The 55,500-nt window shown below is 40.9% G+C and overlaps 1 protein-coding gene across 5 annotated transcripts; it reads right to left on the reverse strand.

Annotated features, from left to right (window-relative positions):
- Window positions 1–329: 329 nt before the first annotated feature.
- On the reverse strand, window positions 330–42,415 carry fam49al (family with sequence similarity 49 member A, like). 5 transcript variants are annotated; one of them, XM_061741034.1, is made up of 13 exons: window positions 42,078–42,415; window positions 24,135–24,228; window positions 19,585–19,664; window positions 17,984–18,063; window positions 11,993–12,114; window positions 9,544–9,649; window positions 6,378–6,514; window positions 6,157–6,234; window positions 5,790–5,906; window positions 3,926–4,005; window positions 3,478–3,604; window positions 2,227–2,297; window positions 330–2,134 (listed from the first exon to the last, which is right to left on the reverse strand). In XM_061741034.1, the coding sequence occupies exons 4-13, from the start codon at window positions 18,054–18,056 to the stop codon at window positions 2,071–2,073; spliced, it is 975 nt and encodes a 324-aa protein (XP_061597018.1). In that variant the 5' UTR covers window positions 18,057–18,063; window positions 19,585–19,664; window positions 24,135–24,228; window positions 42,078–42,415; the 3' UTR covers window positions 330–2,070. The 5 variants fall into 5 exon arrangements, with proteins under 5 accessions (XP_061597018.1, XP_061597017.1, XP_061597020.1 ...); XM_061741033.1 differs by lacking the exon at window positions 19,585–19,664; XM_061741036.1 differs by lacking the exon at window positions 17,984–18,063.
- Window positions 42,416–55,500: the final 13,085 nt, after the last annotated feature.

Raw genomic sequence — 55,500 nt, forward strand, 5'->3', positions numbered from 1 at the left:
GCAGCATTCTGCAGGTGTGACATCAGACTTGGAATAAGCTCTTGAACAGTGGGGCTGTGAGTTTTGTTGAAGCTTTTTTTCGCATTCAAAAACAGAAAATAAATCCATAATTCTGGGTTCTGTTGGCTGTCATTAATGATAATTCAAAGGGAGCAAAAGAGAGACAGAGTGTACCTGTCCCAGGTGAGACACATTAGTTATTGGAACGACTCATGAACAGACAGAACATCAGGAGTTGAATGTAATAAATGACAAGTTTATTGTTGCACAAAATATACAAAATAACAAGCAAATGGACAGCCCCTGCCCCGTCCCCCCTCGGCGTCCCTCCCCTCCCTCTGGTTCATTTGCCATAATGAAGCTGAATTTCTGAAACCTATGACTACAGCAAGTCCGATGGTCCAAGCCAAACGCATGGGAATTCTGAGAGACGACACATACCCAATTTCAGCATCACTGAACGATTAAAAATGAATAAAAACACCTTATTTACACACTTCCGTCAGAACTTTTACAGCATGCCATCTATGTATTTATACAGAATATGTTTGTGCACATACCCCTGTATAGAAAATATATTATAAGACCAAATTAACTTAGGCTAAGGTCTATAGACATCCAAGGTACAGCACTTCTTTGTAATCTCCTTTTTGATTTTTTATTTAAGTTTTATGACTTAATCAGTCTCCTGCTCAAAAAAAAAGGTATCCTTGAATGATGGTGGTTGTGTTTTTTTTCCTTGAGGATCCAAGCAGACCATGTAGTTGAGAGAAGGCTCATGCATTAGGACTCTCAGATATCTCTTAAACTGCCCGTGTCTCCGCCCGACTGCTCTCATGTGTCAATTCATAGTTTCTTGACCTCGCATATACTAAAAAATGATCAGTGATACAGAACTTAAAAGAACCCTTGTACACTTGCTTGATAAAGTAAAAAGAGCATGATCTACTGGGCTTTGGCACTGGGTGAACAAGTAAAGGTTGCTGTAGTGTCCCACAATGCCTCTTTTGGACCTTTGTCCCTGTTTTTGGACTTATCTGAAAACAGAGAGTAGCTGATAGCTGAGTTGATGCAGCATTTGAGAAAAGAAAAGAAAAGAAAAAAAATGATTGATGATTTTTTCCTTCCTTCTTGCTTTTGGCAACAGCCAAATGGTATCTAAGAAACTAGAAATCTTAACCAAATCAGCACCATGGAGAGAGACAGATGCAAAAAAGTAGGACACTGTTCAAGTAAAGCCAGGCATCTTACATAGGTTTTGTGCTGGAACTATGACGTCAGGGCAGACTGCATGGGTGGATCTTTGCGTTGTTGTGCCAAGGAAAAACCACAAATCAAGTGGATGGGTGGATGAGTGGGAAGATGGAGAGCAATGAAGAAGTCAGGGTAAAAACAGAGGCTTCCTAAAAAAAAGCCACTCCTTTCCTTTCATCCTGTCTCCCAGCTGCACCGATGTAAAAAAGAAGTGACGCAGGTGGAAGCAAATCTCCGGACTTGGTCCATCACATTGCTTCGTGACTCACCCGACCAGTGGGCTCAGACTGAGAGGCAACGCCGCCGTCTGTGCAGCCTCAACGGCCTCAGCTGAATGTGTGTGTGAGACAGGGAGGATTGAGAAGGGTTCAGGGAACTGGTTTAGGGTCAGATTTCAGAGGGAAAGGAGATGGCATTTGTTTTCAAAGTGTGTGCAAAAATACTTGTCAGACTACTGCTGGAACATGTACCCTTTTTTTGTACATTTTGGTTCTGACCTTAACATTTTCCAACATAGCTTCCTCCTGTATCCTACCTACTCTTAATCTGCTGCTTGTGTTTCGCTTCTTTAATATATATCTATATCTTCTTTTCAGGCTTTTTTTCTCTTTTCTTACTTTACAAAATGAGAGACAGAATGAAGAACAGCTGACAATATATATAATTAAATTCCTCTTCTTGTTATCATCAGGTCACTCTTCGCCTGGAAATTATTTATTTTGTTTGCTGTAAACAAACAGGTTTGTTTCCTCGTCTCCGACTTCTCGCCTCCTCCTTCCAGTGCACTCCCACTTTTCTCCCCCTCCCCTCTTTCTTTCATTGCAGCAGGGCTCTGATTTGTTTGGAGGTGCTGTCATCATTTAGATGCCGTGTTGTGTACCTGACGAAGGAGGAGAGAAACAAGGAAGAAGGCTTTTACAGATTCTCTCATGCATTTCCTCTGTATACCTACTTCACTCCATCTATACACACCTCAGTGCGTTCAGAAGTCCCTCCACGCTGTTGGACGGTTGCTCTTTCAGCACTTTGATGCAGCCCTTCATCTGCCAGCCACAGAGACAATGTTAGAGCACAGCAGGTAAAGGTCAGCTGCCTCAGACCAACCTTATCTCCGGCTGCAGCCAAAAACACTCAGATAAACACCTTTATCAGAGTAAAAGATCTCATCAGCTTGGAAGATATTAAAAACTGATTATCATGGACAGATTAGGAGACAATGGGGCACAGAGCCCACACTTGAAGAAGATCCCACCTCTTTAAACAGCTCCAATGACAGAGATGTGATTTGTATGTCTAGTCTTTGTGCCCAATTTGGAATTTTTTTTTTTGAGACTCAGGGCTTTATGATGGTTTTTACCTTCTTTGTGGTCATTTTGCGCTTTTATTCATTTTGAGTCTCTTTGTGGTAACTTTGCTTTTTTTATTACAGTAATATGATGTTTTTGTTTCTCTTTATGACCATTTTGTGTCTTTTATGTTACAATGTAACCAGCCATCCGCAGGACCAGACCCCTTTTTATTGTCAAATTGCACTACAGTAAAATCTCTCATGGTAGTTGCAACGAGTTGACATTTAGAGATAATTGAAACAGACTGAAACTGAGAAAGATCAGGGGGGTTTTCTGGTCCTCACCGTCAAATGAGGTTGCATCTACAGCACATTAAGAGCTTAAAATACACATCAGAAGGTAAGGAAATCTCATCACATTGTCTCTTATTCTGTTAGCTTTAAGCTTAATTGCATTTTTTATTTTTTTTTTACCTTGTCTGCACATATATTAATGGTTAATACCATGCTGGTAAGAACCTAAAGCATGCATATATATATATATATATATATATATATATATATATATATATATATATATATATATATATATATAAAACACATGGAAACGCACAACGAGCACACGAGCCCTGGAAATGAATATTTTATATTTTTAAATAAAAAAAGGTCAAATAAAGGAAGCGATAGATTCGATCTTTACTATCTAGGATTTTTTTCTTCCATACATGGACATAGATGTGTTGAGGGTCAAGTAGGAGACTCTTAAAGAGTCTCTTTGTGTAAATGTAATTACATCCTTGTGGTCGATTTGAATGGTTTTGTAGTCAAAGTATATTAAATCTTCATGTCTCCCAGTGGTCATCTTCCACCTCTTTTTGCGCAGTTTGTGTCTGTTTATTGTAATAACGGCACATCTCCGTCTTTCTTGCACTCACATCAATTTTGGAGGTCTTGGCGAAAGCCCCCACGGGGTGGACGTGGTCGTACAGGATGATGACGCCCACCATCACCCTCATGCAGAACAGCATGGTGTCTGTGTTGGTGAACCGGCAGCGGTATTCCCTGGAACAGAGGCAGTTTCAGAAGAAAGCTGTTATCTTCTACCAACAAGTATATGACTCACACCAGACCTCTTGCCAAGGAGTCTAGAGGTCCAGTAGAAGGTCGAGAGCAAAAGGTGCAACACAGAGACAAAGCCAATCGATGGATTTTCAATTCAGAATGAGGGAGGTCATTGGATTAGCTCTTTACTTCTGAGAAAGGCCTCTTTTGTTGACTTTGAAAAGGTCTGCTAACGAGAATTAGGGCTTCTGACATTCAGAGTTAAAAACAATGAGGGAATGAGTTGGACTTAGAGGGGGGGGGAGGTTTGCAAGTACTCACGGAGTCTCCAGCATAACACGACACACGCAGGCCATGGTGCTCAGGCAGTCTGTGGTGTCCTCTATGGGGAGGGTCTTATTCTGAGGCAAAAGAAAAACCACGACATACATGAGATTTACTTGCATTTTACTATCCAGATGCTGAGGACAGGCTGGGACAAAATGTTCTCCCACAAGGTGGAGACACGGAGCATCAGCAGAGTTAATTAACAGGACCGTAGGGAGACTTGGCTCAATGGCAGGCAGCAGCACGTCCACTACATTTTGCCTGAGTCTCAACAGTATTACTCAGTCGTGTGTGTCATCAGGAGATACCGAGGTATAAAGGCAAAAGGCTGCTGCTTCTACATGGAAACAGCGTGTTGATAACAAAGGAAAGGAAAAAGGGGAACATTTTTCAAACCTGGAGAATCTGGGATAAGCTTTGTTTAACAGATGCAAAGGAAACGATTCAGGTGTCTTCACTGACTAATTTGAATCAAATTTTACTAGCAAATACAATCAGCAGCACACTGTTAGAAGAGACACATTGAATTTTGTCTTACATCACTATTCTTTTTAATTAGACCTTTTATTTTCTTGGCAACTGATGATACTAAATGTAGTTTTGAAGGAACGATCTATGTCCATTCTTGTTGATCACAAGGCTGCTCAGCAGTCGGCGATGGTGGTTGTCTGTTCTTGTCATAATGAAGCGTCGTCGATTTCTAGAAGGAGACAGATTTGGACTGCAGGCAGGCCGGTCAAGCACACAGACTGTCTATCAAGCAACGCTGTTGTAAGTCATGCAGAACGAGGTCTGGCGCAGTGCTGCCCAAGTGACCAGGATCCTCCAGGGAAACCACAATCGTCTTGTCTTGGTTTGCAAAAGCAGGCTGGAACATGGACTCATCAGTCTGCAGAGCTCGTGTTTGCTGCCTCTCTGAGCATCGGCAGAGCTGTACTGTATTTCCTCATATTATAGTTTCAGATTGTACTTCTGGATAACTGTGTTGAATGAACATGATTTTTCTGAGATACTTTTGAGCTCATGTGGACATATTGATCAAAGTGCCTTAACAGTTTCTTCTGCAGAGCCTGTTTAAACTGACCACAGCTGTGTAAATAGGAAACAGCATTGCAGGTGTTCAGCAGAGATGACTGCTCCTCGTCGGCCGATGATTAATGGTGATGCAGATTTTCATGCAGCAGAAACTCACGCAGGTCAGTCTTTGCACTTCTGAACTGAAAATACTGTACTTAGTTTGCAGTAGTTTGTTTTTTAGTATAGCTTTTTAGCTCCATCCTTGTTAATAGTATAATCTTGCAGTGAATACCATCCGTCTGTGTTACTTTTGAGACTCTAAAGTACATCTTGTTGATAATATTTAGTCAGTGCTGCATATTTGTTCTGTGTTTCTGCTACTTTTGTCTGAATAACTGCGTCATTGCTGGCTCATCATCCAATATTTCTTGGTGTATTCAAGGTCAAATTCATGTGATTAACTTGTTGTTAATGATGATAAGTGAAGCAACAAGAGATTATAGACTTATAAAGATTATATATATATATATATATATATATATATATATATATATATATATATATATATATATATATATATATATATATATATCATGACTTTAGCTCAATTATTATTATTTCCACTGGTACAGAATGTACCAAACCAGACACAACGTGATGACTGGAACAGGAGCATCCAAGAGTATCCCACACAACCAAGACGGCTCAAGAATGTACTAATACCACTGTAGGTCAACAAGTTTTTACTGCAAAACCAACAACAGTCATCCGCTGGCATTCTTACTGCACTGCACGTCATTTTGGATTGAATCTGGATGAATCTGACTCCTGAGAGCCGTACCTCTGAAACAAACTTGGTGGTGGCGTTGCTCAGCGTCTTCAGCATCGGTGTTGCTTCGGCGTAGAACAGGGACATTCGATTGGCCATCTCATTGTTCACCTCATTCTCTGCTTCCAGCTACACACACACACACACACACACACAAAGTATGAATAATGACCACGCCAGACCAATAATCAGGTATCAGCTGAAATAAGAATCATACAATGGAGCCAATCTCGGCTCTGATTTGTGCAAGCTGACTGCCAAATGAATTATTGATTGTACATCCTTTTGTGTTGTCGGGAGGAAATGGAGGAAATCATGCTGGTTTGTCTCATTTCTCCATGTAAACAACAAACGGCTGATCTTGTCTTCAAAGCCTCACCTGCTGGTTGTTCAGCCTGTTCCTACTTATAGTCCTCCTGTAGTAGCTGAAGTCATTCTGAATGGCTGGATTTGTCATCTGCAGAATGAGAGAACATGGGATACACGGTTTCACAAGGCTGTTCAGAGGTTAAATTGATCTTTTTTACCTTTTTCCTTTTTTTTGTGCAGTAAAAGTTGTGTTTGAGGGAGCCATTTAGTACAAAAATTTATTCTGTTCACCTTTAACTCATCAAAGCTGAGTGTAAAATGCAGGATCTCAGCAAACTGTTTGGCCAGGGCCTGCTCTCGCTCCAGGTGCTGCATGGGAGCATAAGGCGGGCTCGTCAGCGCCTCCAGCAGGCTGCGCAGGGCATTCTCTGCAAGGAAATGCACAGCTCAGATATTCATCTACTACTGCACAGGCTTTTATATTCTTTCACCCAGATTGTCGGGATCTGCAGACGACTTCATGTCAACCGTGGCAGCAGCAACACTGGTTCTAAACAGATAACATTGGTTCTAAACAGATAAAATCACTCGATGCAGGTTTTGTCACTTCTTTTCGGCAGTAACAGAATCTCTATTGGACTTTTTGCACAGTAACACCTCAGACAGAAAAGCAGATCAATGGTTTGATTCTGAAAACCCAGAAAACTGTTAATGTGACCCTCTACAGTACAAAACTGAATCAGACCCGGCTTTATTTTCCAAGTATGTAGACACATACGAGGAATTCTTGTATGTATCTCTCTAGTTAATGAAATGCAATGCATATTTAATAAGGAAAAGCAGCAGGAAATATACAATAATGGTGCAAAATAGTGCAAGAATAATAATCACAGATCCAGGGATGCAACTTGACCTTCTGTGTGGCTACTGCATCGGTTATCTTACCCTAAACCACACATGACACTGAACTAAGCCTTTTTATGATGCTTGTAACAAATCACACACGGGAGCCGGACCTCAGAGGCCGTGTGTTGTAGTGATGCCTCAGGAGCGACGCCTCCAGAGGCCCCATCTCTCTTCTTCTGCATTAAAAATGAATGAGGGCCTTCTATAAATACAGCGCTGAAGTGTTTAATCTAAAGGGCCCGGGCAGAAACCTAGTCTCCCTCATGTCTCCAGAGTCTCCATCATGTGAGGACTGATGGTTTGAAATGATTGCATAGAAAGACAGCACACCCTTGATTATTTACTGCCTCTTTAAACAAGCAAACACATGAATAAATCCATCAAAGGTGATCTAGGATGCAGGAAAAACAAGGGATGATCCTGATAATACTCATCATCATTAGGGATCATTAGGGTTTGATCCTTTTTATCTCTTACATGGTGTGATGCATCTGATAGACGCATTAGTCCAGATACATAATCATCAATTATTAGTCAGCTCTCCCTGTATGGTAAGCTGAGAACACAATGTCCCTGAGATGGAGGTATTATTGGAAGGCAGAGCTGAGCCTGCAACTGAACTCTGTTTCACTCTCTCTGTCTCTCTCAGCACTGGACAACTATGTACCACTGTTTCCGTAGCAACGGCTGCCTAGCTGCAGGGTCAGGATGCTGCAGAGATTGGGAGGACATGTATGAATGTGTATCTGTGTTAAGGAATGCTGTCAGGGCAAACTGGCATGTAAATATGACAATGAGGTTCTCTGCATTGCGCCTCATCTCAACCGATTTTCAGCAAACGTCCTTTAATCAGGAAACAAGTTGTTCACTGTTAATTGTCATCTGATTGTTTTTGTCCCAATAGCAAAGTGCTAACAATACTGTCAGTCACTCATCTAACATCCTCAGACCGTCGGAAAGACAATGCAGTAGCAATCATTTGTGTGTAGCAGCAATCCCTGAAAACAATCCAGGTTTTTGCACTCTGAAATACTGTAGCTGAAGCAAACTGGCATTTGGCACATTTTTCCATCCCAACTGTGACAAACAGAGAAAAGAAGATACATCTTTGTCATAATGTAAGAAAAGCTCATTATAGTTTGTCTTGCCAAAGATGAGGGATTGAAGCCCCACTTCCACAAGCAATGTGTTTAGGGTAGAAAAGCAATGAAATCAAAAGCAGTTGTTACAAAACGGATATATAGATGTGACTTTCGTGTTCAAAGAGTAAACAATGAAAGCTTATTTATTTTACAAGGATATTACAAAATGTCTTGGACAGATTTGTTGGTGCCTCTAAAATGATCATCACTCATTGCACTAGTCATGTTTGAAACTAATTATTTAACCTCAACTAGTATCTTCAGTACTTTTTACCAGCCTTCTACTTTTGACCTTTTTTTTAAAAAGCTATTCATAAATATTTAACGGGAGATGTGCCACTGTGTAGTTTGTTTCACCATATTCATCGTTTACCACATTCAACATGGACCAAAGGAAACAAAGGAAAAACCTGTATGAGGAGCCCAGAAAGAAAATGATAGATTTAAACATAATTTTATGGGAAAAGCTATGAAATTATCTCCAAGCAGACTTGTGTTTCTGTTAAAAAATCCATGCACAACCTCTCACGAGGTGACTGCAAGAGCAAAGGGAATCCCAGGTTGATCAGGAGGACGATGCAACTCATGGACAAAGACCAAAGCTTCAAGACGAACTTCAACAAGGTGAAAAAAAAAAACTTAATTTGAATTTGGGAGAACATCCTTTGGAGTAATGAGACGAGTTTAAAGATCTTAAAGATTTGGTAAAAAATGTTCAAAGAAAGGAAGTGGAAGAGACTCGGTTATGTCTTGGTGATACAGCCGGCTTTGGATCTGTCCAGGACACCATGACGTCTTAGGACTACCATGGCATAATGGAGTGAAACATACTGCCCAGTATCACAAGGCTCTGTCTCAGTCTCAGGTCATTGGCTCCCCGACAGAATGATACCCAAAGACCAAAACCTGCATATGAAAGCGCCCAAGGTGGACTAAAAACAACCATAGACAAGTCTTAGCAAGACATTTGTAAAAAGATCAAATCTGAGGCCGCCAGAGCAGTTTGCTCGGGAACAGTGGTCCGAAATACTTCTAGTACAGAGATCACGTGTTGGGAATGATTGATACCAAAGGATGTGCAGCAAATTATTATTAAATTAGATTAAGTTGAGGATACCATCATTGTCAGACATAATATTTTCATATCTTGTATTTTATCAAGTTTTTAAATTATTTTTAAAAATGGATTTGCGTTACAAAAGATGGATTAATGATGCATTTGCTCATTTCAAGTTATTTCAGAGATTGATTACTTATTCTTTTTTATTTGTTAGTTTGTTTCACAGAAGGGTAGCAACAAATTTGTGACAATAGAGTTTTATTTATTTATTTTTTTATGCCTGCAGCTATGACTTGATCCGACACCAAACCTCTCCTAGATCACATTATGGACGGACGGGTCGGCTCACCCAGTCGGAGGGAGAACTCGTAGAACCTCTTCAGCTTGGCGACCAGGGGACAGACGGCGTTCCAGGCCTTCTCCTGGAGAGCGAGGTCGCCTGGGTTCTGGATGGCCTACGGGCGAACACAGGCAGATGTTATGTTCAAAAAGTGATTTAAAAGTCATCTCCGGCTCCTCTCTTCTCTCTTACCTACATTTCTCACTTTTAGCATTTCATAGTGAAGTCATTTCACGGTGGCAGAGCATCACAGTCTGGTGATTCTCATGAGGTACACACAGTAGTTTGCTAAACTGTCCCATAAAGACACATCTCTGGAAACATCTTTCCTTAATGAGTGAGGTGTTTTTTTTTCTTTCTTCTATTTTGTCAGTGAGGGAAGGGGAAAGCCGAAACACGAATGCGTTTGTTGCATCTCCCTGTTGTGTTTGTTGCATTCCTTGAGACACTTTGGTACCACTTAAAAAGTAAATCTTTAAAAACAGCTCACAAACACCGGTTTCACTTAGGCTGTCCTTAAATATGAACAAAACAAGAGTAAACTGTGCTTTGGTCATAACCAGTACTCGAGTTGAGGGGGGATGAGGGGGGATGGCATCCCCCCTGAAATAAAAACGGTCCAAATCATCCCCCCTGTAAAACTGCCAACCCCCCTTTCCATCCCTTATGTCATTTCATCAATGAATGTGGTTTTACTGCTATTTCAACATTTAGAATCAACACCAGAAAAATAACACCAGAAAAATAACTTATTTGACAATTTTCACCTGTTTCAAGTAAATTTTCACTTGAAATAAGTAGAAAAATCTGCCAGTGGGACAAGATTTATCTTCTTATTACAAGCAAAAAAATCTTGTTCCACTGGCAGATTTTTTCTACTTATTTCAAGTGCAAATTTACTTGAAACAGGTGAAAATTTTTGTTTTTTCCAGTGATGAGTCTTGTTTTAAGTGTAATGAGATTTGTTTTTACTAAAACGAGACATTTTAACTAGAAATAAGACAAATATTCTTGTTAAGATTTTGAGTTTTTGCAGTGATCCATTTTACTTATCCTGTGAAGGACAGAATCATATTGATAAGTTCAGAAAACTGTTTTTTATTGTTGTGTTTTGATGTATTTGATGTAAGTCCAGTGGATATTTAAAGCTTACAGAAGGCTGCATTTAACTGCTGCTATGTCATTCCTGCAGTATTTCTGCAGGTGTTTTGGTCACTGCTATTATTTGTAATATATTATATTATTTGTAATCAGCATAGATTATCTGTCCCCATATGATAAAATCCACCATCCCCCCTGATGTTTTTTTACAACTCGAGTACTGGTCATAACACCATCATGATTGGTGAATGGTGAGTGTTTTGAAGACAGGAAGACGATCCCCGGAGGATTTATGTTACCCGACAACGTTCATGGTCGTAGTGAGAACAGAATCTCTCTCTTCAGGGAGAATAAATGAAGCAAAAAAATCCTCAATTGCCTGTGGTGACTGTTCAGAGTCTTAAAACATGCTTCCAAGACCTCAGTGATCTTACAAGCAGAGGAAATGATGCAGCACTTATATGGAAGTAGCCGTGTTAACGGCTGAGCTCCCAGCAGAAATCTGCAGCGATGTCACTGAGAAAAGGATCAATATGAACAAGCATGAGACTCGGGCTTTCTGGCACAACATGACATCCGGTTATGTGAGACCGTAAGAGTTGTTTTAATTCTGTTAGTGCCCCTTTGGCATGTTACACTGGCAGGCGGCGTGAATCACACATGGGTGTGCGCTAGGGATGGGCGGTATGGACTAAAAAATGTATCACGATTATTTCTGGCATTTATCCTGATAACGATAAAAATGACGATTAAAAAAAATACCAATTCAACTCCACCTTTTTAACTATGAATCTATCTCGTTCTCAGATCCGCCATGTTTGTCATCAACAGGAATTTATCTTTCTTTCTTTCTTTCTTTCTTTCTTTCTTTCTTTCTTTCTTTCTTTCTTTCTTTCTTTCTTTCTTTCTTTCTTTCTTTCTTTCTTTCTTTCTTTCTTTCTTTCTTTCTTTCTTTCTTTCCTTCCTTCCTTCCTTCCTTCCTTCCTTCCTTCCTTCTTTTTTCCCTTCCTTCCTCCTTTCCTCCTGCTCTTTCCTTCCTTCTTCCCTTCCTCTTTTCTCCCTTCCTTCCTCCTTTCCTTGTTTTCTCCCTTCCTTCTCCCCTTTCCTTCCTTCCTTCCTTCCTTCCTTCCTTCCTTCCTTCCTTCCTTCCTTCCTTCCTTCCTTCCTTCCTTCCTTCCTTCCTTCCTTCCTTCCTTCCTTCCTTCCTTCCTTCCTTCCAAAAATCAGCTTTACACAAAAACATCATCAATGGGAATTTATCGTTTTTACCGCGTCATGACAAATTCTTATCGTGAGGAATTTTTTTGACGGTATATCGTGAACGGTAAAATATCGCCCATTCCTAGTGTGCGCTCACTTCTCGTATCTCCTGCCCCGCGCCGTTGTAGGACTGCAGCTCGGCCAGGATGCCGTGAGCCTCCTCCAGCACGGCGCTGACCTGGTTCCACACGGCCGTCTCCGCCTCCGTGGGCTGGGCATCTGCGAGGGGGGAGGGAGGCAGCGGCAACAGGGAGAGAAGGGAGAGCGCGGGAAGTGAAAGTGTGATGTGAGGAGCGGGAAGAGATGCAAATGTTCAGGGGAGGGTGCAGAAAAAGAGGGGAAGTGATACAGAGATGAAAAAATGAGAGGAGAAACAAGAGAATATTTGAAAAAAGAAGATTAATAAGAGAGGAGTGGACTAAATGAAGATATCCTATAAAGTTAGATGAAAACCTGAGATCTTTGTCTCCGTGAGTGAAAGTCACTACATGCAATTTGATCTATGTTAGAACAGCAATGCTGCGATTGCAGCCATGGATATCTGAGGTCAAGATCTGGCCAGTGGATTAATGATTCAATTTACTTTTCCAGTAATTTCAAGAGACTTGTGAGGAAGCTCTTGTCACACAGTCAGGTTTGATTATGGTCTGTGATCACCAGTTACAGCCACAGAAGGTGACACGTCAGTTTTACTTCAGGGAACAATTTGGAGGCAGTGACGGGTGGTTTAGAATGGCGGCTTTCAGGGTCACACCATTTGTATAACCGACTCCTGAACTCTAATCGCTTCTGCTGTCCATTCAACAGAGATTTATGCAGACTTGGATAGGTCTTATTGTCCCATCAGTTACGTAATAGTTCTCGCTTTTTTTATTTCCCCTCTGCTTCTGTCTTTTGGATACAGTAATTCGCTTCCCTTTTGTTTCTTTTATTTATGTTTTGTTACAACAGACGGCGATGTGGACAAGCAGTTGGCATCCCCAGTTTGGCTTTCTCTCAGTTCCTGTACAGAGTACATGATGTAGACGAGTGTTTCTGCTGCAGGGCTCCTCCCAGTGCCAGTTCTGCTTCGCTCGTCAAAGCCCCGTTTACATCGCTGTGTTTATTACCCCACTATAGTTTGTCGCCTGGCTGCCCTTTTTACATTAACTGACGCAGTGTGTGGCGTCGAGCTTGCCCTGCCAATGACTCGCCCGGGAGGGGACACTAAATGGCGGGTCATGTCGTATAAGGGTGCAATATAAGCTCTTTCCTCTGGAGTCCTGATTCTTTGAGGCTTTCATGTCCCTGTCTGTGATCCGGGAGTCAAGTGAGATTGAGAGTGTGACCGGGCGGATGTCTGCATGCAAATGTCTTTTCACTTAAAAGAGCCATTTAGAAGATCAGAACCCCCTCCTAAATGTAAGATGGTCCTGGAGACACTTCGCCTAACTTGGTGGGAACGAAGAAAGTAACAGGTAGCTTGACTTTCTCCAAAGATCCGTCATTTTTACAGTCCCTGAAAGGCTAAGCAGCACCCAAGATCAATGCCGAAGCGACATTTATGATTGTTCCTAGGGCTGTTCGATTAATCGATTTTAAATCGTAATCGCGATTATGTAATTAGAACGATGTTAAAACGTGAAACTCGTAAAATCGATTTTTTTTCACTTTTTTTATTTTTTTACCTTGCCTGCGACAGGTGCCCCATCGGAGAGGCTCTTAGGAGGGGGCGTTGTAACATGCCACCGGGCATCCCTCAAGCCAGATGCGCTAGACCGGCTCGTGTTCCTTGCAAAAAAACTTGCAAATGTGAATAGCAAATGTAATGACTGACATTACACACCTCTACCTCCTTCATGGGTTGCATTATTATTTAGCATGCAAAGACCCAGTTTAGTTTAATTAGAAAATGTCTTGTTTTATTTAATTGGAAATATAACTTATTGTATGTTTGCAAGTGCTGATTTTGTTTTCAGAGATAAAACTTTATATTTTATTATATTTTTTAAAACCTTTTTTCAACTTATTTTACAGAGTTTTGCACTTTATTCATTCATTTTTGGTTTAATAAGAGCAAAGTTTGCACTTAAAGCCCAATGGGGCAAATGTTCAATAAAAAAACAGCATATTTGAAATCATTTCTTTGCCTTTTGTCAATTCACAAAATAATCGGAAAATCGGATTTTGAGAGAAAAAAATCGAGATTTTATTTTTGGGCAAAATCGAACAGCCCTAATTGTTTTTTTTATAGGGTGCAAAGAAAGTCCCTCCTAGGAGAAAACCTCTTTCCACTAAATATGTGACATGAAAGGTGCTTCCCTTGATAACTGCAGCCAATGAGAGTCAGAGAGGCATGTTTAGGCCTGAAAATAGTTCTGCAACCTCACTGGTGTTTCACAACCATACTTCTGTAAGGTGTGGTATTTTCCTGAGACTTAATGGCAGTGTGAAGTAGGATGGACCCGTGGTTGCGTCGGTGTGCTGCTCTAGCTCCTTCAGCGTTGTTCATTTGTGGGGAAGATACAACGATTAATGCAGCCACTGTCATGCTTCTTTGCTTTTTACTGTCCTCTTTGTAATGAAATAAGTTTTCATGTGTCTCAAGCTTTTTTTCTTCCAATCAGCATGTGACTTACACATAACAACATATACAAGACCGATCTGCTCTTTGGTATTTGGAAGTCTGCAAGGAATCCTGTCTGTGTTGGCTGAATCCTTCACTCTGTTGTTGCTGTTCCCTCCTCTTTCCTGTCATCTCCTGAGTCTGGTTCTGCCAGAGGTTTCTTCCTGTTAAAGGGGAGTCTTTCCTTTCCACAGTCACCTGGTGCTTGCTCAAGATCTGGGACCGTATTGAAGAAAAGTTTTGATGCAGTCTGCTGGTTTCCTTATCGAAGTAATAATTATCATAATCCTTTTTGGGGGGGGCTTGTATTAATTGACTTGAAGAAAAGTTTTGATGCAATCTGCTGGTTTCTTTATCGAAGTAATAATTATCATAATCCTTTTTGGGGGGGCCTTGTATTAATTGGAGATCTTTGGAATGAGTTGAACTGTGTTATTAAAATGCCTTTAGATGACATTCATTATGATTTGGCGCTAAATAAATAAAGCTGAATTTAATTGAACTGAACTAAATTGAATTGAATTTAAACTGTGTTCCCACAATACATGCAGCCTTAAAATAGCCTGAAGATTTTGCTCTCAGCAACTATGTGAGCGACTGAATGCTAAACCTACGACAGCCAGAAACCAGAGCATATGTTTTGTAAAGATGCAAGTGGAGGTACAGTACACAAGAACTTAAGGGTGAGTGTACTGGTGACTTAATGAGTTTTACTGGGGTCTCAGTTAGCCGTCAACAGGTGGATTACAAAAAAAGACCCTCATCTTGATTGAAATTAGGGCTGTTCGATTTTGCCCAAAAATAAAATCTCGATTTTTTTCTCTCAAAATCCGATTTTTGATTACGATTACGATTATTTTGTGAATTGACAAAAGGCAAAGAAATTATTTCAAATATTTTTTTTATTGAACATTTGCCCCATTGGGCTTTAAGTGCAAACTTTTCTCTTATTAAACCAAAAATGAATGAATAAAGTGCAAAACTCTGTAAAATAAGTTGAAAAAAAGTTTTAAAAAATATAATAAAATATAAAGTTTTATCTCTGAAAAAAAAAATCAGCAAATCAGCACTTGCAAACATACAGTAAGTTATATTTCCAATTAAATAAAACAAGACATTTTCTAATTAAACTAAACTGGGTCTTTGCATGCTAAATAATAATCAACCCATGAAGGAGGTAGAGGTGTGTAATGTCAGTCATTACATTTGCTGTTCACATTTGCACGTTTTTTGCAAGGAACACGAGCCGGTCTACCCGGTGGCATGTTAGTATATCACCATGGTTCCAACGCCCGCTCCTACACTAAAGAGCCTCTCCGATGGGGCACTGGTCGCAGGTATTGAGAGGTATTTCCATCAATCATTAATATGGTATCAATCATTAATATGTGTGCAGACAAGGTTAAAATAAAAAAAAAAAAAAAAATTTTTTAAAAAGTGAAAAATCGATTTTACGAGTTTCACGTTTTAACATCGTTCTAATTACATAATCGCGATTACGATTTAAAATCGATTAATCGAACAGCCCTAATTGAAATCTGCCGTATAATGACACAGTAAAGCTACTGAGCTACTGAAGCTGCATCTTATTGCTACGTCTTTAGCTATGCAGTCCTAATCTACATGTGATAAACTGTAATTGTTGACTATCTGGTAGGCTATGCATCTCCACTGGGTCATATCAGCACTGGAGAAAGAGCTGTCTGCTGCCATTATTGTTTCTGGTACAGATGAAAACACGAAGGGAACAATGAGACACACTACTAAGCTGCACTGATCGTTCCCAGCCGTGCAAACTAGAGTTAGACTGGACCTTACTGAGCTAATACGCAATAATTCTCCTGTAAGAAAGAAAACATACCAAAATAACGGTATATTTTTACAACCTTTTCATCACGGGAACCCATGATGTTGTTATTCAAATATTTTCTGAGCATCCTCAATTCAGTTGGTGTGATGATGGATGCTGCTGCGTCCTGCTGTGTAGGACAGCTGAAAAAGCATTCAGATTACAGGAATGCTGTCGGATCTTGGAAATCAGAAGCCAGTATGTGGGATTGGAGGAACATCTGATAACCTCACACGTCAGTGAAGCTTCAGACCTCTTGTGATGGTGAGGATGCCTCGATCAGCTGCAGTCTAAGTCAAATTTAAAGGAATTTCCTTTACCTATGTTTTACTGCAGTTTGAGTAAGATATTTTTGTTGGTAACTTTGTTTTTGAAGATATAGAGTGTAAAATGGAAACACTGGATAAACTTTAAATACGTTTTTTTGTTTGTTGTGAGATTTTCACCATTTAAAAAGATATTAACCGGATTCACGGGCGGATTCACGAGTGGCGAGAGCAGGTTAAACCAAACTTGGATCTGTGTGACAGAGGTGAGTTCGTCCCCAGTTTGAGAGGAAGAGCTCACAGATGGCGCAGAGGTGGGTGAAAGCTGCCATTCCCAAGTCTGAGTCATCCCCCTCAATTTTCAAGTCGAGTGAATCACACTCTTTAAAATAGACGGGGAAATTCAACCTTTTTGAAAGGCGACATCTCTCGCCAGCAGTGAGCCCTCCCACTCTCACTGTGACATAGGGCTGGTAAAGCAGGAAGAGGAGGAAGAGGAGGAGGGAGCTGCAGTGGAAGATATCTGCATTCTAACATTTCATTCAGTTTCACTTTGAATCTTAAAATCCTCACCGTGTGGGTTTTGTTGTTTTTTAAGTTAATATGAGTAAGAAAAAGAGGAGAATCAATACTTGGTCTGAAAGAAGAGAAATTAATGAACTCTAAAACATCTCCACAGCTGTGAAGGGTGACCTGCTGAGAGAGTTTAACGCCGACTACTATAAACAAAAGGACTTGTTAGGATGGATATTTTCACACTGCAAAGTTTAGAAACCACAGATTAGGAAAACGTGAAAGGAAGGAGTAGCGGTGGTTATATTTAGTGGTATTTTTCACAGTCATTCACTCTTTTTCTTTCTCTTTATCACTCTCACTCACACCCATAATGGTTTGTGGAAAGCACACGCACATACACAGGCTGGACAGACACGCGACAGGGGGATGAGCAGATGATGAGGCAGAGGGATGACTGTGGACTTTCTCCCAGACGCCGCCATCCCTGAGCAGCAGAAACCCCACAGGACTGACATTTGCTGTTCGTTTCTCCGCTTCTGTGGCCGCGGGGACCAAAGCTTGTTTGGAAACAGCATGAGTGTGTTTTTTACCCATGTGTCTGCAGCTAATACGATTCTTCGGAAAGAAGACAGGTGACAGTAAAATGCCAGTCCCCGGAGTAGAAAAACCAAAAGACAAAGAAGGAGTTCGGGTGAGGAGAGAAAGAGCTGAAGAGAAGGCGGGAGGAAGGGGTAATATCAACGTAAAGATGGCACAATGGTCCGCTAAGAAGGACGAATGACAAAAATAAAAAGGAAAGGCAAGACAGAGAAAAAGGGATAACTCAAAAAAATAAGAAGCGGATGGTCTCACGTTCAAAGTCAAGGAAAACTATTGGGCCATGCTCAAGTTCGGCGCAAGCCAGCACTTTCAGGAGGTTTCCCATGAGCCCCCTGGAACAGAGAGAGGGGAGAAGTCTGTGGGTGATGAAGGGATGGTGTCGGGGGTTGTGTGCACGTGGGGGCCTGTGTGTGTGCATGGCGTGTGCGAGAGGTGACGGTGTTGAGGTGGGGGACCGTATGAGAGTGGGGTTGCTGGAATGGCATGGTGGGAGTACATCCTGGGTGAAGCATGGCAATGTGGACACAGAGCGTCTTTAATCCCACTCTCGTTGTGTTCGGTAATATGCACAGGTGAATTTCAGTAACTCTGATGGCAGCAGTTGTCTAGTTTGATGGATCAATGCTCCAAAACAATGAGCCACCTCAGAGGTAGGGATGGGCGGTATGGACTAAAAAATGTATCACGATAATTTCCGGCATTTATCCCGATAACGATAAAAATGACGATAAAAAAAATACCAATTCAACTTCACCTTTGTAACTATAAACCTATCTCACTCAGATGTTTGTTACACAAAAACGTCATCAACGGGAATTTATCCTTTTTTCTTTCTTTCTTTCTTTCTTTCTTTCTTTCTTTCTTTCTTTCTTTCTTTCTTTCTTTCTTTCTTTCTTTCTTTCTTTCTTTCTTTCTTTCTTTCTTTCTTTCTTTCTTTCTTTCTTTCTTGCTTGCTTGCTTGCTTGCTTTCTTTCTTTCTTTCTTTCTTTCTTTCTTTCAGGCTCATTTCCTTCCTTCTTTCCTTCCTTCCTTCTTTCCTCCTGTTCTCTCCTTCCTTCTTCCCTTCCTCTTTTCTCCCTTCCTTCCTCCTTTCCTTGTTTTCTCCCTTCCTTCTCCCCTTTCCTTCCTTCCTTCCTTCCTTCCTTCCTTCCTTCCTTCCTTCCTTCCTTCCTTCCTTCCTTCCTTCCTTCCTTCCTTCCTTCCTTCCTTCCTTCCTTCCTTCCTTCCTTCCTTCCTTCCTTCACGTACGTTGTGCATGGATTTAACACAGAACCATAAATCAGCTTTACACAAAAACATCATCAACGGGAATTTATCGTTTTTACCGCGAGATGACAAATTCTTATCGTGAGGAATTTTTTTGACGGTTTATCGTGAACGGTAAAATATCACCCATTCCTACTCAGAGGCACCTAATTTTCCAGCAGTGATCTTTGAAAAAAGAATAAAATCAAGCATGAAACAGCGCTGACGATTAAATTACACAAGACAGTCCCACTCAAATGAAGAGCCCATGTAGTGGACGGCCATGTCAGAAATCTAATCCCATCCAATTAACGGCTAATGTGAGTCTGCCGCAAATGTCCCTGTTTTTATTACTCTAAATGTTGTTTGCTTGAGTGTAACTAACAGTCTCTATACTTGTGTCTGTACCAGTGTCAGTGAGAGAGTGGGACTAAAGAGTGTCAAATTATGACAAACCACGCCCTCAACAACGCTCCATCACACCATCAACAACTCAGCAGCTCGCATCCGCACGTGCCTCCCGCCCAGCGACCTCCCACTGAACACCTCTGCCGCACACTCACGCCCCAAACACACAGGCGCATGCACACACCCCGACGCTCACTTACTTTCAAAATCCAGGAAAAAATGTGGACAGTTCTCTAAATCCTTGCCAAGGACCTTAATGAGGTTCCCCATGGCTGGCGACCTGGATGGAAGGAAACAACAAGATGCATATACAGTACACAGTGCCGGTTCAACCCGTATTAGAGGAATAGATAAATAAAAACACACAGCAGGAACACAGAGAGCATAGCAGGTCTTTTTTTTTTACCCATCTGCTTTCCTCCAATGATCCTGTCTTTCTCATTTCCTATCCTTCTGTTTAAGCGGAGTGAAGTCTGACACTCCAGTTATAAGTGACACTGATCACAGTTTGCATCCGATACTCGCTGTATGCTGGATTCAATTACAGGAGGGTCTGAATCTCCCACTGAATCACCTCGCTCAGTCAGCGGGAGTCACTACAGCCGAGCACAGGTTTGAATCCATTTCTAATACTATAGTAACCTAATAAAATCCTGTCATGTAGGACTGCTCCTCTCTGAATGCTTGTTATGTGTAGCTGTCTATACAGAAGCTTTACAACAAGCTTTTATTCTGGACTTCTGTCCAGTCCTCTAGGACAGTGGTTCCCAACCTGGGGTCCGGGCCCCACTGGGGGGGCGCCAGAGATCTCTGGGGGGCGCGAAACTTTGTCTGGTTTGAAAATATGCAGTTGTACAAAATTATATTTGCGAATGAGTCATTCATAAAACATTGTTAGGAATAATTTATGATTGTCTTGAATATTTTTTGTGTTTTTTATACACTGGTGACAAACACAGGAAATGATTTAATTCCTTATTATTATATCATTACTCAACATTTAATCTACTCCGACAGGTTGTTAAAGGAAAAATGTAAAAAATTTTGGTCTCATATTAAAAGAGACATTTTTCAGAAATATTTTTATGTCCTTTTATGTCCTTTTGTGAGTATTTTATACATTGGTGACATTGGAGAAAAACAAAGTCATATGTATACAAAGTAAACCAAAGAGAAATGTATCAAAAAAACATAATTAAGGTTCATTTTTTCAATTAAAGACTATTTTGGTGCTAGTACGTACGGGTCGTGGGGCCTGGCTGGTCTTAGACACAAGTAGGGGGGGAACAAGGAAAAACGTTTGGGAACCACTGCTCTAGGACACCGGCGATGGGGACTTGATCATGTGACACTGTGGCTCAGGTAGGCAGGGGTATACGTATCTGCACTCTTGAATATTTCACACCATGCACAAAACATAAATGTTTCAGAGCATCCTAGCAGAATAGTGTTTTTCTTATTTTTAGGCCCTAAAGAAAAACCCCAAACCAAGTCCTTAAAAGTCTGGTTTCAGTTTCACTTCTCAATTTGCAAACCTGCTTGAACTGCATGTTGTGATTTATGAGGTGGATGCATTATTAACGAGCTACGTCTGGACACTTCCAATTCCCTCCTCGTTCTTTATCAGTGAAGTTAAAACTACAGTTTCTGTGTGCAGATTTAACAGAACCAGTTATTTGTCTCATTTGTTTATCTGGACACCACTAGTATGGAATTTTCTTTTTCTCCTGTCAAGGAAGTCATTGAATGCATGAAATAAATCAGTTTTTGTGGGCTAATAAAGTAATTTATGAAAGTAATAATAATAGAAATAGAAAACAATGGAGCAGTGGGATCAGTAACAGCAGCATTAATTGTATCAAACTGCCCACAAAGGCAAATTTAGAGTTACAGTGCAAATCCCCAATATTCCACATGGACTGAGTCTGCGTTATAATTGTTGCTAAACTCTTTTAAACAAACCGTTGGACAGGTGGAACAAGATCAGAAAGAAAATGGACATTAAAGGATCAAGCTACAGGCTGGCCACACACACACACACACACACACACACACACACACACACACACACACACACACACACACACACACACACACACACACACACACACACACACACACACACACACACACACACACACACACACACACACACACACAGAAAACAAGCAGTAAGCCAGAACTGAATAAGACTCTTAGCTGTGCTCATACAAAAGCCTCCTTCCTTAATTATCTTCTCTCATATTTGTCATACACTGAAAAAAGGAAATAGTTGGACCAACTTAATTGAATTGTTTCGATTTGTAACACCTAAAGGTAACACCTAAGTTAATAAGTTAGATTAACACAATTTATTTAAGTCACATGTACTTAATAATTCAATTGTTCTCAAATCAATGTTTTGCATTAATCCAATTTAAAATTAAGGCTTAAAGTTTTTAGTTTATCTAACTCAATAATAGAACTATAGTTCTACTTCCTCTGGTGTCTTTATGTGCCATCTTATCACACAGCAGAAGCCTGTCATCATCCCCGAGCAACAACGACTTGTGACCAGCATTAGCACGTTCACGAGATGCCGCCATCCTGCAGCATTTTCATTGCTACTCGGCAAGAAGGAGAGTACCGATGTTGCACCGAGGTAAACCATCCTGAGATTCTGCTTGTAGTTTTTAGATGAGGACAGCATCGACTTTCTGAGAAATGTGCATGTGAATCTGCTCGGAGGTCAAGAAATGCAGCTGCATGCTGAGTCATTGCTTTCACCTGAGAACATCAGTTCATACGTGTAATACACACCCCGCCTCTCTTTGACTTTTACACCACCTGCTCCGAGGTATACACCGAGCCATGAATATATGAATAAGATTCTCATTGCTCAGCCTGACAAGGTGATTGCAAGGTAGAAGACAAGCTGCGACCCAGATCTGAGCCCTGTACCAAGCAATGAGAGATTTGTGACGCGTGAAAAAGCCGGTTTCGGTGCGTGTTATAGGAAGCCTCACACCGGCCACGCTCGTATTAACACACATAAGCCGAGTCTGGAGCAGCGTGCGGTCCATTCTGAGAGCAGAGCTCGTCTGCTGGTTGCCAGGATACGGTTGGCCTGGTAATATCGTCTGCTCATCTCAGATGAAGATGAAGGGAGTGGGGGGGCCAGGCACCCACACTGAGTTAGTTAAACAACAGTGATCTTGTGCATCAGTTGTTCCCACTTGTGACGCATGTCTCTGAGGTAATTGCACGTCGCTGGTGCCGAACACAAGACAACACGACTGATCCGGCTTTAAAACCAGGAAGTTATGAGAGCAGCCAGCACACTCTCACACCTGTCTCCTTACCCTGTTTCTCTCTCTGCTCTGCCTTCTTCTGTGTCTTAAGATCCAAGTTTCGCCTCTTCTGTCCTCTCTTCCTTCAATCTTGTGTTTGCCAGCTCAGGGTCCCACCGTAGCGCCGGTCGCCACTCTCTGCCTCTCTTAGAAACCGAAATGTAAATTTCTGTTCTTGCTCTTTCTCTGTCTGCCTCTTTATGAGCACCCATTTCACACTTCTCTTTTTCCGCCGCCTATTTAAAGACTTGTGGTTTTCTGTATTTGCTCAGTGTACTAGATCCTGCACTTAGTATCTTTCTTTTTTTGTCTTTTTCAAGCTGTGCCTGTTAGAAGAGCAGAGTCTGCTGGGTGAGCTTTTTGGCAAACGGGGCAGGCTATTTCATTTTTTTTTCCTTCTTTTTATCTGTCTTTTCCTCATGACTGCCTGTAGCGCCCTAACTTTGTCCACATAAACAGAAAAATGCTCTTGCAGTTTCTGGCATAGGAACGGGTTCCTCAAAAATATCCCCTGCAGCTCTACTAAATGCCTGCTTCTCTATTTCACCACTCAACAGCGCTCTCCCGCCTCCTTGTGCCCTGTCTTGTAACAACACATCTCTGTCATGGTGTCACGCAGACTCACCTAGCGGCCCTTGGGTGCAAAGAAATCTAAGACAGAGGATAGAAATAATGCAAGCGCATGTTTGCATCTCTATAAAGAACATTAGAGACACTGATTTCTGTAAACGGGGAAGCATGTTTGGTGGCTGCTGGTTGCAGCGTCTCATCCGTGCACGCAGTGTCTGCACCAGTCGGCCAGTGTGGAAGTGGAGCACAGTGCTTCCTTCTCTTATGCAACTGAACAGCACACACGGCGCTTATCTGTAGTCCAGCAAGAGGAACCAAAGCAAGGGGGCTCCTCGAGCCTGGATAAAGGTACAGCTCGGCGCCCACATGGGCCTGAAAAGCAAAAACCTGGTCCGGACTGGGAGCCAGGCGGCAAAAGCGCAGGCTCCCAGCCTCCTTTCAGCTCTCCCTGAAAGATTCCTCCTGTTACAGCCGCAGAGCTTCGGCAGTGTGGATTTACTGAGCACAAAAGCGCCACTGATCGTCTTTGCCAAGTCTAACCTCTATTAACTCACCGATAATCCCATTCAAACTCCCTCTCTGTTCTGTCTTAGCTCTCGAACCAAAACTTGGCTGTGACTGAGGGAATATTTATTGGCTTGTAAGTTCATTTTGTACAGCATCTGCAGTGTTTACAGCACTCTCTCAGCTCGTATCTTCTTACTATCTCATAAGTTTTTGTGTCTGTGGCATAGTGCCATCCATCAGCATCTCCACATCCTAACTGTCACATATGGTGTCACATTGAGATGGCTTTTTTTTTGTTTGTTTTAATTTCTCATCTGCTTTCATTGGTTGCTTATTATTCCCACCTTCTTCGCTTGTTCCTATCCCACTCGAACACTTCACTGCATCAACCAGGGCTTGTCAGCTCCACACAGTGGTTACAGCATCAGCACTCGACACCTGAAAAGGACAGAGGAGACAATGAGAGCCGGGTGTTGGATCTAAATTTGACAGAACAGCGTACAGAGAAGGCGTAGAGTCTTTTCACTTCATACTTTCCAGCGAAAGGGCAAAGAACATACACTAACATATATGATGAGTGTGATTTGACTCAGATCGCACTGCAGTGACCGTGTGTACACACACTTTTGACATCATTCAGTTCACCTGGAGATGGCACAAAAAAGCTGCCAAGACAAGATTAAGGATGTAGCTAAAGTAAAGATCAGAAAATCTTTATTATTGTCTACGACTAAGAAGAGAGAGTATCGCGAAACTGAACTTACCAGCTATTCTGCCTTTAGCAATGCTGCCTTTTTTAGAAAGCTAAAGTAGCTAACTGAAACTAAATAAATTACACTGCAGCACAAAGCAAAGATCCAGGTTTACCCAGCCTGGAGCTGAGTCTACAGCTATGAGCAATAACACAATCATTTCTCATTTATTCCAGCGCTGAAGCGTTCAGTGGTTTTCTTGGTTAAGCTATTCCCATTGAGATAAAAAAGTTCATCTCAGATATCGAAGTTTCCTCAGTTCAATATGTGTGTTAAATGAATGAGCTAAAATGTAAAAGGTGTTTTCACTCCAGCTTTTTGTTTCACCCCACACAGCCCCAGCGCCGTCTCTCCACTGACTGGTGCAACTATTAACACTCCTGCTGCTGCCCTTGCATCATCAAATCTCATCAGCACTGAGTGCAGACAGCAGGAAGAGGAGATATTTGGAGAATAGTTGCTACGGTAACACAGCCTTGCATTTTCACTGCAATGCTCAGGGGGGTGCGGTTTGTTGATATCACACAAGTGCGTTGGAGGGATGGATGGATGGATGGATGGATGGATGGATGGATGGATGGATGGATGGATGGATGGATGGATGGATGGATGGATGGATGGATGGATGGATGGATGGATGGATGGATGGATGGATGGATGGATGGATGGATGGATGGATGGATGGATGGATGGATGAATGGATGGATGGATGGATGGATGGATGGATGGATGGATGGATGGATGGATGGATGGATGGATGGATGGATGGATGGATGGATGGATGGATGGATGGATGGATGGATGGATGGATGGATGGATGGATGCAGTACACCGAGTTGTAAAAAAGAATCAGGGGGGATGGTGGATTTTATCATATGGGGACAGATAATTTGTGGTGATTACAAATAATATAATATATTACAAATAATAGCAGTGACCAAAACACCTGCAGAAATACTGCAGGAATGACAAAGCAGCAGTTAAATGCAGCCTTCTGTAAGCTTTAAATATCCACTGGGCTTACATCAAATACATCAAAACACAACAATAAAAAACACTTTTCTGAACTTATCAATATGACTCTGTCCTTCACAGGATAAGTGAAATGGATCACTGCAAAAACTCAAAATCTTAACAAGAATATTTGTCTTATTTCTAGTTAAAATGTCTCATTTTAGTAAAAAAAATCTCATTACGCTTAAAACAAGACTCATCACGGGAAAAAACAACAATTTTCATCTGTTTCAAGTAGATTTTCACTTGAAATAAGTAGAAAAATCTGCCAGTGGAACAAGATTTTTTTGCTTGTAATGAGAAGATAAATCTTGTCCCACTGGCAGATCTACTTTCAAGTGAAAATGTACTTGAAACAGGTGAAAATTGTCAAATAAGTTATTTTTCTGGTGTTATTTTTCTGGTGATGACTCTAAATGTTGAAATAGCAGTAAAACCACATTCATTGATGAAATGACATAAGGGATGGAAAGGGGGGATGGCAGTTTTACAGGGGGGATGATTTTTACCGTTTTTATTTCAGGGGGGGATGCCATCCCCCCTCATCCCCCCTCAACTCCAGTACTGGATGGATGGATGGATGGATGGATGGATGGATGGATGGATGGATGGATGGATGGATGGATGGATGGATGGATGGATGGATGGATGGATGGATGGATGGATGGATGGATGGATGGATGGATGGATGGATGGATGGATGGATGGATGGATGGATGGATGGTTGACCTGTTGGACGAACTCTAAAAAGTTCCCATTTGCATTATCTTTTGTAGCTTTCTCTTTGGAACAAACTTGAATTTTCCAACCCAGTATTTGGTAATCTCTCGGTAGACACAAAGCTTTCTGTAGCTGTTGTGGTGACCATTAACAGATCAAACTAAGTGCAGGTATCTAATTTTACCTTGGCCTCCGGGCTCTTACGGCACTGATGGATGACTATTTTCAGCTCTGCTAATTAGCTGAGCGCTTCCCTTTGCTATTTGAGCTCCCTGCCATCTGTTTGCTTTCTCAGCACATTTTAATTTGATCACAAACTTCAGTTTATAGCTCTGCACTTCCTGTATACATTTAGACATGCCACGTGAACTTCAGAAGCAGATCTGTGCATATTATCCAGCCACTAAATCATGTAAAATACAATGCTTGCAGAGCTCTTTATTTTCACTCGGTGTGTGTGTCTGTGTTGTGTCAGCGATGACCTTTGTCACAGATCCTGTTCAAATGTTTTAGGAACAGAAGTTTTGGGAGCAGCCGAGAGGAGGAGGGGAGTGTGACTGTGCTCTCTGGGGATGACGGGGTGCTGCTGGCGTCAGAGAGAAAGGATACACAGCTCTCACTACAGCAGTTTGCAGACAAGTGTGTGGAGAGGATGAGAGTCGGTACTTTGACTGATTGGTTTTTGGTGATTTTGTATTGAGGGGAGGATTTCTTATAAGCCCTTCGGGCTTCTTTTCCTCTCCTGCACAAATGATTTGTCTTTATATGATAAAAAAATTATTGTACAATCACTGTGCAAAAAAATAAATAAATTAAAAAAAAAAAAATACTTCCAAACCTGAGACTTTGGTTCTCCGTCAGAAAACGGTGGTGGGGTTCTGCCTCATGGGGAGAAATTTAAGTGATCTGGAGGTCTATAAACTGGGAGATTGACAGCGGTATTGGTGTGATGTCTGCAGTAGTGTGGACTGTACTGGTTTGTTGTGGTTAAGAGAGATTGAGCGAAAAGGAAAGGTTTTCCATTTAGCCGTATTAGTTAACCTCCATCCATAGCTGGAGTGGAGCATCTGACACTTCCTTCATGTGTCTCTTGGGAGGTGTTTTCTGCAGCTCCAACCAGGGTAAAGCCCCAAGGCAGACCCAGGACATGCTAGAGACATTTAATTTCTCTTCTTGTCAAGGGATACATCAGTCACCTCCTGGAGGGGGGGGCAGGGCCCAAAGTGATAACAATCCTGGTACTGACATGTACTTAACTACCACACATTCATGTCAGGTAAAATGGGTTCAAAGAGACTCAAATTTCAAAATCTGGAAAAGGCTTTTGTACGGAGCCCTGGAGGTGACATGGAAATTATTATTTTTATCTCGTGCGCACGACTTTTTATGTCGTGCGCACGACTTACTGAAAAGTCGTGCGCACGACTTTTTATCTCGTCTCGTATTAAAATAGAAAATAGAAAACATGTTATTATTGCAGGTTTAACATAGGTTTTGAGCATATGGGTATTATATTCCCATCATTAGGGAGAACCCCCTATTTCTAATGACAGAATCATCACTGTCTAATGTTCTATCTAATGACAGAATTATCACTGTTTCAGCAGGTCTCTTAGGTTTATAATTCAGATTAATTTTCGTTTACATATAACATTGTTTGTAGTCATTTTAGTGCAATTTAAAGCTTATTTCTACAAATAAAATCAGCACTGTAGACAGCGATCTTGGACCAGCGGCCACTCTGATTGGTCCAGCACGCTCACGTGACAATGTCGAAGAACTTTGTGTCAACTCCGCCTTCCACTTTTAAAACGTTGTTTGTGAAGCCAGTTTCCCGAGATCGGACTTCGACGACTAGATAAATGCTTGGCATCAATAGCTGTATATGTTGAAGTGAGCTGATATGTCACTTCTGGGGGTTTCCTTTCGGCCTTCCTTCCTATTCAATCCCAGTGTTTTGTTCTCACTGACTAAAAAGTCGTGCGCACGAGATAAAAATAATAATTTCCATGTCACCTCCAGGGCTCCGTACTTTTGGATACTTGGTAATGTTTATAAATAAAACTAAAGGGGAAAAGTTTGAAACATGACGGCCAATGATTGGGATGTATAAGCTGATGTAGCTGTAAAAGCAAGCAAAGAAATTGGTGAAGCAAGATTTTTTACCCGTTTGATTGACAGTTGAAATGAAAGTGAGTCAGTATAATAGTCTGGGGCCAAACCAGTCCAATCTGTCCCCAGTATGACAGGGGAGGGGTACTGGTGTGGATGCACTGTCTATGGGGAGCTAGTTTCACTGTTCTGGGGTGGAGAAAGGACTGAAAATTAACTGTCAAACCTCCTTCCATGACACTTTCATCACATGGTGAAAGAATGACAGGATGGTCACCATCTCCGTGCAGGGAATAGTCCATCACACACTTCTAATAAACATCACAACTTGACAGGAAAACAGAGGCATCAAGGACATCCTACTGCTTCACCTGGCTTCAAATCTTGTCAGCTGTTGTGAATACTAGTGCTCCCTCTTTTATAAGAACCCCCCCTCGCTATCCGAGGAGTCACGGGCTCTTTTCAAATGTGAGATGTTCGCTGCAGGAGGACAACACACTTCCACATCGCCCAGCGTATTAGTTCAACAGAACAAATAAAAGTACTGGTAACACTTTACAATAAGGGTCCCTTAATTAACGTTAGTTAATGCATTATTAAGCATTAATTAACAGTTTAATAATAGTTAAATAACCATTATTATGTATTTCTTAACATGAATTAGCATATTAGTTAATGCATTAATAAACAGTTAATTAATGCCTACTGCTCAGAGTTAATTAATACATTAGTAAGCATTAATAAACGTTACATGATGTAATTATTTATCCTTATGTATGCATTACTTAGTATTAAGTAATACATTAGTTAATACATAAGTAACACGTTAATAATGTCCCTAGTAATCATTTAGTAATGGTGTTTATTTGGAGTGAATAAGCATTAGGTAACAGCTACCTAATACATCTACTAATCATTCGCTAATGGTGTACATGTTTACTGGATGGGCATTATTAAACAACTATTTAGAGTCTTAAGTAATAATTTCCTAATAGTGCTGTGTATGTTATCAGGTAGCTTACCTGACCTTATGAACGGTAACCTGACATAAACCTTAATAAATGTATAGGAGTGGCTCATAACCATTACTTAACCATTAGTAAAGGCTTGCTGGACCCTTATTGTAAAGTGTAACACATTTATCCCTTAGGTAACACATTATTAATGCTTAACTGCCTCATAAGCATTACTTAACCATAATTAACCATTAGTAAATACTTTTCTGGACCCTTATTGTAAAGTGTTACCAAAGTACTTTTTTTCACGCTGCACACAGTATAGTAGGAGAAAAATGAAAAATTGACTTATTTAATTGGGGTTTTTGTTTTTGAGGGGCATATTAAAATGCTACGGATGAGGAAAAACAACAAAAAACCTATTTGAAGCATCTGTTTGAAGTGCTGAGAGGTGATATTATCACATTTGACATTTGGGTGGTGGAAGATGAGTGTGCTCTCTTCGCTTCACTGCCAGCTCTGTTCTGGGAGGAGGGCAGCACCTTTTATATGGTGTTAATATGTCTGGATGTATTTTATTTAGCTTTTATTTTTTATTTTTTTTCAAATAGCCAAAACTAATCAGATTCCAAGCAGACTGTGATATTGGCACTGCACTCACGAGCCCCGTCATGAATCAGTGTCATGTTAATCAAATATCAGAGTACTCTGCAGTCTCCAGAGAGCAGACACTGCCACAGAAGTCTGGAGAACGGGATCTTTAAATGCACGGCAGCTGCTTTTCCAGTGACGTCGCAGCGTATATATGTACTTAGACATGATGGGAGGGTGGGAGGCACTGATGGGGAAAGAAGGCACAAAGGTCACAAAGTCATCTATGGAGTCGCTTGTATAGTTATGAGTCAATCTGGAGCACTCGTGCTAACTGAGCAGGTCTTTCAACACACCTCTCTTTCCCCCCCACCTCCTCTTTTATACGGCCATTAACTTATTCATCTTCTTACCACACATCGTTTGATCTGTTTATCTTCCTGTTTGCTCTTTGATACCTGTCTATGTTTTCTAAAGATGGAGCTGAGTCCAAGTGGCAGCTGTTACATCACATGTGAAAGAAAAGATGAGTAGAGCAGCAGAGAACTGGAAAAACCAAACTGAAATCCACAGAAACTCATGTAATCTACTGCTTTGTTTGCAAGAGAAAAACTTCAGGCTTGATTTCATGCTGATATTAATCGTATAACGTAAATGTTGAGCTCTATTGCTGAAGAGAGAGGGGAGAAAAAGGGTCCGTGATCCCATTAAGGGTGGGTTATTAACAGAAGAGAGGCCACGGATGGAAACAAGGAAAAGGAAATGAAAGGAAATATAACAAAGAATAGTAGGTGACGCTGTCAGACCCAACAAGAATACCACTAAAGATTGACCGCTGATGGAAACCTACAGTCAATTTACACGCTCACACACCAATAAGCAAGAACTGGCCCTGCTGCCCCCTGACGACGTGAGGGGGGAGAGAAGAGATAAAAGAGGAGGGAGGCAGAGTGATGCACAGAGATGGAAATCAAAGGAGAAGGTTATGATCGTCCTCCGCCGCCCCTCCCCCTGCCCTCCGCCACATGCACCAGTCCGGAGCCGTGCATGAGAGCGCCGTTGCACATGAGCATTGGGAGTGTGCGCTGCAAAGCTGACAAAGAAGAAAAAAGGGAAATGGCGTGAGAGGCAGAGAGATGTGCTGGCATGTTTAAGCTACACTCGAAACCATCTCCATTTACACACCAAGATATGATCGTTTAAAAAGTGGGGCACCAAATGGGGGATTTCATGGCTTATTTGCTTGGAGGTGGATGGAAACCGAGGTCTGATGTCTCTGCATTAAACACTTAAAAGCTCACATTTGTATTTGTTAAGGCAGCTTCTTTGCCAAAGTGTGTCAATTTCCTGGTTTCTAATGAAGCTTTGCTGCTCTATTTTCTTTGTTTTTCACAGAAATGCATTTAACTTAAAGTATCTGTTAATATTTAAAGCTCTGGCTTCTGCTGGGGGGGTTAAGAAAAGCAGAGATGGTTTACATTTCAGTGTTAATAGAGCTTCAGTCGTCTGAGGACTATAGCTCTCTTCATTTGCGAAGTGAGATGCTGCTAATTAGTGCTAGGGAAGAAGAGCACAGCTATCTTTTAGGGCCGTGCACGTACTCGCAGGGAGCTCATGAATATTATTGCACCCGCTTTCCCAGAACCCCCTCTATCTGTAAACAAAGACAGGCGAGATGTGCGTCTCTAGGCCGCAGCTCACTGTCCTTGGTGGTGATTTATGTGGGTCAAGGAAATGTGAGTGTCTGTGTTTACATTTAAATTCAGTTAATTGTGATGAAAAGAAAATTACATCCCTGTTGAGAGGATTCGAACCCAGTGGGGTTTAACTCGTCTGTGTGTGCAGATGTTTGTGCATTTTTTCACCTGAAACAAAACTGAATTGATTTTACTCGCATTGATCACAGTGTGCGTGTGTCGAGATCAAAGTGTAAATAGGAGGGAGATAAAGACTACAAGAAAACAGAATACAAAGTCATGTTCATGTCAAGTCTCGTTTCTCTTTCTATTTAGGAGTCCTCCAGCTCTCCTTCGACTCTCTCTGGAGGGTTTTGGGTAAAACCTAAGAGGGTGGACCTGTAACAAACAGCTTCTTCCTCGGCGTTCTCAGCCGTTGTGTGTCTATTACACTGTCAGACCCGGTAGGATCAAGTGACTCAGCAAATTTACACTCCATGCTGCCCATGTCACACGGAGTCAGTGGTGCACCACTTTCTCCAACAGAGAACCACCACCACCACTGGTGAAATGAGAGGAGAAGACAATGACAAAGAGGAGGGGAAAAAAAGGAAGGAACACAGTTTAAAACGTTGAGATCAGCATTTAAGGAGCTGGGTTGTTGCTGCATTTCTGCTTCCTGTTTGCATTCAGTGCAGCGGTGGTGTCACGCTGAAATACCTAACCCACCTAAACCCCTGAGAATACCTGAAAATTCCCAGGCCATTCCAATCATATCAACGATTGAGGTTTCGGAAAAATTAGCCCAGACCCATATCTTTTCAGAGCTATAAGGAATCGAAAAAATATCCCTAGTTATTGGTGCCAAAGTTGCCTTATGATGTAAAACCACTGACAGCTAGTAGCGGCTGACTCTTGGACCTCTGTGCTGGATATCAGCTTTAACTTTAATGCTTAATAAATGTACAAAACAACTGTTATGGGTTAGCTTGCAATATATGGGATAACTAGAGCTCTTTTGAAACATCGCTCCTCCTCTCTGGTTTTTCTGCAGAAACAGATACCAGTTTTGAAGATCAGATGTAAAAGACTGGGGTTATCATCTGTCTCCAACCCTGAACACTGAAATAATAACGATCTGACTTTATACAAACATCGCTTTGCCTGCATTTTTCTTTTTTGTCCAACTGACTAACGTTCCCTTCTGCCTTACAAAGTTACATCCTCTTGCCCTCACTGTATGTCCTACTTAGCAGTCACACGTCATCTTTGCCGCAAGTTCAAGAGCTATATATTTTTGCCCAGATGCTGGCAACACGAGGCGACACAGCGGGGGAGCCTTCATAAAGCTGGCTTCTTAAGTCAGTGTGGAGTCCCGTTTCAAAAAGCCTCATGTTCACGCAGAATACCAATTCAAGAAATTCTTTCCATCAGTCACCATGGAGCGGCGAAGAAGATTAAGTCCCCACGAACACTGTGATCACGATTGTTCCAGAAATAATTGATTGTCATCAGTCCCAGCTGTCATTGTTTCAGAGGGGGTGCCCACAAACAGTGAACACTTCAGTAAATAGTTCAAAAGTTTGTATTATTGTCCAATCAGCTTTCAAGTGTCACTGACCAGCTTCACCTTTTTGTTTTTTAATTTTTTTTTTAATTTAATTTATTTTATTTAATAGGGACAATGCAGGTTTACATGTGATCACATTCACTCATTACAAACAAGCCAATGTGACTGATGTTCTGCATACAGAGAGTATAGCTATTGCTAGTTTCCATCTCCTGTCCTTAGTTAGGCTTTTAGTAAAAGAAAATGAAAGAAAGGAGAAAAAGAATACAAAAATACATTCAATTTTCAACATGCAAAGCTATATCCTATTTACAATTCTCAGCTTGCAAGAGAGCACCCTATTAGCGGTTACAGGTGATTAAAAATGCGTACATTTCTGATTTTGCTTCAACCAGTCTTTGACATTTTTAGTAAAAACCTTAAAATCTTGAGTTGTTTTTATCTCAGTTGGCAGTGTGTTCCACATTTGAGAGCCCTTTATAGAGAACGCTGACTGCCCAAAGGAGGTCTTACGGCGTTCAACCTTACAGTTACCACTTGTTGTTCCCCTGGTGATCCTACCACTATTCTGCCTGCTAACTAACTTACATAAAACATCTGATGCTAGGTTCTGTAGACACTTAAAAACCAGTTTGAGTGTAGAAAACTTAAAGAAATTATCAAAACTAAGCATGTTGTACTGTTTCAATATGGGACAGTGATGCCATCTCATCGGTTTTTTATCCATTATTTTTAAGGCTTGAATATATAGAGATGAAATAGGCTTAATCACAGTTACACAAGTTTGGCTCCACACTGTAACACAATATGACATATGGGAGAAAATCATTCCATGCATATAAAGCTGTGCTGCTTTATATGAGATCTGATGTCTGTTCAGTTGTGGTCACTTCCAACTCCTCTAAGACCAAGACTGCAAAGCTCAGTATCTCTGTAGCACAACGTAACAAATTAGTCCTGCTTCTGACCTATGAATCAGTGTCCATGGCTCTATTTTTTCCCCAAACCCCCCGTGGGTCAGGTAGTCACTGATGTACTAGCTGGAAAAACAATTGAGAACAGGAAGTTTATCCTCTTCTCGTACCGCTGGCAGAAACACAGTGTGAGAAAAGTCGACACCTTGCACGTACGAAGTGGATGGAGCTGTGGAGATTACTGTAATGCACCTCCTAAACATAGAAATCCTGGAGGCTACGTGAGAGTTTATTGATGTAAGAGATATAAATATAAATGTAAGAATCCTTTTTTTCAGATTTTCTGTTGAGTAACAATGAAAATACAGAGAATAAACATACAGTTATGTTATTATGTCATGAAGTGGGGCGTGTTGTACGTCTCCATCCTCAGCCTGCAGCTTCTGACCACAGAGGATGAATGTGTGAGGTGACCTCCGACCACACGGTGACCTGGACTCTATATTCAGCTCTGCGTCACGGTCTACCAGAGGGAAGCGGCGTGCCCTTGACGGAGGCAACGCTCCATCACACCATGCTGCAGTGTGTCTCACATGGCCGAGGATGCAGTGCTACAGTATTCCACCGTCCACCGGGAAAACTAGGATTGCAGCAGCACCACTCAAGTGAGAAGCCAATAGGAAATTGGCTTACAGGTAAAGTAGGAGACTTAAATTAACACAAGGAAGAAAGGGATGGAATAGGATGAGAACGGGCTAAAAATGGTGGTGGTGGATCCCTGGTGTGGACGTTTGAGGCCGTTTCTGTTTTATTCTGTTTTATTCCTGTTTGCTAAGTTATTTTTGAACGGCATTGGCTTTTATTTTTTTATTGTTTGATGAAAAAAATGTTGAAATATACAGCAAATGAACCCTCAACAGTGTGAGCTGAATTAGTTAATGAGAATGCGTGTCTATGAGCAAAGAAAGAAAAAGAAAACACTGTGTTAGTGTTTTCTCGCAAGTCTAATCACACAATAAATAAAAAAAGAAATGAATATTTGCCAGCATCCTGGTGTGCCTTTGTAGTTTCGGCATAGGCAGGGTATAACATATTTCCACCCCTTACCCAACACCATCACAACTGACCTCACTAATGCACAAAAATAAGATCTCTCTCTCACACACACACACACACACACACACACACACACACACACACACACACACACACACACACACACACACACACACACACAATGGTGCAAACAGATGCTGTTAAATAAAGTGAGTTGATGCTTATTTGGCCTCATTAGTTGCTGCAGCTAAACTTGTCAAGCTCAGTTTCCATTACACTTTTGAGGTTTCTAACGGCAGCAGATGCTGCTGAAAAGGACACAGACTGACTGAAAACTTAGACTGTGCACGGCTTTGGAAAATAAAACTGCCTTCGAAAATATAAGGGGCGCACATACACATTTTATCTAACAGAAGGTTTCAAGCAAGTTTCTTAAACATGTACATAAGTACATAATAATGCTAATAATAATCTTGTACGGCAGTGAATGAACATGAGAGTAATATGAAGGGGGACATTTGGAAATCAGACAGCTATCATGGCTATTCTTTTGTTTTTCTTGTCTGTAACTTCTAGAAAACTCTGACTTTTATCCTACAAGTCCAACTCTTTGCAAATGACAGAATTTGACAGCTATATAGCCTTTGCAGGAGCTGGTGGAGTGTAAATATCCCCAAAGATAGGGCTGCTGATGTTAGCCTATAACCTTTAAAGGTCCTGTCGTTTGTTTAAGGCATTCTGTTCTGGTAGTCGAACAGCATGTGTGTTTGCACTGAGCCCCAGACACCAAACAGTTCTTTTCTCTGTAGATAATTTGCCCTCTTGCTTACTGAACCTAAACTGCAGCACGACTTCTCCTCCTCAGCCTCCCATCAGCTTCACTGGCTTCTCCTTCCCTGCACTGGGGATACTGATCTTAAATATGACCAGAGGGTGAGCATTTGGGCTATCATTTTATGTTAGTGGACAGCGATTGATCTCATCGACAGACAACAGGCACCATCATATTGCCAGAAGTCCTCAGAGAACAGATCTGAGGTAATCTGATTATATCCAGATATTCGCCCTCGTCTTCTTTCATTCCCACCAAAAACAGAGTTTGGCGATTCAATTCAAGTCTGTTCGGAGGCAGGAGAGAATGTGGCCCATTTCTCTCACTCACTGGATGTAATGGCACACGTTCCAAAGAGCTTCAGTGGGACAGCCTTAACAAGAGTTTAATGAGTCTTTTCAGTAGCTTCAACATCCAGCCATCAAGCACTTACAGTTATGTAATGTCGTATAAAAGTTATCAGATTTCATTTCCTCAATGTTTTTCTTCACTGATTCTGTAATTTCTATCATAGATATCATTTATATTCAACCGTGCTTTTTTTCAGAATGAGTTCAGCCATACTTCTCCTCTTGTGAATTAAAATTTAAGTTAGGGATTGCAGAAATTTGTGCTCTTAAATTAATGTAGATATTTCTAGCTGTGAAGTGTAACTGAAGATGACTAATTCACTTTAGGGGAATATTCACCATTTGTCTGTCTCCTCAACATGCAATCGGAATCAACCAGAATCTCCAAAGCTCGTATTATTGTTTCTGCATCTTTAACCGACATGAAATCAGATTTTTACTATTTCTATGAAGGACATTTCATGTGTCATGTCAGTTTATTAATGACTAATCATTATATATCTTGTCTGTTTTGTCCTTAAAGTGTCTTCTGTTGCAGGGTTGGTGGTTACAGCCTCTTTGGGTCAACATATAGTCAGAAATAAATTACCAAATGTGTAAAGCTTCTAGAAAGAATTAGCTATTCGATATGTGTTCACTGAAAATTGAGTCAATCATGTGCAGTTCAGCTGCAGATGTCTGCAAAGTGATCACCTGTGTTGATGTTAGGATTTAGGCCAGATCAATTAAAATTCATGTTGGTGCAAACAGAATTTGGTTCATTACATTTGTGGTAAAAAAAAAAAAATTAAATAGAGATATGGAGATTTTTTAAGAGTACATAAATGAATATAAACATAGCTCTAAACTTAGAAAATAGTAGAGGGATTCTTTGTCTTTTCCTTGTCACTGTCGTCAGTCTTAATGCTACAAATCTCACCAGCTTCTAACACCAGCGTCACATTTACGACATGAGTTCTGTATTAATGCATGTAAAGAAAATGTATTTTGATTACGTAAAATTTGCACCTAAAAGTCCTGTGACTGAATCTGGATAGCTAGTCTCTCTCTCTTATCCACTCTTAAATCTGACCACCACCCCCTCAGGATCATCTCATTAATATAACATTTCTTTAATAATGAGTAATCCCTGATTCGTGAAAACATTAGATTTAAGATAAATAAAACCCCACAGATAACATTTCAAATTCCTACTATTTCAGCCTTGGTTACAATAATAGACCGAGCCAAAGTTGGACGTCAGCTGAAACCTCAACAAGGAGCTCAAGAGACAGATGTCTCCTCTGGACAGACGCTCATCAAAGAGATAGAAGTTCTTACTGATGGACTTTCAGGCTGTTTCAGTAAACCAGCTGGACTGCCTGGACAAATGCATGGTTGATTCTTTATTCATTAAAAGGATTACATGCAATATGTAAAGTCTGTATGATTAGCTTGTTTAGAATAATCCCTGTCACCCTTCTCCATCAGCATCAATGAGACAAAAACAAGCTACCAAATATCGGCTTAGGTGGGGGGAATTTCTTTAGTATTTATTGCACCAAAAATGTGGCATGGTTTGGCTTTTTTATCTCTTTTTAAGAACCGTTTTAAAACTCATCTCTCCCTGGTTTTATTTATTTTTGTTTTCCATAAATGTATTCAGTTTTATTATTTTTATACTAAAATGTATTGTCTTCACTCAAGTCAGTCTTGTCCAAGATCATGAAGACTGGGGGGTGTCCGTCCCTCGCGTACTCACTCCTGTGGACACTTCTGAATTGCTATTTGACCTAAAGGCTGTACGTCTTCAGGAGTCTAGGGGCCAACTCAGCGCCCCACGCTGTCTTTTGAGATCGATACTGAATCTCCACATATTGGCATCGCTGCACACGTTTTGTTGAGTTGATGTTGGCTGATTTTTTGCCGCCACCTCGACAAAAGTTCAGAGAAGACGGATCCTGCAGTTACATCTGATAGACTGCATTGACGGTTCTTCTTCAAACGTGACATTGGGAGAGAAAAAAGAACAGCAGAACGCGAGATAAATACCATCTATCCTCGCCCTCCTCCTCCCTCTGCTTTTGATTTCATACTTCCTGCAGAATTACATTGCCCTGTCGTCTTCTCCCACTTTGTCAGCGTTTAACAACTGGCATGTTGAATGTGTGATGTTGCCCAACCCCACAGGGGGAAAATCTGTATATTTCTATGGGAAATGATGTGTGGCTCTGAGCTTGAGGTGATAATGTGAATGTACAGTGCAAGTGGGGACTAAAAATAAAAATATCTACCTTACACAGAAATGAAAGAGAACCTCCCCCTCAAAACCTGAAGCCCCATATCTGTCAAATGATCATCCTGACACACCGCTCCTCATATGGACATAGGAAGTAGAAAACAAACCTTCACAAGACACTTAACTAGAGAAGGATCATCATGCAGTTCCTCACACTGTTAACACCATTTTGCAGCGAGAAATTAGACTTGGTGAGGGAGAGAGAAGTGACAGAGAGCAGAGGGTTGATCAAAACCGATGTGAGGTATGATTAATAAAAGCCGGAAGTGTTTTGATAATGAAATAATTACAGAGAGGTGGAATAAATAGAGAATGGACAGGGAGATCTTTCCTGACAGTAAAGAGAGAGAGAGAGGGAGAGAGAGAGAGAGAGAGAGAGAGAGAGAGAGAGAGAGAGAGAGAGAGAGAGGAGGGGGAGCATGAGACAAAGAGTGACAGTGAAGGAGCAAGGAGAGTGGAGGAAATACAGACGGGCATGTTTCTATGGGCGCTCAGGAAAGATTTGGGGTGAGGGAATCTTGCATCATCGCGGCTGGCCAATGAGAAGGCTCGGTTGAAATATTCAAAGGGAGTGTCCTAGCAACAGCAGGGTAAATAGCAGAGCAGCCACTGCTCCATCTCAGGAGCAGAAAAAAAAATCCTATATGCACACACACATCTTCATTTACACGTTCTTTTAGACACATAGATAGATGTGAAACATTCACTTCTGTCTTTTGTTTAAATAATACTGGTGTAAGAACAATAAGATGTAAACCTTCTTTTTTTAAGGTTGTACATGTCAAGATAAAACAATAATCTGGTTCTCATTAGGTCTTAAAATTAGGTTAATAACATTGCAGATGACGCATTGCACAGTGATAATATTTATTCAACAAAAACAGGCCAAATCAAGCCAAATTGTAGAATCGCTGTGTGAAAATATAATTACACCTTTAATGTTTCAATAAGATTTGCAGAGGGAGAGTAGCAGCCAGGTGCTGCTAATCAGATATACGTCATTAATTGATAATTTTGCAGGTGTGAGCACCTCTATTAAAAAGAGAGGCTTTTGCAGTTTGACGGACTGAAGGATTCAGACCTCAGTCAACAATACCAATGAGGAAAGACATCAGCAATGATCTCAGAGTTGTTGCTGAATCCTTATGGCACAAGCCCATTTCCACAATATTTTGTCCATCATTGTAGGTGTGAAAGAATATTCACAAGTGTAAAAGATTCAAGACAGGGATCAGTTTTTGGGAGTGGAACAAAAAACCAAGTTCATCCTAAGTTTAGATTATGAAAAGCTCAGAAAATTGTAATAAAACAAACAAACAAACTTGGAGCTACTGTATGTCTCAGTGAGCATGTTAAATCTCAGAGTTCATGGCAATTAAATCAAATATGGAATTCGATTATAATAATGCCCAAGCTTATTTTGAACATGGAGAGGAATAAACAGCCTCTTCTCTCTAAAAAGAACAGTTTTAGTTAGTGTGGACATCAGCGCATATATCTCATTCCAATTGCCAACCACGGCGGTGGAGGGGTGATGATTCGGGCCGGGAGAGGACAAGGTCTCTTTACAGTCATCGAGGCGCACTAATCATTTGGGAAAAAGAAAGCAACCGAGGTTTTGCAATGATCAACCAGATCGAAGATCAAAGTCCAGGCTTCAGTCCAACTGAAATGTTGTACAGCTCTCTTCATGTCCCGCCTAAACATACCTGAACATGAAAGCATGCCTAAAATCCTCGCTGAACTGAACCGACCAGAGAGGAAATGTCAGGGACATATAACATCATCCAGAGAGTGATAACGTCAGGTTATTCCTGCTAAAAGTGGTTCCACAAGCAACTGGATCACAAAGTGCACGTATTTTCTCCCCAACTAGTTACCCTCCTAATTACTATGGAGTTTTTCCCAGACACCCCTTCTACACTTTGGCTTAGTTGTTGTTGAATAAATAATGATACTGTGTAATATATAATTTGCTGTTGTTAATTTGAAGTTTGTTTTTTTTATTAATTTTCAAACCTGATGAGGAGCAAATGATTTTCATTATGTCCCATTAAAACTTAAAGAGGTTGTACTTGTTTTTTTTCTCAAACACACATTTACATTTATCAGAGCAGCTGGTTAGGTTGACCATATATGGACATGGCAACGTATTTAAGCGTGCATCTATGCTTCATGTGCATGAATATGCATGTGCAAACAGGTTTATAAATATATCTATGTGTGTGTTGCAAGTAGAGATGAAATGACAGCATTATGTGTGTCTGAGTGTGTGTTAAAGTGCATCATGGGAGTCAACACAGGTAGTAAATTCATCTGCTGACATGTATTATAAACATAATCTGCAGATTACAGGAAGGACCATGAGATCCAAACTTTTTATTGGAAACATGTCAGTGTCTGTCAGTCATACACACACTCCATCATTCGCATTCCTTTTTTTTCTGGATTCCTACTTGGCCATCTCTCCATCCACAGCATCTGCCTCTAGCTCTCTCACTGCCCCTCCACACAAAGAGGACCTGCAGAGTCACATGATTGTGTGACACTTTCAACTCCCATTTTTCCCACCAGATAACATTTTCAGATCGGAAGGAGGAAGAAAAAACTAACCTTCCTGAAAAAGCCGTAGCCCTCATTATTCATTTGTCCCTCCATTCAGCTTTTTCCATCCCTCCTCCCTGTTTTCCAATCCAGTCGCATGCACCCACCCCTTCTGATCAACATTGCAATCTGGGGCTTTTGTTTTTAGCAGGCAGTTCGCACCGCACACCTCAACATTTTAGTCGCTGCATAAATATGGGCACTTTTGTGCAGCTGACCACGACTCGGGGTATCATGGTGCATGAGTGATAGCAGAGCTGAAAAACTCAGGCGGCCTTCTCGACATGCAATTTATCAAAATGCAAAAAAATGTGATGTATGATGCACCAGGACACAAATGCCTTGTGATCAAACCATCATCTATCACCAACTTTGAGCACATTAACACATATGGACGTCTGTGGACTCCGTGTTCTCCTCATCGCTTCCTGTGACAGATCCTTGATGAGGAGAGACGATGTGTGTGTTTGTGACAGTGGCAGTAATCGTTCTGCTCTGGTTTGGCACTGCAGTGAAAGAGGACAAGACCCGGTAAAGCAGCACCGCAGGGTTTAATACAACACACACCCTCTCTGCCTACCTACCCCTGGGATCCGGACCCACTCAGCCCCTCTAGACATGTTCACCAGATGCACGATCCTGCTAAAACCTGCTGAAACCAACCATCCGGTCACCTGCCAGCCTCCGTCCAGAGCCTGACCCACATCCTGTCCTCCCCAGCCTCCTTCACTAACTCAGCATCCTCTCTCTTCCTGCTGGTGCAGGGTGGGACTATATCCGGCTCCTTTTCTACTATCAGCACAGTGTGGGATGTCACAATGAACAGAAGGGGGGGAAAGGAAGAGAAGAGATATCAGCTTACCAGCCGGGCATGCGGGACGAGGGGATGATGTCTCTGAATCTGCTCTTCCCGCTTCTCTCTGGAGCGAGGCGAAGCAGAGATGGATGCGAGGAACAAAAAAGGGGGGTTGGGGGGGGGTGGAAATAAACAAAACACACACAGTGGCGGTCAAGTGAAGCAAGAGGAAGGAGAAGAGAGGATGCTTGCAGAAGAGGAGGAAAACAGTCTCTGAGTTGCTGCTCTGTGAGAATCCTTTATCCTTGTGAGCCAGAGGGCTGTGGATTCACCTAAACACTGAGCACACGCACTGCCTCGCGCCACGCAGCCCTCCCTCTTCCTCACTCGTCTCTGCACTAAAGACAGCAGCTGTTGGTCTATGAGAAATGGAACACTGTGTCCCCCCCTCCCTCTCCCCTTCTCCTCCCACCTCTCTCACTCACAAAGACCCCCAGCACACACACACACACACACGCACACACACACACATATTCACACAACAACCCCTCCCCCTTTGACTAACATCTCCCACTAGCCTGCTGCTAAGAGGAGGGGGCACTACTCTGCATGTGTGCAGCCGTGTGTGTGTGTGTGTGTGTGTGTGTGTGTGTGTGTGTGTGTGTGTGTGTGTGTGTGTGTGTGTGTGTGTGTGTGTGTGTGTGTGTGTGTGTGTACTGAGTTGTATTGTGTTTGACATTGTTTCGGCAGCAGAGTGACTCTTTCTGAGCACGCAGTGTGAAAATGAATCATGGCGAGCAGGGATGTGCATCAGGGTATTTTTACAAACTGTGTGGGTGACCGCTGAGCATCGTTTGCTGCTGTGTTGCAGAGGGGAAGGAAATGCACATTATTTGTGGTTATCAGTCGCATGAGCGTCAGGTATTCTCCATCACGCCGCACTGTAAGGGCAAACTGTGAGCACAAATGTGCAGGTATCTACACAACTGTGCACGTGATGTGCTTTTGTCTGAGTGTGCTTCCCCCGTGTGCCATTTAGAGACCCCTACTTCAGGGGTCACAGCATGGACGAAAAGGGCAGCATTTAATGAAGCATGGCCAAATTGCCACTTTTGATATGTATGTGTGTGTTCGTGTGCATGGGAAAACAGAATGACTATTGTTTACTGGTCTCGTACCCAGACCTCCGCTCGTGGCAGCGCACCGAAACAAAGTAGAAGCCCTGAAGGCCAAATGTTGCTGCATAATACTTCACGACAATTTGTTATGCTGCCACAGAAGGAGGTTACAAAGACTTTTTTATGGGGGGGTCATGGGAGCGACTTCAGAGGCAGGGACAAGTGTCCATTTGATGAACTCTCCCACCAACACCCTTGTTACTGAGTCATTTAGTCATTATTAAGCAAAGTGAAATAATTTTGGTTATCCTGACTGACATGAAACAAGAGAAGTTTAGTCTGATTTAACGTCAGACAGTGTGTCCTTTTGCACAGTGTATGTAAACTTCTGGTTTCAACTGTATGAATACATATACTGTATATATAATATATATATATATATATATATATATATATATATATATATATATATATATATATATATATATATATATATATATATATATATATATATATATCTAGGTTTGAGTTCATAGGAGATAAACTTTGGTAATTTTGAGTAAAATTAGTTTAGTAAGAGTGGTCTCGTTTGAAATAACAGCGTATTTACACTTTTGACATACAAAGTACACAATCTAAATTTGAATGATAAGCTATAGAATCAAAGCAAGGTTTTATAAGTTTATAAAGTTTTATAAAGAGTTTTGGGGGTGCTGCTGCTAAACACCCCCCGTTTCTTCAGCCGTATCTTACTGAGCAGTCTGTTCAATAGACTTTAGCACTCCTGAAGTTGCTCAAGGCTTTGTAAAGCCTGGAAAACAAAATGGTGCAAACTCGTTCGGTGTTTTAAAGATGAAAAATAAAATATTAAAATCGGTCCTCGGTCGCCGGTCGGGAGACGAACGGCATGGAAGTGTCTAACACTAAGAAAGAAGCCTGAGTTGAAAAAATAAAAGTCACAGTCCATTTTAAATCTGAGCTAAGTCACCAGAGATGTAATAAACCAGCGGTCCAACTTCACTTGTGAGGGTTCGGAGGTTCCACTGAGTCGAAAAAGCATGACTTTTTGTTATAATTGAAGATGTTTAACCTTCGTCTGTTGTTAGGGTCGCCACCGACCCGTTCTTAGGTTTTAAATTCATAAAACTACCACAAAAATGCGTTTATTGCATCAAGGCTTTTTGACTTTGTCAGGAACCTTTATTTCAACAAAATAATATCCAACATTTTTTTTTCACTAAATTATAAAATGCTCTGGTTGAAATTGTTACCTTTTATTTTTTTTCCATTTCCTTGAAGTAAATGGGTCGAAATTTACCCTTAACACCATAGATGTTACTATAGTTAATAATATTAAAATGAAAAAATAAATGAAACAAATTTATTTAAGATATGTGTTCTAATACCTCTCCGTAATAGCCAGGTAACACAACAACCTTTTATTTATTCATATGATTCTCTTGAATTGAAATCCAGGGCTATACTGACAAAAAAAGGCCCAGAGTCCCATACCAAAAATATTAAAACCAATATTTTCATGGATAAGGAAGCCTAACAATGTAACCAAGAGATGAGAAAAAAATTGGATGATGGATAATTGCTTTTAGTGTATTTTAGAGATAATTTAAAACACGGGTCAAAACCGACCCGTTAACATCGGAGATGGTAACAGAAAGCTAACACCAGACAAAGGTTAATGGCATCCACACTTTGATGTTTTTGAAGAATTTGAATTATTCCTTAAAAAGGCCACAATTTTCTTTTCTAAAGAGCTTAAATGATCATGTAAATAATCAGCATAAAAAAATTAAAATCAACTTCACCCTGCCTTGAAAAGATCCAGAAGTAAATAAAGATAGAAAAAGATTGGCCTTAGAACTGAACCTTGGGGGACGCCACATACATGTACATGTAGAAGTGGTAAGGCAGGTGAAGCAAAGGGCTAACCCTAAAACTTCTCCTTGCTAAATAGGATCTAAACACTTCCAGATGTTTCCACCATTCCACCTTAAATCCCTACAGCATATCAAGTAAGAACAGTATCTTATGACGGTCTAATATCTAAAAACACAAAAAGAGCCAAACCCTCACAGTTGGTAACATTTCAAATGGACTTGCAGACTCGCTCAAGAATGCTTTTCTTATCTGAAACAAATCTTGAAGTTGTGAAGGGACTGCTCTCTCTAATGTCTCTCTAATATCTGTCTGATAAACGAGCACCTCTACTGTCTGCTGAAGTCACATATAAAGCAGCGGTTAAGAGTCGAACACATATGCTCTTCCTGTTTTTGTGGTTGTGTCTGAGAAGTGGACCGCTTTCACATCTCCAAACGATGCCCAACGTTGCTCAAGAGATGTCACGTTGGCTGCTCGTAATCACATGCAGTCATTGACCGGTTTCTTTCCTACGTCATCTTCATCTGTAATAGTAAAAGTAATATGGACAAGTCAGGCTTGAACATGTGAGAAACACAAAGATTTGAACTAAACCCAAACATATAATGGGAAGACCAACTTACACAGCATTATAACAAGTAAGAACTGCATGTAGGCTAAAATAAACCAGCTCTCCGCTATTAGATTAAATTGTGTACTCTTTTTTACTGCAAAGTGTTCATAACTTACTGTATTTAAATAAACCAATAATGGCACTTTGACATAAATTCAGCCAGGTGTTCATTACCAATGGTGTTGTCGGTGTATGTGACTACACGACTGTGAAACAGCCTCCAAAGTTTTAGGCTTTCATCTCATCAACAGGTACAGCTGCAGCTACTGGGAGCACACTTCACATTTAAAGATTCAGAAACCTACAAACCAATGGTGCAACTAGAACTTATTCTTTTGATGAACATACCAAGATCATTTACACATCAGAGTCTGGGAGACTTTTAAACATTGACATGCTCCAGTTTCCCAGTTACACCAAGCAGCACCACCCCCGACTCAAATATGCACATCACCAGATGTTCTTTGTGAAAGAAGAGAGTGGGGGGCAGTTTTGCCTGTTACGTGTTAATGAACATTGTCTTTGATGGAGACTGGGGGTGGGGGGGTGTCCTTGTATTGAATCCTCCTGACCAACTGAACTCCGGCTAACAGATAATTGCTCACGTCTCACCAGCCTGAGAAATTCGATTCTGATTGATTGAATTCACACCACCGTCCTTGTGTGTGTGAGTACGGGTGGGTAGGTGGAGATACTGCAGCCCCCGTCTGAAGCAAATGACCGTCAGATGATGTGGACACAGAGGACGCGATGAGTAGACCCATGTGCTTGTGGTGAAAGTTAACCTCCAAACAAAGATGCCCTCTGTAAACAGTTTGTTGGTATATAAACCTGAAATGATCCAAGCTAAGCCTGCTTAACTACGCGAAGGTCCGCTCGAATCTCTGCAACTTATAATTACCGTGTTTAACACTCCATTAAATTCATATAAGCTGTGGCAGTTTGAGCTCGATTTACCTTATTGATTGTGAAGCACAAAAAAAGAGGACAAGCTGGTTTGAAATCCAGCATCCAAAGTGGTGAAGTCCAAGAGAAGAGAAGCAGAAACGTTCAGCTGAAATATTAATACCTGAGTATTATCGCCAGCAAGCACAAAGTAGAGGACTTTGGATTATTAATACGGTGTCTATTACTTTTTTAGGTCAATTTTCCCCACTTGGTTTATACTGCATAAATGGCAGAGAATATCAGCCCGTCCTTAGTTGGATTTAGTCTCTGTGACGGTGCTTTATAAATTATGAGAAGACATAAAGTGCAACTCTTCTGTTAAGGTGAAACTCTTAGAAAGATTACAGGAACGATGCTATCAAAACTTGGCTCTGTGTTTTTACAGAAACGTAATAAATGTACCGGTAAGCAATTTTGGGGGAGGGGGTTCATCCAGCTCACTCCAATTGTCCAAAAACACTAAGGGCCCGATTTACTAAGATCCTAAATAAAGAGTACTAAATTGCGTGTGCACTGAAAAAGTTTGCGCGTGCTGTTGTTGTGTGTTTTGCGGGTGATCAACTAAGATTGCGTGCGCAATTGATAACAGGTGCAAACCTCAGTATTTAAATGAGGTGTTGCGCATCTTACGGTTTGCGGCGCAAACTTTGCGCCATGGAGAGTCTGGATGGAAAGCAGGATATAGTCGCAAGCGCAAAATGAAATTTGACGAGTTGGAGTTAGAGATATTAGTGGAAGAGGCAAATTGTTGTATTCAGCACCCCTGCCGTGAAAAGCACCCCCTCGTATATTAAATGATAAGTAGACCAAGAAAGAAAACAACACACTGACACTTCAATAAATTTATATATACACACTCACACAAACACATACTTAGGAGTTTATATTATATATATTTATAAATATTATGGAAGACAACACAGTAAGCAGGCTATTAATTAATGACATCAATAACCATTTACCCGATTTTCATTATCTGTGACTGTGATTGTGGGAAAGTATGACTATTGTGGAATCCATGAGCGCATTTAAACATGAATCATTAACACAAAACTGGACGCTAAACAGAACATGACACGGAATATGAATATAATTTTTGTCAGACGAGGGGGTGCTTTTCACGGCAGGGGTGCTGAATACGGCACAACACCGGGGTATGACAACTGCAGAACAGGCGCACAATGAGAAACACTTTTTTCTCCATGAAAACACGTGATTTATTTATTATCACAAATAAAAAAATGAATGTGCCTCCTGTGGCAACCTTTTGCTGAATAATACTCGATTTAACATTCAAATAAAATATTTCTCCTTTTGCATGTGGAGATTAGCACCTTCCTTTCGAACGTATTAAAAACAGACGCAATCACAATCCACGCAAAAACTTTCAGGCTTGGTAAATCTCATTGCGCGTGGTAAATGGACCAATTTGCATCTTCCCCTCCCAGTATTTAGCGATTTCTGGCGGGTACGCCCCATATTGATTATTCATCAGGGCAAAAGTACTAAATGAATAGCGTGTGCTATTTTGCTCATTTGAGAGGCGCAGTCCTCTTTGCACGCTGTTAGTAGATCAGCTGGCACATTGGTTTGCAGGTGATGTCAAGTTTGCACACGTTTTTACACACGCAAACCTTTAGTAAATCAGGCCCTAAGTACGTTTACATGCACTGACAGAAAGTTGAATTGTTGCCTTGCCTGACCGATATTGAATTTTTAACAGCCACGTATACAACTTAGCCAGGCTGTAGTCTAACCGAACTGAAGCTCTTGAGATTGAGCTGTTAGGGCCAGATAATGCGTCCTAATCTAAATTATTCCAGCATGTATACCAACCCACACTTAGCCGAGCTACTGACCGCCCCGGGACTCCCCCTTCTGGAAGTGACAGGCACGAAAGCCAGAATATCAACACAGTAGGAGAAGAAGACGAACAACAAAGAAATAACAGGAAGAACGCCAACCCAAAATACATGTGGCGCCACCTAGCATCGTGGAGTCGAACGCACCTCTCTCAATAATCGATAGTCTTCTTGCGTATGTGAACTTGGATTTCTGGAAAACTCCAGTTTAATCCTTAGCTACATTGTTGCCAGTAGCTTGATTTAAATGTGCATGTAACCACACTGACTAAAAATCAGCTTGAGCATGTCTGTTTGATGGTTTGTGTCTTAAAACACCCCTCACTATAAAATGCTGGCGAACGTGTACAGTTTTATACAGAGGACGATGAAGTGGTTCAATCAGCAGAATGAACTTGTAGACAGTACATGCTTTTGACTACATGTTTGGACAACACTACAAATGGTTAAAATACTACATTGTGCACACATTAGTGAGTGGGGATGATGTGGGCACAGCCATGGGCTAGCAGCTCACCCTGGAAGCTAAATGATATTTATGATAATTTTGAACTTTTCTCATGAATTGATTGTAAATGAAGATCATTGTTTCTGTAAAAAAAACAAAAAATTATTCCACCTTGACAGTGTGTATGAACTGGATGGATATCACAATGGACAACCAAAATGTACTGAATATTCTTCTAATTTATTTATAATTTTTAAATTACGGTTTCATAATTATTATTTATTATTCTTATTTTCAGCAAATCTTACACTAAGTATAACCAAGTAGCAGCTGGTTGCTGTCCCTTTGCCTAACCAGGAGATACCGGGAGTGTTGATATCCAAACCTAAACAAATCAGTAAGTGAAACCAAAAGGAAACAAAGGGAAGGGGAAATAAGAAATAGGGGAAACTAGCAGTCAACTCAGATATAATCTCCAATTTTCACATTAAGCTTGTTTTTTTTTTTTAAGTTGACAAAAAATGTTAAGACAGGGAGCTATCAGAGGAAGTCTTTTTTTCCCCCCATACACCCACATCCTTCATACGTTGCTTCCCTCTGCCACCAGTCCTGCAGAGGACTGAGGTCCTGGTCAGCTCATCAAGTAAAGAAAAAGGCAGCTCCGTTCACCAAGTCAAGCAAACTGTGTGTTGGATGGTTTTGATATTGTGGAGATTTTCAGGCTATGACCAAAACCGTACAGGACAGAGTTCGAGCCACTGTTTTTGAAACCATATCTGGATGTTCCGCTGATCTGGTGGTTGGTGTGAGTATGTTGCATGTTTCCATAAAAGCATCGTACTGTGGGACACTGACAGCCCTCTGGGGCTGTCTTCTCATGCAAGATGGCCGACAGGAAGTAATGTCTATTTATTTCACCTGGACTGATGGACTGCTGGGTATTTAAGTTGCAGCTAACTCAGGGCCCTCCCATTTTTATCTTCCATCAGTTACAGTTTGGTGTGAGTTGGTTTCTGTTTATAGGCTTTATGTTTATTTTAAGTTATTTGTGCCTCCCTTCTTCTGTCCTGTCTTCCAGCCGGGCTGTGACAACCCAGACAGCTGGTCACATGACCTCTATAAAGGGCTTCCCCTGTATTGGCATATTGAATATGAGATACAGTTCAGGAGGTAAACTGGTCAGATGCAGTCTGAACATTTTGCACTAAATCTTTGCAAAATCAGTCGTTACAGTGTGATGAAAATGGCATATTTTATACAAAGAAGCTCTCTTTTTTCATTTTATTTACAGAACTTCTTCCTTTTAGACTTGTTTATGTAATAATTGCTCGGGGGTCATGTTCTGGGTCTCTGGAAAGCGCCTAGAGACAACTTTTGTTGTAAAAGAGGCTATATAAATCAAATTGAATTTTTTTTTTGATTGATTGAAATTCTTTATTCAGTCACTTCACCAAACAAACATTGAATACAAACATTATCAAAATAAAATAGTGACTGAAAAGGCACAGGCAGAAGCATAGTGCTTATATTAATGCCTGTCCTACATACCAACAAACAATAACAAAACTAATCCAGAAAAAACAGAAAAGTAGGACCAATAAGGTTTATATATATCCTTCATACATATCCTTTTATATGCTTTCATATATATATATATATATATATATATATATATATATATATATATATATATATATATATATATATATATATATATATATATATATATATATATATATATATATATATATATATATATATATATAATAAATTAAATGTAGTGCTTAAATTGAAAAACTTGAATTTAATTTTGACCTATAATAGCAAAATGCAGATGGTTTTACACAAACTGGCTGCTCTTTTGCATGCACACCCAAGGACACATGCAAGCAGAAGCAAATCATGCAAGAGTTTCAAGAGTTTTAGAGGTTTTTTGTTCTTTTTTTTTTTACAGCTGAAGGATAAACGAAGTCCTCGAAACTGTAAAGACACATTTTACATACATTTGATCCGGACTGACAAGGATGTGATGGCAGCAAGGCAGTTGCATAGCAACACCTTAAAGAGAGATATTTAATGGTGTTACAGCTTACACATAGCCACAAAGACATGTACACACACACACACACACACACACACACACACACACACACACACACACACACACACACACACACACACACACACACACACACACACACACATACACACACACTGGCTTGTTCACCTGCATGCTGGCTCTCTAGTTTTTGGGGTTAGGTAGCGGTAGCTTAGCTCTGACTGCGATCAGATCTCAATATTTGGGTCGATTGCTGTTCGTGTTTTGGTCGGCTCCGTGCCGGTTTTGTGTTTTGTTTGTGGTTTTTTTGTTGCAGATTTCCAGTGCTTGACGTGTGTCTCCGTGTGTTCCTGTTTCCGTGATTGGCAGTGGATGTCGTCACCCCCCCCCAAAAAAAATCACTGGGTTTGTATGTGTATATTTATGTATGTGTATGCATATGTATGCATATATATATGTATATATATATATTTAATATAGTAATAATGCACATATATATGCCTTTGGTTTCTACCGTTATGGTCATTAATATGTGTGCAGACAAGGTAAAAAAAAAAAAATGGTGTTAAAGCTTCATGACATACGTTGTTTAAGTTTTCTGTCTTTTGCAAGGGACAATTGGGTGATTTTTTTCTGTTACCAGTATTCTTAAGATACATTACCAACAGTGATAAAAATGCTAAAACCTCAAGTTCAGGAGCTAGAGCCTCCACTGTATAGGGTTAGGGGTTCACCCTGTGAGGCAGCTGGATTCTCAACTTTCCAAAATACCTATCTGAGGCCAAAACAAAAAGTTCAGATCGGCATCCCAGTTGTCTCCAGGGGTCACTCCATGTTGGCTCAGCATGTTGATGCATTGGTGATTGATAGGTCTAGACAACGATGGCTACATTTTTCATCCAACGGACTGATTTTATATGACATTGTGTGTTTCTATTTGCTTGTTTCAGAGATCATACTTCAAGTTTGTACCTATTTCCAAAAAGTAAAATTAAATTGAATTCAGATATAGAAGCACAAAAAAACTATTTGTTAAATTAGTCAATTAATTAAAGTTTATTTAAATCAAGGTACTTTTAGTGGACTGTGTCCTTTCCTGTAAACTGTTGCTCTAAAAAGAGAAAAAAAAAGTACAAAAATAAAGCTCTATAACGCACTGTGCTAGTCTCATTGCTTGAAATAAAATGTTCTTTTTCCTTTTAAAAGGCTAAAATAATCATCATCTGACAAGCACGCTGATGCCTTTTTCTCATTACACAATCACTTCCCCAGTGTTTGATGCAATCTCTGACCCCCTTGCTCGACATCACATGTCCGTGTTCCTCCCGCTCCTGCCTCTGTCCCCCTACCTGCCTGCCTGCTCTGGTACGGCCCCCCGTCTCCACCGCTGTCAATGTATTTTGCCCTTATAAGGAGAGAGCACAGGCAGACTGTACTAACTGCTTGAGCTTGGCGGGGGGTGGTTGCAGGGGCAGGGACACCACATCAACTGTAACGGTGGGGTGAGGTGGGAGGAGGAGAATGCAGGGTGAAGGATGGAGGGAGAGATTGAGCGAATACTTTTTTGGTCAAACACTCTCAAGTACAGCGACAAAAATAGACACTGGGGAAGAGTCGCTGGGGTGAGAAAGAAAAAGGCTATAGGCACGGAAGATAGAGGATGGAGAGAAGAGACAGGTGAGGAGATGTGGAGGTGAGGATGCTCATATATCTGACTTCCTGGCAGCATTTATTTTCAACGTTGAAAGCCGTCCTACACTGATAACACACATGTAAGGTTTTATTTTCTCAACAGAGATAGTCAGAGCAGCGCCCGCCTGTTGATAGCTCACCAGCTGCTCATATTCATGCATACTGAAGGAGGAAGAGTGTGGGCTTCGGTATGGATGCGTATGTGCTGCAACGTGACTGGTTCAGGCTTCAGATGTTCCTTCCTTTGATGTGAGCAAGGCGCCCTTCGACTGGACAAACCTGATCGTACAGCTGAGTGTGTGGTTGCCTACTCAAACTCATCCTGATGAAGGTGGAAACATGCACATTTAAACAGCATTTTTAATAAGTCCGACACAGGAAATGCAGTTTCTTTATTGATGTGCATTAACACTACAGGGTTCTTTTTGGTTTGGGCAGATATTTGGTCACATTAAAACTTAATTGAATATTAAGTTAGTTAAGGACTGCTTCGCAAAGAGTGGCTTCAAGTTCATTCAAATCTCTGTGTGGTCACTATTTAATCAAATTCATCATATTGCATATTCTAAGGCAAAGCGTCAGTATTTACTCACTCACTATTTAGTATTCGTGTTTAGGTCAGTGGATTTGCAACGGACACTGGTCAGTTTGACATCACAGCATCCAAAGATTCAGGGGATTTCATTTCAAGCAGAGAAAGCCATTTAATCATTTGGCTATATGTGTACAGATCCTGTATCTTTTTATATATTCCAGCTTTTCTTTCCTTCATATCAGGTAAAATTATACAAAGCAGTAAACTCATGTATAATCGGGGGTGTTGAGGTTGGGGATAACCAGTGACTAGCTGTCACTTTCTTTGAAATCTTAACATGAAAAACCCATCTTTTGTGCTACTTCAACTCTTGACTTAAGTAATACGTGCCACAAATATTCCCCAGAACCAGAGGAGGTATTACTAAATTATTTTCACAGCTATGTGCCCCCATTGAAATGTTATTTGTGATGTATGTGTAAAAATCAATAGATTTCCTATTTAATCTTATCATAAACCATGAAAATAAAGAAAGATCACTCAGTAGCTGTTACATTGGACCCGAATATTTTTTTCTTCAAACAAAATCCACTAATAAAAGTACAAATTTTAATGGTGAACTGCAGCTCTTACAGGGGAGAAGATAAAAGGAAGCTTCTGCTTCTCAAGTCCTGTGAGTGTGTGTGCTCAGTCGTGACTCTCAGCGGCTTTGTTGGTTCAGCTGGAGCATTTCTCAGCGTCACACTTCTCTTGTGGCGGGAGGCCTGGTCCGCCTGTGAGCACGGAGCAGGTGCTAATTGGTCTAGAGCTTCTCAATGGAGGTCTCTGCCATGAATGGAGGTGAAGATTTAGGGCCCCGGTGTAATCCATGTGTGCTTGCTCAGCCTGCGTACAGCACAGCCGCGTGTCAGAATTGCCACGGACCGCCTAAACACACCTCTTCTCTGTGCAATGATGACCGTCTCAGTGGACTCCTCGCTTTGCTGTGTGAGGACGACTGAAACGCTTCTGGGGATTTATTTGGAAAGAGAGTTGCAAATCCATTTAGTATCCGGTCCCTGAGTGAGGTAAAAGGCAGATGCAGAAAAGAAAGTGGGGAATTAAACCAACATAACGTGCAGCTGCTAAGTGTGTCAGCATCTATGAACCAGAGCAGAGGAGGAGTTTTGGAGCAGGATTTGTGCATGACATGTTTGTTTCAGTATATCACCAGTATGAAACATCCATGCACACTAATCTCTTGCAACCTGTAGACAATGATGTGAATAATCCCCCGACTGAGCCAAAACTCAGCAACTAAGGCTTGGAGAATGATAAAAGATCATATATAAATAGAAGCTTGAGTCAGAAGGTATTTGGAGAAAAGCCTATGCTCACCATTAGTCCTCAACAAACAGTAAACTATCTTCCTCTGTGTTGCTTCGACAACATTCCCCCCGAAGGACTTTGAGAACTAAAACAGTTGAGAGTCTCTCTGTTGTGTCAGTTATGTAAAGAGGGTGTGATATAATCTAAGAAAGAGATGACGTTTACTTGGTAAATTGAAGGACGTGGAGGAACTAATTCGCATTGCACACTGATGGAGCTCCTGACAGGTTGCCTACATCTGTGCACATCCATCTGTCCGTCAAAACTCCTCCCGCTACTCCACCAGGAAACAATCCAATCGCTCAAATGATTATCGGCAGGTGTGAGCGCCTCTGTGAGGAGGACCTTTTTACAGCTTACTGATTTGGGTCATTCACATATGTGTTAACATTATGCCAAGGAGAAAAGATATCAGCAATGATCCTAAAGAAACCAATCTGGACACAATGGAATTTCTATACACTGTTTCGCATAAAGATGGAATCTTTTTTTAATCTGTTCTCATGAAATTATTGTAAATCAGAAGAGGAATGTTTTCAGCATTTTAATGTATTTTAAATATTTTATGTATTTTATTATGTCTTGACTTTTTGACTGGTTTCTGAGATTAATATATAAATAAACATTACTTACTCTTACTTACTTATCTCTCAAATCGAAATGTTTCAGCTTTATGAGCAACTGTGTATTTTGTGTCCATTATTCTACACTGAGAACAATTATTTAGAGGTGGAAAACATTCAAGTCAGTTGCCAATCATCATCATCATCACATGCATGGTAATGGCCTGGTAATAATTTGGCCTTTTGTTTTTTGTTTTTCTTTTATTGCAACTTGCAGGACCTGGTCCCACTTTTGAACCTGAGTCAACAATGTATTTCTCTGTATCCCAATGTGTTCTAGCATTACAATGAGGCCACCTGTCGGACACCTAAAACCGGGTTGCACGT

Source organism: Cololabis saira, chromosome 15, assembly GCF_033807715.1.
Source record: "Cololabis saira isolate AMF1-May2022 chromosome 15, fColSai1.1, whole genome shotgun sequence".
Classification (NCBI taxonomy): Eukaryota; Metazoa; Chordata; class Actinopteri; order Beloniformes; family Belonidae; genus Cololabis; species Cololabis saira.

Coding starts and splice junctions, on each gene's coding strand:
- fam49al (XM_061741033.1), bottom strand. CDS start 18,056: ATGGGAAACCTCCTGAAAGTGCTGGCTTGCGCCGAACTTGAGCATGGC. Junction 6,515..9,543: donor CGAGTTCTCCCTCCGACTGG/GTGAGCCGACCC, acceptor ATTTCCTTGCAG/AGAATGCCCTGCGCAGCCTG. Junction 3,605..3,925: donor CGTGTTATGCTGGAGACTCC/GTGAGTACTTGC, acceptor CCTCTGTTCCAG/GGAATACCGCTGCCGGTTCA.